The sequence below is a fragment of the Anomaloglossus baeobatrachus genome, chromosome 4 (genome assembly GCF_048569485.1).
Source record: "Anomaloglossus baeobatrachus isolate aAnoBae1 chromosome 4, aAnoBae1.hap1, whole genome shotgun sequence".
Lineage (NCBI taxonomy): Eukaryota > Metazoa > Chordata > Amphibia > Anura > Aromobatidae > Anomaloglossus > Anomaloglossus baeobatrachus.
Window position 1 is genome coordinate 28,662,525 of NC_134356.1, and position 72,089 is coordinate 28,734,613.

General features: G+C 46.3%; 2 protein-coding genes across 2 annotated transcripts; one reads left to right on the forward strand and one right to left on the reverse strand.

The window, feature by feature from the left end:
- The first annotated feature begins 2,963 nt into the window (after positions 1 to 2,963).
- ETFBKMT (electron transfer flavoprotein subunit beta lysine methyltransferase) lies at positions 2,964 to 4,608 on the forward strand. Its single transcript, XM_075342140.1, is given in 4 exon segments — positions 2,964 to 3,239; positions 3,582 to 3,712; positions 3,864 to 4,141; positions 4,143 to 4,608. Coding segments are annotated over 4 exon segments (744 nt in total). The 5' UTR covers positions 2,964 to 2,979; the 3' UTR covers positions 4,218 to 4,608.
- Positions 4,609 to 6,428: 1,820 nt separating this feature from the next.
- On the reverse strand, positions 6,429 to 45,001 carry AMN1 (antagonist of mitotic exit network 1 homolog). The gene is made up of 7 exons (XM_075342141.1): positions 44,782 to 45,001; positions 28,991 to 29,123; positions 27,905 to 28,052; positions 27,301 to 27,518; positions 27,158 to 27,214; positions 26,814 to 26,925; positions 6,429 to 7,004 (listed from the first exon to the last, which is right to left on the reverse strand). The coding sequence occupies exons 1-7, from the start codon at positions 44,814 to 44,816 to the stop codon at positions 6,934 to 6,936; spliced, it is 774 nt and encodes a 257-aa protein (XP_075198256.1). The 5' UTR covers positions 44,817 to 45,001; the 3' UTR covers positions 6,429 to 6,933.
- Positions 45,002 to 72,089: the final 27,088 nt, after the last annotated feature.

A 72,089-nucleotide genomic window follows, 5' to 3' on the forward strand; every position in this document is an offset into this window, starting at 1 on the left:
TGGAGTATTATACTGGATGTAACTTAGGATCAGTAATGTAATGTTTGTACACACTGACCCAACCAGCAGAATAGTGAGTGCAGCTCTGGAGTATAATACAGGAGGTAACTCCGGATCAGTAATGTAATGTATGTACACAGTGACTGCACCAGTAGAATAGTGAGTGCAGCTCTGGAGTATAATACAGGAGGTAACTCAGGATCAGTAATGTAATGTATGTACACAGTGACTGCACCAGCAGAATAGTGAGTGCAGCTCTGGAGTATAATACAGGAGGTAACTCCGGATCAGTAATGTATGTACACAGTGACTGCACCAGCAGAATAGTGAGTGCAGCTCTGGGGTATAATACAGGAGGTGACTCAGGATCAGTAATGTAATGTATGTACACAGTGACTGCACCAGCAGAATAGTGAGTGCAGCTCTGGAGTATAATACAGGAGGTAACTCAGGATCAGTAATGTAATGTATGTACACAGTGACTGCACCAGCAGAATAGTGAGTGCAGCTCTGGAGTGTAATACAGGAGGTAACTCAGGATCAGTAATGTAATGTATGTACACAGTGACTGCACCAGCAGAATAGTGAGTGCAGCTCTGGAGTATAATACAGGAGGTAACTCAGGATCAGTAATGTAATGTATGTACACAGTGACTGCACCAGCAGAATAGTGAGTGCAGCTCTGGAGTATAATACAGGAGGTAACTCAGGATCAGTAATGTAATGTATGTACACAGTGACTGCACCAGCAGAATAGTGAGTGCAGCTCTGGAGTATAATACAGGAGGTAACTCAGGATCAGTAATGTAATGTATGTACACAGTGACTGCACCAGCAGAATAGTGAGTGCAGCTCTGGAGTGTAATACAGGAGGTAACTCAGGATCAGTAATGTAATGTATGTACACAGTGACTGCACCAGCAGAATAGTGAGTGCAGCTCTGGAGTATAATACAGGAGGTAACTCCGGATCAGTAATGTAATGTATGTACACAGTGACTGCACCAGCAGAATAGTGAGTGCAGCTCTGGAGTATAATACAGGAGGTAACTCAGGATCAGTAATGTAATGTATGTACACAGTGACTGCACCAGCAGAATAGTGAGTGCAGCTCTGGAGTATAATACAGGAGGTAACTCAGGATCAGTAATGTAATGTATGTACACAGTGACTGCACCAGCAGAATAGTGAGTGCAGCTCTGGAGTATAATACAGGAGGTAACTCCGGATCAGTAATGTAATGTATGTACACAGTGACTGCACCAGCAGAATAGTGAGTGCAGCTCTGGAGTATAAGATGTAACACAGGATCAGAACAGAATAGTGAGTACAGCTCTGGTGTATAACACAGGATGTAACTCAGGATCAGTACAGAACAGTGAGTGCAGCTCTGGAGTATTATACTGGATGTAACTTAGGATCAGTAATGTAATGTTTGTACACACTGACCCAACCAGCAGAATAGTGAGTGCAGCTCTGGAGTATAATACAGGATATAACTCAGGATCAGTAATGTAATGTATGTACACAGTGACTGCACCAGCAGAATAGTGAGTGCAGCTCTGGAGTATAATACAGGATGTAACTCAGGATTAGTAATGTAATGTATGTACACAGTGACTGCACCAGCAGAATAGTGAGTGCAGCTCTGGAGTATAATACAGGATGTAACTCAGGATCAGTAATGTAATGTATGTACACAGTGACTGCACCAGCAGAATAGTGAGTGCAGCTCTGGAGTATAATACAGGATGTAACTCAGGATTAGTAATGTAATGTATGTACACAGTGACTGCACCAGCAGAATAGTGAATGCAGCTCTGGAGTATAATACAGGATGTAACTCAGGATCAGTAATGTAATGTATGTACACAATAACTACACCAGCAGAATAGTGATTGCAGCTCTGGAGTATAACACAGGCTGTAACTCAGGATCAGTACAGAATAGTGAGTGCAGCTCTGGAGTATAATACAGGAGATAACTCAGGATCAGTGCAGAATAGTGAGTACAGCTCTGGAGTAGATCAGTACAGAACAGTGAGTGCAGCTCTGGAGTTTTATACTGTATGTAACTCAGGATCAGTACAGGATTAGTAATGTAATGTTTGTACACACTGACCCAACCAGCAGAATAGTGAGTGTAGCTCTGGAGTATAAGATGTAACACAGGGTGAGAACAGAATAGTGAGTACAGCTCTAGAGTATAACACAGGATGTAACTCGGGTTTAGTACAGAATAGTGAGTGCAGCTCTGCAGTATAATACAGGATGTAACTCAGAATTACTGATAATAAGTAATGTAATGTATGTACACAGTGACTGCAGCAGCAGAATAGTGAGTGCAGCTCTGGAGTATAGTGCAGGAGGTAACTCAGGATCAGTAATATAATGTATGTACACAGTGACTGCACCAGCAGAATAGTGAGTGCAGCTCTGAAGTATAATACAGGAGGTAACTCAGGATCAATACAGGATCAGTAATGTAATGTATGTACACAGTGACTGCACCAGCAAAATAGTGAGTGCAGCTCTGGAGTATAATACAGGAGGTAACTCAGGATCACTACAGAATAGTGAGTGCAGCTCTGGAGTATAATACAGGATGTAACTTAGGATCAGTAATGTAATGTATGTATACAGTGACAGCACCAGCAGAATAGTGAGTGCAGCTCTGGAGTATAATACAGGAGGTAACTCAGGATCAGTAATGTAATGTATGTACACAGTGGCTGCACCAGCAAAATAGTGAGTGCAGCTCTGGAGTATAATACAGGAGGTAACTCAGGATCACTACAGAATAGTGAGTGCAGCTCTGGAGTATAATACAGGATGTAACTTAGGATCAGTAGACTAGAGAACAACGAGTGAGTACAGCTCTGGAGTGTACACTATGTGACATAGTCACTCAGTAGCTCAGGGTACATCACATGATCTCTTCGTGTCATGTGACTCCCACGTCATCACCCCGCCCCTTCACGATGCTGCTGCTGCTGTGCAGATCTCTGGTACGAGTCTATAGAGGGCAGGGTTTGCACTGCGCCGCTCAGCTCACCAGCGCCCCCTACCTGCAGAGCTTCATACTGCACAACACAGAGGTGGTAACGGAGCACCTGACCCCGGAGATTAAATTACTGCTTCTCACCCCGCGCTGTAAATACTGGCACCTGCGCCCCGAGCACTGGCCCTACGGAGACCCGTACTGGGCGATCTACTGGCCGGGAGGACAGGCGCTGGCCAGGTAAGCGTGCATGAAGACGTGAGGCTAACGCGCCCTCTTGTGGCTACATTGCAGAATTACACACGAGACATTTGTATTATGTAGAATGGCCGAAGTGGTGATCTTAGCGCGCCCTCGTGTGGCTGAATTCTAAAATGACACACCTGATGTTTGTAGCGCGCCCTCGTGTGGCTGAATTCTAAAATGACACTCGCGATGTTTGTAGCGCGCCCTCGTGTGGCTGAATTCTAAAATGACACACCTGATGTTTGTAGCGCGCCCTCTTGTGGCCATTTTACTAAATGACACCCGATTTATACAGTTTTTTTGTTTTCATTTTGGGTTATTTGTGTCTTTTCGCAGGTTTTTCTTGGATAATCTGGATGTCGTAAGAAACCGACGCGTTTTGGATCTCGGAAGTGGTTGTGGGGCCGTGGCCATCGCTGCTAAGATGGGAGGAGCCTCATTGGTGGTCGCCAATGATATCGATCCAGGTGAGCGGCGTAAGATCTGCAGATACAGGCGGCCCTGTCCTTGGCGCCTGTGGATATGCCGCAAATATCTGCAAAGGGAGAACTACGTTAACCCCTTCCTGTCTGAGCCATTTTGTGCTTGATTCTTATGAAATTTCTCCCTTCTCTCCAGTCGCAGGAGCCGCTTTTGCCCTGAATTGCCAACTGAACGGAAGCCATAATTTACCCTTCTGCCCAGAGGATGTGATCGGCGAGGACGCGGGGCGCTGGGATGTGATCGCTCTGGGCGACATGTTTTATGATGAGCACTTGGCCGATTCTCTCCACCGGTGGCTCAGACACCGCATGGAGCGGCACGGGACCACCGTACTTATCGGGGACCCGGGGAGGGGGCACTTTCTGGGACACCCCATACAGAAAGAACTGCGGAAAATGGCGGAATATTCCTTACCCGGAGTCCAGTAAGAAGGAGAACTACGGGCTGAGCAGCGGGGCGGTGTGGAGATACGAGCCTGGGGGTTCATGACGATAATTCAACGCCCGGACTGGTGGGTGCACAATTAAAGGGGTTGTCTGGCAATATAAAAACATGGCTGCTTCCTTCCAAAAACAGCGCCTCACCCCTCTATAGGTTGTGCATGGTACTGCAACCCAGGCCTCATTCACTGCCCACTCACTTCGCTGTTTTTTTTTAGAAGAAAGCAGCCATTTTTTTCTAATCTTGGACAGCCCCTTTAAGTCCCTCCTGGAAATGTAAGCTCCACCTACTTGACTACTTAGGATCAAGGACTGCTGATTGAACTGAGCAGAGGAGCATTGGTCAACTAATTTCCAGCTCTCAGATTTGCAATGTAGTTAAAGTACTTTAGGGTGTGTGGACTTTTGCAATCTAAAATAAAAGGAATGTTTGCAGATTTTTTATGATTAAAACTCTTATTTTGTGTCTAAAGCGCCTATGCAGTCTTCTGTGGTTCCAGATTAAAAACAAAACCTTGTGTAGGCGGATTCTGTAGTTACACTCACGCCCTCCCTGACTTTTGGATAACACACATAAGGCAGGGTCTGCAGTCAGGCGCCACTTGTGACCTGACCCTGCCGGAAGGTGGAGCACTGGTGACTGCGGCCTGAGGCTGGTGCTCTGCTGGGGGAGGCGATGGAGGATGGCGCTCTGCTGGGTGATGCGACAGAAAGCTGGCACACTGTTGGGGTGGCTAGCGCTCTGCGGAGAGAGGTGATGAGAGGATGGCGCTCTGCTGAGAGAGGTGATGAGAGGATGGTGCTCTGTGGAGAGAGGTGATGAGAGGATGGCGCTCTGCGGAGAGAGGTGATGAGAGGATGGCGCTCTGCTGAGAGAGGTGATGAGAGGATGGTGCTCTGCGGAGAGAGGTGATGAGAGGATGGCGCTCTGCGGAGAGAGGTGATGAGAGGATGGCGCTCTGCGGAGAGAGGTGATGAGAGGATGGCGCTCTGCTGAGGGAGGTAATGGGAGGATGGCGCTCTGCTGAGGGAGGTAATGGGAGGATGGCGCTCTGCTGAGGGAGGTAATGGGAGGATGGCGCTCTGCTGAGGGAGGTAATGGGAGGATGCACTCTTCTGAGAGAGGTGATGAGAGGTTGGCACTTGGCTGTGGGAAAAGATGAGAGGATGGTGCTCTGCTGAGGGAGGCGATGTGAGGATGGCGCTCTGCTGAAGGAGGCGATGGGAGACTGGCGCTCTGCTGAGGAAAGTGATGGGAGGATAGCACTTTGTTGAGGGAGGTTGGCGCTCTGAAGTGGAAGGTGATGGAGGATGGTGCTCTGCTGACGGAAGAGATGAGGTTGGCACTCTGCTGAGGGAGGCGATGGGAGTATGGCGCTCTGTTGAGGGAGGCGATGGGAGTATGGCGCTCTGCTGAGGGAGGCGATGGGAGTATGGCGCTCTGCTGAGGGAGGCGATCGGAGGCTGGCGCTCTGCTGAGGAAGGCGATGGGAGGCTAGCACTCTGTTGAGGGAGGCGATGGGAGTATGGTGCTCTGCTGAGGGAAGCGATGGGAGTATAGCGCTCTGCTGAGGGAGGCGATGGGAGTATGGCGCTCTGCTGAGGGAGGTGATGGGAGTATGGCGCTCTGCTGAGGGAGGCGATCGGAGGCTGGCGCTCTGCTGAGGGAGGCGTTGGGAGGCTAGCACTCTGTTGAGGGAGGCGATGGGAGTATGGCGCTCTGCTGAGGGAGGCAATGGGAGGCTGGCGCTCTGCTGAGGGAAGTGTTGGGAGTATGGCGCTATGCTGAGGGAGGCGATGGGAGGCTGGCGCTCTGCTGAGGGAGGCGTTGGGAGGCTGGCGCTCTGCTGAGGGAGGCAATGGGAGGCTGGCGCTCTGCTGAGGGAGGCGTTGGGAGGCTAGCACTCTGTTGAGGGAGGCGATGGGAGTATGGCGCTCTGCTGAGGGAGGCGATGGGAGGCTGGCGCTCTGCTGAGGGAGGCATTGGGAGTATGGTGCTCTGCTGAGGGAGGCGATGGGAGGCTGGCGCTCTGCTGAGGGAGGCGATGGGAGTATGGCGCTCTGCTGAGGGAGGCGATGGGAGGCTGGCGCTCTGCTGAGGGAGGCATTGGGAGTATGGCGCTCTGCTGAGGGAGGCGATGGGAGGCTGGCGCTCTGCTGAGGGAGGCTCTGCAGGCGGAGGTGGCCTTGATACAATACTTTAATATCTGTATTTAGGATTTGTAGCAATAATATGAACCAGAAGGAATCAGAAAAACTTTTATTTAAATACCATAGAGAAATAAAGACCAGTGCACACCAGTAAAATACAAACCAATGCAGTGTGAACCAGTGCAATAAAGAAAAGTGCACATTTTGGTATATTTTTTCATATCCAGATTCTCTTTGGATGTTACCTGCAACAAACTGCAGCGACCGCCCAGGAGGGAGACATCAAACAATAGACACAAATCGGACGATTCTTCGTGCCTGCAGCCGCCAGCAGGGGGAGCTCACTGCACAACACCTCCATAGAGCTCAGTGATGTCCCAGTGTGCAGTGAGCTCCCTCTAGTGGTGGCTGCTGGTGGGGAAAATATTATCATTTACCTCTGTGCTGAGGATTTGGTGCTCTGTGTCAGAAAAAAAAATGGCTCCTACAAAAATTATGGAATAAGGAACATTTGACCTAAAAGCGAAATAACATTAAAGGGGAAATTGGAGAACATTTGTCTCAAATATTTTTTTTTTTTGGGAATTTGTCCATTATGACTCGATTCACCTCCACTAAACGGTCCACGTCACCTGAGTCAGTTTTTTCAATCCCATCAGCTGCTCTATGGCGATGGCCGAACGATCTGGAGGGGGATAAAGAAAAAAAAAAGGGGGGTTACAATTCAGCTTCAAAGCTCTATCTGCTCCGGAGAAAGCTGGGTGGGAACCAATATGGCTGCCTATGTGACGCAGAATAAAAACATTCAGAAAATCTCATTGTCTGATTTTTAAATAATTAATTTGCATTTTGTTGCATGAAATAAGTATTTTATCACCGAGCAATTAGCAAGAATTCTGCCTCTAACAGACCTGGTATTTTTTTCTCCTACTCCGCAGTCATTACCTGTATTAATTGCTCCTGTTTGAACTTGTTACCTGTATAACAGACCCCTGTCCACACACTCAATCACACTCCAACCTCTCCACCATGGCCAAGACCACAGAGCTGTCAAAGGACACCAGGGATAAAATTGTAGACCTTCACAAGGTTGGGATGGGCTACAGGACAATAGGCAAGCAGCTTGGTGAGAAGACAACAACTGTTGGAGCAATTATTAGAAAATAGAAGAAACCTGAGACAAAATTGTAGACCTGCACAAGGCTGGGATGGGATACAGGACAATAGGCAAGCAGCTTGGTGAGAAGGCAACAACTGTTGGAGCAATTATTAGAAAATAGAAGAAACAAGATGACTGGAAATCTTACTGGGTCTAGGGCAAGATCTCACCTCGTGGGGTAAGGATGATTCTGAGAAAGTTCAGGAATTAGCCCAGAACTACACAGGAGGACCTGATCAATGACCTGAAGAGAGCTGGGACCACAGTCTCAAAGATTACAGTTAGTTACACGCTACGCCGTCATATATTAAATCCTGCAGAACACACAAGGTCCCCCTGCTCACACAAGCTCATGTCCAGGCCCGTTTGTAGTTCGCCAGTGACCATCTGGAAGATCCAGAGGAGGCACGGGGAGAAGGTCATGTGGTCAAATGAGACCAAAATAGAAATTTTTGGTATCAACTCCACTCGCCATGTTTGGAGGAAGAAGGAGGATGAGCACAAGACCAAGAACACTATCCCAACCGTGAAGCATGGGGGTGGAAACATCATACTTTGGGTGTGCTAGTCTACAAAGGTGACAGGACTACTGATGGGTGGACTCGCAGATAACTAGGACCAGCAAGTCCCTGTTCTCTCTTTTTTTTTATTTTTTTAAATCCGATCCGGAATCCAGTCCCCATATAAGTCTATGGGGAACAGAATCCATAGATTACAAAATGGTGGTAGAAGGGTTAGTGGAATAGGAGCAATAGGAGCATTCACTTCCTGGGCCGCTAATTACTGCTCATGCATATGCACTGCTTTCCCCGCCCACCAGCGCCTGTCATTGTTTGCAGTCAGACGCACCCCTACCCTGAGTGTCTGGTGGCTGCAACCAATCACAGGCGCCAGGACGGCCGGTGGGCGCGAAAAGCAGTGTAACTGAAGGAGCCCGTACACTCTAGCATCTACCGTTATTCTAGAATGTACGGGCTCATTCCAGGTATGACGTATTTGTCACAAGATGGAGCGTGTTCAAAATGCAGCCCAATGTTTTCCAGATGGAATAAACATTCTTTTTTCAAGTCTACGTAGACATTGAGTTATTTATAATAGAAGCGGGGGGTCTGGGGGTAAGACCTCTAGAAGGGGGGGTAGGGTGAGCAGATCTCTGCATCCGCGACGTTTCCGCCTCTGCTCATCCTGTGCCTACTGGTTCATGATTCAGTGCTGGTCGGAAATTGGGGCGTGCAGCCTGCATCCCCCTGCCAGCACTGTCACTGTTAAAGTAATGCACATCTATTCATGAACCAGGAGGCTCATGATGAGCAGAGGAGGAACTATCGAGGGTGCAGAGATCTGTTCATCCTGAGCTGCCTGGTTCATGAATCATGAACCAGGAGGCCCTGGATGAGCAGAGGTGGAAATAGCGCCTGTGCAGAGATCAGGATGAGCAGATTTCTTTTCACTTATAGGATTAGTGATGGGGGGGTTCTCATAGACCCCCTACCCATCACTAATTTTGGGCTTGATGACAGTTGTACGCTGTTATTAACCCCTCATTACACCGACTGCCACTGCATCAGGGCAATCGGGAAGAGTCGGGTAAAGCACCGAGCTTGTCACATCTAATGGCCGCGACAATCTTGGGCAGCTGCAGGCTGCTATTTTGAGCCTGGGGGGCCTTATAAATATAGGCCTCCCCAGTCTGTGAATACCAGCCCCCAGCTTTCGGGCTTCATCATGACTAGGTAATACAATGGGGGAGTGGGGGACCGCAAGCAGTTTTTAAATATTTATTTAAATAGTTTAGAAAAAAAAAAGGGCCACATGTAGTTCTTTTCATTTTAATACACAGCCAAGATAGACGCAGAGGCTGGGGCAGCACCCTACAGCCATTCCTTTATCTGTGCTGGGTATCAGAATATGGGGGGATCATGCTCTAATTTATTTATTTTTTTATACCATGATACTGACTTGCAGACAGTGCCTGTGATTGGTCAGACGCTGTCACACAGGCTGGGGGCACCTCTGACTGCAACCAATCACAGACGCCAGGATGGTCGGTGGGCGGGGAAAGCCGTGCATATGTATGAGCAATGATGAACGGCCCAGGAAGTGAATGAACGGCTGCGGGAGCAGTTACAGCTGCACCATAGCCTCGGTGAGGGCCGGATCAAACACCCGTACCCGGGAAACTTTGAAACCGCGCGGATCCGGACTTCTACAGTCCAGGTCCACTCATCACTACTGACCTCTGTAACTGCAAACAAAGGTTGTTACCAAATATTAAGTTCTGTTTCTCTATTGTATCAAATATTTCATGCAATAAAATGTGAACTATTTATAAATCGCACAATGGGATTTTCGGGATTTATTTTTTAATCTGTGTCACCGGTGAAGTTACCTACGATAAAAATTACAGACCTCTTCATTGTTTGTAGGTGGGAAAACGTACAAAATCGGCAGAGGAACAAATACTTATTTTTCCCTACTGTAATATATATATATATATATATATATTGTGAGGTAGCGTGGTCGGCTGCGCAGCAGAAGACACGGGATCCAGGCATTAACCTCATAACGACGGCCGTACGACTTAAAGCGGCGGCAAAACAGGGTACTTATTCTGTTCCGCCGCTTTAAAGCGGCGGCCCGAAAAAACCCTGTAGCGCCCCCCAGCGACCGAAAATCTCGGGGGTTTCAGCTACCGGGGGTAGCTGAGACCCCCCAGATTATGAATCGGGGTGGTTTTTTTGGACCCCGATCATGTGATCGGCGGTATACACCGTATACCGACGAACACATGAAAAAAAAAGAAATGGCCGGTAAAACTGATTTCTTTTTCATCTGACATGATCAAACATGTCAGATGAGAAAGAAATCTAACCCCCTAGTGCCCCCAAAGCCCCCGGTACCGGAGAGTCCCCCCACCCCCACCCCTACCCCCACCGGACATCCAAAATGGCGCCGAAGCGCACAGAAAACTGCCGCCGGCGCCGGCTCTGCAGTCATTTCCCTCCGATCTGAAATGATCAAACATTTCAGATCGGAGGGAAATGTCCTCCCCCTGACCCCTCCTCCGGTCCACCGGAGCCCTCTGGTCACCGGAGCCCCCTCCGGTCTCCAGAGCCGCCTCCCCCCTCCCCCCCCCCCTCCGGTCTCCAGAGCCGCCTCCCCCCTCCCCCCTCCGGAGCGTGGAAGATGGCGGCGCACAGCGCGCGGCCGCCTTCATTCTGCTCTTTCTGCCGCATGTGACACGTCACATGCGGCAGAAAGGTGTCCCCAGGTCCCACTAGGTCACCCCCCGTCACCCCCCCCCAAGCCCCCGGTTATACGTTACCTGTCTGCCGCTCCGGGCCCGCGATCGCCGCCTCCTTCTTCTTCAATGCTGGCGGCGCATGCGCAGACAGCGGCTGTCAGCTGGATCCCTGCAAGCAGGAATCCTGCTGACGTCGCTGATGCACAGGCTCCACTGTGGACCGGGGGAGGGTGAGTGCAGTGATCTGCAGCCACACTCCTCACATGGAGAGGCTGCTGTTCCAGAAAATGGGGGGTACGTTCTGTGAGCGTGCCCCTCATATTCTGGAATGAGGTTACTGCAGGTCACTCTGCCCTAGGTTGGACCGGGGCAGTGTGAGTGCAGTATTCTCAGATTACTGCACCCACACTGCTCATGGAGAGCTTGCTCTTCCAGAAAATGGGGGATACGTTCCCTGAACGTGCCCCCCATATTCTAGAAGATCCAGAGCCGGCGTGGGACCTCCAAAATGGATTACAGCGACCGGAATTTCTTTATTTTCAATAAATTGGTAAAAGAGGAATGTTTCGGGGAGTGTTTTTTCAAATAAATTTTTTTTTTGTCTTTTTTTTTCTATTACTGACTGGGTTAGTGATGTCGGGTATCTGTTCAGATGCCGTGACATCACTAACCCCAGGGCTTGATGCCAGGTGACATTACAGCTGGTATCAACCCCATATATTACCCCGTCTGCCACCGCACCAGGGCGCGGGATGAGCTGGGGCGAAGCGCCAGGATTGGCGCATCTAATGGATGCGCCACTTCTGGGGCGGCTGCGGCCTGCTATTTTTAGGCTGGGAAGAGTCCAATAACCATGGCTCTTCCCACCCTGAGAATACCAGACCCCAGCTGTCCGCTTCACCTTGGCTGGTGATCTAATTTGGGGGGGACCCCACGTTTTTTTTTTTTTTTAAAAAACGCCTGGGGAGCCCTCCAAATTGATCACCAGCCAAGGTGAAGCTGTCAGCTGTGGTTTGCAGGCTACAGCTGTCTGCTTTACCCTAGCTGGCTATCAAAAATAGGGGGGACCCCACGTCGTTTATTTTAATTATTAATTTTTTGGGGGGCTAAATACAAGGCTAGGCACCCTTTAGTGCCACATGAAAGGCACTAAAGGGCGCCAGCTTAGAATATGCAGGGGAATGGGACGTTATATTTGTTTGACATCTATCCATTCATCCATTGTAGCATTTTAGGCTGTGCGCCCACAATCAGGGTTTGCAGCGTTTTGGGCGCAGAGTGTTTTCCCTGTGTCCATAACGCTGCGTTGTGCAGTAGAAGCACAGTGGAAGGATTTTTAGAAATCCCATGCCCAATGTGCTTCTTTTCTCCGCAGCATAAACCGACCTGTGGTGCAGCTTCCCGAGCCTCAGCATGTCAATTTATGCTGCGGAGATGAGTGTTCTCTGCAGGTAGCATAGAGCTCCACAGCGGCCTGAACCCAAATCGTGGGCTTGGGCAGCTGCGTTCTCCCGTGGACAACACTCACATCTCTGCAGGAGGCTGACACTGTGTACTAGATGCCGTGTCGCTGGATCATGGCCACATAGCCTAACAGTGAGACATTTGTTGCTACAGCAACATTTTTGTGAAGTACCTGTGGATTCAAAATGCTTACTATACTCCTGAATAAAATCCAGTTTCCAAAATGGGGTCACTTGTGGGGGTTTTCTGATGTATAGGTACCCAAGGGGCCCTGCAAATGTGACATGGTGCCCGCAATTTATTTCAACTTTTCCAGAATTCAAATGGTGCTCCCTCCATTCCAAGCCCTCTCATTTATCCAAACAGAGGTTTTTGGCCACATGTGGGGTATCCCTGTGCTCATAAGACATTGGATAACAACCTGTGGGGTCCACGGTTTGTTGTTGTCTCTTGAAAAAGTGAGAAATTTGATGCTAAAGCAACAGTTTTGTGAAAAAAATGAAAATTTTCAATATGGCAACCTAAGCTTATCAAATTCTGTGAAGTACTCGTGGATTCAAACTGCTCACTATACACCTTGATAAAAGCCTTGAGGTGTCTTGTTTCCAGAATGAAGTCACTTGTGGGGGACCGCCACTGTTTAGGCACCTCAGGGGCTCTCCAAATGCAACCTGGCGTCCGCTATTGATTCCAGCCAATTTTGCAGTCAAATGGCACTCCTTCCCTTCCGAGCCCTGCCATGCGCCCAAACAGTTGATTTCCACCACATATAAGGTATCGCCAAACTCAGGAGAAATTGCACAATAAATGTTATGCTGAATTTTTTCCTTTTACTCTTGTAAAAAAAAAAGCTACCTGGTTGAAATAACAATTTTGTGGTAAAATTTTATTTTTTTTTTTTCATGGCTCAACGTTATAAAATTCTGTGAAGCACCTGGGGGTTCAGGGTACTCACCAAACATCTAGATAAATTCCTTGAGGGGCCTAGTTTCCAAAATGGGGCCACTTGTGCGGGGTTTCTGCTGTTTAGGTACCTTAGGGGACCTCCAAATGCGACATGGTGCCCGCAATCTTTTTCAGCCAAATTTCCTTTCTAAAATTCAAATATTGCTCCTTTCGTTCCAAGCCCTCCCATTTGTCCAAACAAAGGTTTCAGACCACATGTGAGGTATCACCGCGCTCATAAAAAAGTGGTTAACAAACCTTGAGGTCAAATTTTTGGAATTACCTCTTGAAAAAGTGAGAAAATTGATGCTAAAGCAACATTTTTGAGAAAATTATTAAAATTTTCAATATGACAACGTAACGTTAACAAAATCTGTGAAGTACCTGTGGATCCAAAATGCTCACTATACCCCTAGATAGAAGCCTTGAGGGGTCTAGTTTCCAAAATGGTGTCACTTGTGAGGGATTTCTTCTGTTTAGGTACCTTAGCGGACCTGTAAATGCAACATGGTGCTCGCAATCTATTTCAGCCAAATTTGCTTTCCAAAATTCAAATATTGCTCCTTCTGTTCCGAGCCCTCCCATTTGTCCAAACAGAGGTTTCTGACCACATGTGGGGTATCGGCGCGCTCATAAGAAAGTGGGGAACAAGTTTTGAGGTCCATTTTGTTGTGTTATTTCTTCTAAAAGTGAATAAATTTGGGTTAGAGCAACATTTTTAGGTAAAATTTAATTTTTGCTTTTTTTCATTCCACATTGCTTTTGTTCATGTGAAGCACCTGAAGGGTTAATAAACTTCTTGAATGTGGTTTTGAGTACTTTGGGGGGTGCAGTTTTTAGAATGGTGTCACTTTTGGGTATTTTCTGTCATCTAGGCCTATTGAAGTCACTTCAAATGTGATGTGGTCCCTAAAAAACTGGTTTTGTAAATTTTGATGTAAAAATGAGAAATTGCTGATAAACTTTGAACCCCTCTAACTTCCTAACGAAAAAAAATTTTGTTTCCAAAATTGTGCTGATGTAAAGTAGATAAGTGGGAAATGTTATTTATTAACTATTTTGTGTCACAGAAATCTCTGGTTTAACGGTATAAAAATTCAAAAGTTGAAAATTGCTAAATTTTCAAAATTTTTGCCAATATTCAATTTTTTTCATAAATAAACACAAAAAATATTGTCCTAAATTTGGTACTAACATGAAGTCCAATATGTGACGAAAAAACAATCTCAGAATCACCGGGATCCGTTGAAGCGTTCCAGAGGTATAACCTCATGAAGTGACACTGGTCAGAATTGCAAAATTTGGTCTGGTCATTAAGGTGAAAATTAGCTCCGTCACTAAAGGGTTAAGGTTCACAGCACACGGTTTAATGTCCAAAACAAAAGTCCATAACACAATACATGTCCTCTCCAGCAGAAAAACTCAGGGAGTTGTGTTCACTCCCTCACACCCGGCACACCTGCCCTTGTTCCTGATTCTATTTAACCCTTCCCTCAGCCTGTAGGGAAACAGCATTAACCCTATAGTGGATTCACTTCCTATCATGGAGTGAGCACAACCGGGGCGAGACATACCGGCCGTCATAGATAACCCCGGTCACAGTCTCACATACCCCCCCCTCAGTTCAAGCGTGCGGGGTTGAACTCCAGCCATCAAACACGGGCCGCGGGACAAGGCATCGGCGTTGCCCTGCAACCTACCGGCCCGGTGTTCAACCGTAAACCGGAAGTTCTGCAGAGAAAGGAACCACCGGGTAACCCGGGCATTCCGTTCCTTGGCAGACCTCATCCAGACCAGTGGAGAGTGATCCGTCACCAAGCGAAACTGCCGTCCCAGCAGGTAATAGCGTAGGGACTCCAAGGCCCACTTAATCGCCAGGCACTCCTTCTCCACTACGCTATAATTCCGCTCGGGAGGGGTGAGCTTCCTACTCAAGAAGGTGACGGGGTGTTCCTCCCCCTGAACCACCTGAGACAGCACTGCCCCCAGGCCGACCTCTGAGGCGTCAGTCTGTACAATGAACTCCTTCCGGAAATCAGGGTTGACCAGAACGGGCTGTCCGCACAGGACCTCCTTCAGGGCCTGGAAGGAGTCCTCGGCCTGCGGAGTCCAGCGCACCATGACAGACTTCTTGCCTTTGAGAAGGTCCGTCAAGGGGGCTGATAGTCCCGCAAAATCCTTTACAAACCTCCTGTAGTACCCCACGATACCCAGGAAGGCCCTAACCTGCTTCGTGGTCAGGGGTCTAGGCCACTTCTGGATCGCCTCAACCTTGTTAATTTGGGGCTTAATCACTCCTTGGCCTATCACGTAGCCCAAGTAGCGGGCTTCCGTGAGTCCCAATGCACATTTCTTGGGATTGGCTGTCAATCCGGCTGTTCGAAGCGCGTCCACCACCGCTTGTACCTGTTCCAAGTGGGTCTGCCAATCGGAGCTGTAAATAATGATGTCATCAAGGTACGCCGATGCATACGCCTGGTGGGGTTCCAGCACTAAGTCCATCAACCTCTGGAACGTGGCCGGAGCGCCATGTAACCCAAAAGGCAAGACAACATAGTGGAAGAGACCCTCCGGAGTAACAAAAGCGGTTTTCTCCTTGGCGGACTCTGTTAGTGGCACCTGCCAGTACCCCTTGGTCAGGTCGAGTGTGGTAAAATATCGCGCCTGTCCCAGCCTATCAATCAGCTCATCCACCCGGGGCATGGGGTAGAGATCGAACTTGGATATTTCGTTCAATCTCCTAAAGTCATTGCAGAACCTTAAGGAGCCATCGGGTTTTGGTATTAGGACAATCGGACTAGCCCATTCACTCTGGGATTTTTCGATGACCCCCAGGCGTAACATTGTCTTTACTTCCTCCGATATGGCTTGTCGTCGAGCCTCCGGTACCCGGTATGACTTCAGGCGTACCTTCAGGTGGGGCTCGGTGACAATATCGTGTCGTATCAGACTAGTCCTACCGGGCAGCTCGGAGAAGACATCGGGGTTCTGCTGAACCAACCGTCTGGCCTCTCGCCTCTGTTGCTTGGTGAGGGCTTCTCCAATCCTTACTTCCGGTTCGTTCTCTCCGGAGGTCGCTGGAGCCGGATGTGAACGACCCGAAGAGGAGGGAGGTGGGGAAAAAACAGCCATCAGGCTTTCCCGTTCCTGCCAAGGTTTTAAAAGGTTGACATGGTATATTTGTTCAGGTTTCCGCCTACCGGGCTGCAATACTTTATAGTTAACCACCCCGACTCTTTCCTTTATCTCGTAGGGGCCTTGCCACTGAGCCAGGAATTTACTCTCCGCTGTGGGGATTAATACCAACACCCGATCCCCGGGTTTAAAGGTCCGCACGGTGGCTTGTCTATTGTAGCGGCCGCTTTGCGCGGCCTGGGCCTCCTGTAAATGCTCCTTCACAATTGGCATTACCGCGCTTATGCGGTTCTGCATACCTAAAATGTGTTCGATCACACTTTTATGGGGGGTGGGCTCTTGTTCCCATGTTTCTTTTGCCAGGTCCAACAATCCCCGGGTATGTCGCCCGTATAACAATTCAAAAGGCGAAAACCCCGTGGATGCCTGTGGCACCTCTCGTATGGCAAACATCAAATAGGGAAGCATCATATCCCAGTCTTTCCCGTCTTTTGAGATCACCCTTCTAAGCATGGTTTTCAGGGTTTTATTGAAACGCTCGACTAAACCGTCCGTTTGAGGATGATACACAGACGTACGCAACTGCTTGATCTGGAGTAGCCGACATAGCTCTTTGGTCACTTTAGACATGAATGGGGTCCCCTGATCCGTAAGGATCTCCTTGGGCAACCCCACCCGGCAGAACACAGCAAACAACTCCCGAGCTATAAGCTTTGCTGCAGTATGTCTGAGAGGTATCGCCTCGGGATACCGGGTGGCATAGTCAACGATCACTAGGATGTGTTGGTGCCCTCGAGCGGACTTTACGAGGGGTCCCACCAGATCCATCCCTATCCGTTCAAACGGGACTTCTATAATGGGTAACGGTACCAACGGACTGCGAAAATGGGTCAGGGGTGCGGTAAGCTGACACTCCGGGCAGGTTTCGCAGAACCGTTTTACCTCCCCAAAGACCCCGGGCCAATAAAACCTTTGCAATATTCGCTCCTGCGTTTTCTTGACCCCTAGGTGGCCACTCATCAGGTGTTTATGAGCCAAGTCGAGGACCCGCCGGCGATGCGGCTGGGGCACCACCAACTGTTCTACCCCCACGCCCCGTATTTCATCTACCCGGTAGAGTAAATCCTGCTTAAGAGCGAAATGGGGGTACCTTACCTGGGCACCGGGCAGCTGTGCCACCCCGTCAACTACTGTCACCCGACTCCGGGCATGTATCAACGTAGGGTCCTGGAGTTGGGCTGTCCCAAACGTATCCGGGGACGCCTCCAACTCCGGGATGGGCTCGACCGTCTCAGCCTCTCCTGCCAATACCTCTAGGGGTGACCTACCGGGTTCACACTCTGTCCCTATCAGGGTGACCCCTACGGCAGGTGTCCCGGATTCAGGATTGTAGGGCTCAGGTCCCGGACCAACCAATATCTGAGGGGACTTAGGGGGTCCCCTCCACAAAGTCCAAAAATAGGGCAGATCCCTTCCTAGGATCACGTCATAAGGAAGAGTGTTAAGAAGTCCCACCTCATGTTGCACCTGCCCGCAAGGTGCTGTGATGGTGACAATCCCCGTGGGATAGTCGCGGCGGTCCCCATGTATGCAAACCACCCCCACGGTGCGTCCTGTGGTCTTTACTTTAGCCCTCAAGGTGGATCGCACAAGGGTCACTAAGCTTCCGGAATCCAACAATCCTGTAACCGGACATCCATTCACCTGTATTTGGCACAAGTGGGGCTCCGTCTCTGGGGAGACCCGGTCAGCGGTACACACCACCTGAGCATACATTGAACCCCGCCGGGTAACCCCACAATCCATGGGCTCCGTGGTGAGTGGACACTGGGCTTCCATATGTCCCACCCGCTGGCACCGCCAACATCTAATGGGGACGGAAACCCCCTTGACGGGTTGTCGTTTAGGGTACAGAACCTTCCGGACCTCAGGAATGGTGGCCGCGGCCTCAGATGGGACGGTAGGGGACTCCTGCACCGTTGTCAGCGGTGGGTCCTTGGCCCTAGGCTTGGAGGGGCCGGACCGACGAGCGGTACGCAAAGTCTCAGTGTCCCGTATCAAGTCCTGCGTAGCCACATGCCGCTCTACCAGGGACACTAATTGGTCCAGGGTACTCGGGTCACCCTGTCCGACCCACCGTTGAACGGTGACGGGTAAAGTGCGCACAAAACGATCCACTACTACCCTTTCCACCATTTGCGCCGGGCTCAGAGTGTCAGGCTGCAACCACTTCTTTACTAAATGCAACAAGTCATAGGCCTGGGAGCGTACGGGTTTGGCTTCCTCAAAGAACCACTGATTTACCCGCTGAGCCCGTACATAGGTATTCACCCCCAACCGAGCCAGTATTTCGGCTTTCAGGGTCACATAGTCAATGGCGTCCTCGGTACAGAGGTCCAGGTACGCTTTTTGGGGTTCCCCCGTCAGATAGGGCGACAATACCTCAGCCCACTGCGGGGTCGGCAGCTTTTCCCGCTCGGCCACCCGCTCAAACACCGCCAGGAACGCTTCCACATCATCACCCGGGGTCATCTTTTGCAACGCTTGTCTCACTGCTTTCCGGACGCTGCCGTCGTCATCCGGTCCCGGGGTTGTTGCTGCCGGTCTGGCACGGATCGACTTGGCCAGGAGAACCATCTGTTCTTGGTGCCTTTTTTCCTGCAATTGCAAGGCTTGCTGCTGACGTGCATTGGCCTGCTCCATCTGTTCTTGGTGCACTTGCAAGGATTGCTGCTGACGTGCATTGGCCTGATCCATCTGTTCTTGGAATTTTTTTTCCTGCATTTGCAAGGATTGGAGCAGGTGTGCATTGGTCTGTTGCTGCTGTGCATTAGCCTGAGCCAAATGCTTTAGTATGTCCTCCATGGCGTCGCCGGGTTTGGGCTGTAGTATAGCCGCTCGAATCCAGGACATGTGCTACTGGGTCACCAGGAATGGATGCTACACCTCACCGGCTGTCATGCCCGCATTCTCCACCATATGTGAGGTAGCGTGGTCGGCTGCGCAGCAGAAGACACGGGATCCAGGCATTAAGGTTCACAGCACACGGTTTAATGTCCAAAACAAAAGTCCATAACACAATACATGTGCCTCTCCAGCAGAAAAACTCAGGGAGTTGTGTTCACTCCCTCACACCCGGCACACCTGCCCTTGTTCCTGATTCTATTTAACCCTTCCCTCAGCCTGTAGGGAAACAGCATTAACCCTATAGTGGATTCACTTCCTATCATGGAGTGAGCACAACCGGGGCGAGACATACCGGCCGTCATAGATAACCCCGGTCACAGTCTCACAATATATATATATATATATATATATATATATATATATATATATATATATATATATATATATATATACTAGAAATAGGCCCGATGCTATCGCATCAGGAGTGCGGTGGAATAAACATTTGTCTATGCTGAGTGGTGCTGACAGGAGCAGTGGTGAGTGGGGCTGGTGGCATACAGATCTGGTGGGGGCTGGAGGCATACAGATCTAGTGGGGGGGCTGGGGGCATACAGATCTGGTGGGGGGGGCTGGGGGCATACATATATGGTGGAGGGGGGCTGGGGGCATACAGATCTGGTGGGGGGGTATACAGATCTGGTGGGGGGGGCGGGGGGTATACAGATCTGGTGGGGGGGCTTGGGGCATATAGATCTGGTGGGGGGTGGGCTCATGTCCTCTGCAGTAATGAGCACATTGTGCTCCTGCTGGTTCCCATCTGTCCATAATTATGCAGTGTCTCACCTGTCCTCCGTGCCCGCTGAGCCTCCAGCTGCAGCACACAGACTCTGCAGGTTGATGTCATGGCTTTACTGCAGTTGAATGCTTTATGGCGCCACAAAGCATTCAACTGCAGTAAAGGTCTGACAGCAGAGGCGGCGGCCCCGGACAGGTGAGTATACAGCAGTGTGTGTGTGTGTGTCTGTGTTCTGTGTATACATACATGTGCGCTATGTGTGTGTACGTGTTCGGTGTCTGCTATGTGTGTTTGCTGCATGCGCTATGTGTGTGTCTGCTGCATGCGCTATGTGTGTGTCTTCTGTGTGCGCTATGTGTGTGTCTGCTGTGTGCGCTACGTGTGCGCTATGTGTGTGTCTGCTGCGTGCGCTATGTGTGTGTCTGCTGCGTGCGCTATGTGTGTCTGCTGCGTGTGCTATGTGTGTGTCTGCTGTGTGTGTCTGCTGTGTGCGCTACATGTGCACTATGTGTGTGTCTGCTGCATACGCTGTGTGTGTCTGCTGCGTGCGCTGTGTGTGTCTGCTGTGTCCGCTATGTGTGTGTCTGCTGCGTGCGCTGTGTGTGTGTCTGCTGCGTGCGCTGTGTGTGTGTCTGCTGCGTGCGCTGTGTGTGTGTCTGCTGCGTGCGCTGTGTGTGTGTCTGCTGCATACCCTGTGTGTCTGCTGCGTGCGCTATGTATGTGTCTGCTGCATACGCTGTGTGTGTCTGCTGCGTGCGCTATGTGTGTGTCTGCTGTGTCCGCTATGTGTGTGTCTGTTGTGTGTGTCTGCTGTGTGCGCTATGTGTGTCTGCTGTGTGCGCACTGTGTGTCTGCTGCATGCGCTATGTGTGTGTCTGCTGCGTGCGCTGTGTGTATCTGCTGCGTGTGTCTGCTGCGTGCGCTGTGTGTGTCTGCTGCGTGCGCTATGTGTGTGTCTGTTGCATACGCTGTGTGTGTCTGCTGCGTGCGCTATGTGTGTGTCTGCTGTGTCCGCTATGTGTGTGTCTGTTGTGTGTGTCTGCTGTGTGCGCTATGTGTGTCTGCTGTGTGCGCACTGTGTGTCTGCTGCATGCGCTATGTGTGTGTCTGCTGCGTGCGCTGTGTGTATCTGCTGCGTGTGTCTGCTGCGTGCGCTGTGTGTGTGTCTGCTGCGTGCGCTGTGTGTGTGTCTGCTGCATACGCTGTGTGTGTCTGCTGCGTGCGCTGTGTGTGTGTCTGCTGCGTGCGCTGTGTGTCTGCTGCGTGCGCTGTGTGTGTGTCTGCTGCGTGCGCTGTGTATGTCTGCTGCGTGCGCTGTGTGTGTGTCTGCTGCGTGCGCTGTGTGTGTGTCTGCTGCATACGCTATGTGTGTGTCTGCTGCGTGCGCTGTGTGTGTGTCTGCTGCATACGCTGTGTGTGTCTGCTGCGTGCGCTATGTGTGTGTCTGCTGTGTCCGCTATGTGTGTGTCTGCTGCATACGCTGTGTGTGTCTGCTGCTTGCGCTATGTGTGTGTCTGCTGCGTGCGCTATGTGTGTGTCTGCTGTGTCCGCTATGTGTGTGTCTGCTGTGTCCGCTATGTGTGTGTCTGCTGCATACGCTGTGTGTGTCTGCTGCTTGCGCTATGTGTGTGTCTGCTGCGTGCGCTATGTGTGTGTCTGCTGTGTCCGCTATGTGTGTGTCTGCTGTGTCCGCTATGTGTGTCTGCTGCGTGCGCTATGTGTGTGTCTGCTGCGTGCGCTATGTGTGTCTGCTGTGTCCGCTATGTGTGTGTCTGCTGTGTGCGCTATGTGTGTCTGCTGTGTGCGCACTATGTGTGTGTCTGCTGTGTGCGTCTGCTGAGTGTGCTATGTGTGTCTGCTGCGTGTGCGCTGTGTGTGTCTGCTGTGTGTCTGCTGTGTGCGCTATGTGTGTCTGCTGTGTGCGCTACGTGTGCACTATGTGTGTGTCTGCTGCATACGCTATGTGTGTGTCTGCTGCGTGCGCTATGTGTGTGTCTGCTGCATACGCTGTGTGTGTCTGCTGCGTGCGCCATGTGTGTGTCTGCTGTGTCCGCTATGTGTGTGTCTGCTGTGTGCGCTATGTGTGTGTGTGTATGTGTGTCTGCTGTGTGTGTGTATGTGCAGTGAGGACCCAGAAGCTGGAGCATCGTTCGAGCTGCAGATAGGGATCGGACAATGTCGCGGTGCATGACGGAACAGGGGAACAGACACAACTGGTGATTATGTAAGTGGATATATATTTTTAAGTTCTTTCTTTATTACACACACACCGGTGTGTGGGGAGCGGAGTGACACGTTCCCAGCTGATAGGTGGTGTCTCATTCGTGCCTCTCGGGGGTTAACCCTCGATCTCTCCCGTGTCCTTGGTTCCCACGATCTCCGGACTCGATGACGTTCTGCCGAATTGTTTTCGTCTAGAACAAGGGAGAAATTCCGGCTATTTTTTATTGTGTGGCCGCCAGATGTCGCGCTGTTCTGTTGCATTTGCAGGACACGGACTCTAGAGGGCGCTGCTCCCTAATTTTACGATCAATGATTCTATCGGGCTGAATTGTCGTTTTCATTGACAGTTTTTACGTGTCCCCATGGAATTTTCTTGGGGAGTGCGACGCTAGGTGCTGTAATTGTGTCCGTTTTTATATATTTTCTGCTTTACGGCTTTCATTTTTATTTTAGCCTAGCTGTAGTACCCAGCGTTGCTGCGCAGGATAGTAACTCTGTGTCGCTCTCACTTTCCCTTTCTGTCTGTCCCTCTCTCTGTGTGTCTCTCTCAATGTGTGTCTCTGTCTCCATGTCTGTCTCTGCATCTGTCTGTGTGTCTATATGTCTCTGTATCTCTGAGGTTATCTCTGTGTCTGTCTCTGTCTGTCTCTCTGTGTTTATCTCTGTTTCTGTGTGTCTCTGTGTCTATCTCTCTCTGTCTGTGTGTCTCTATGTCTGTCTCTGTGACTCTGGGTCTCTGTGTATTTTCTGTCTCTGTGTGTGTGTCTCCGTTGATCTCTGTTTCTGTGTGTCTCTGTCTTTGTATCAGTCTCTGTGTGTCTCTGTGTGTCTTGGTCTCTGGGTGTGTCTCTGTATATGTCTCTGTCTTTGTGTGCCTCTATGTGTATGTCTCTGTGTATGTCTCTCTTTGTGTCTCTGTGTGTGTGTGTTTCTGTGTGTCTCTGTATCAGTCTGTGTATCTCTGTCTCTCTGGCTGGAATCACATTTATGTGTGTAAAATCGGTCCGAGTAGCAGGAAAAAAAAGACGGCCGATTTTAGTTCACTATTCATCAGTGTGCTGTCAGTATGCTGTCAGTGTGCAATCAGTGTTTACCCTCAGCAGCTGCTATTCGTGTAATGAAGTATGAACAGAAGCATTTACATTGTTCTCTGCTACATGCGTGAAATCTATTGTGAAAAACGCATGTCACTAGGATGGTCCGTACGTGTTATGGACAAGATTATGAATTATTATGAGTATATAAGAGTTACATGGAGATATCCATAAAGAACAGGATTTAAGATGGTGTTTGAACTGTACCCCACATATCTCTTGGCATAAGACTCAGACAGACAGTCTGGGCTATTCTTGTGACCAGTGAATCATGCTGACATTGCTTAATATAAATGAGGAAGCAAGCACATTACAGTAAATTGTATATCACAGAATAAGCTGTTCTACTTCATCCAATAGGAGACGTGTTACGTATTCTTGGCACCTAGCCAATAAGCCCGGTTATATATATTTGTACAACTTCCGGAATAAATCAGTCTTACTTTCTATTCATATCTGAGTACGTCTCTGGTGTGGGTGGAAGAGAGTGGTTATGCATGCTACCACGAGTGACTCGTAATTTGGACTGCAGACAGTTTAAGAGGGATGCACGACTGAATGGCATCAACCTAAATTAAGGCCTTATCAGTACGCACCCATAGACTTGCATTGGAGAGACTCGTGCGAGAAACTCACCAAAACGCAGCATGCTGCGATTTTTTTTCTCAATCCAATTTGGACTGAGAAAAAAATAGCGGATGGGAGCTGCCTCATTGATTGACATGTGTCCGAGTGCAATGCGAGAATTTCTCGCATTGCACTACTGCGAGAAAAATCGCAAGTGAGAAGCCGGCCTCTATCAGTCTCTGTGTACCTCTGTCCCTGTGTGTGTTTCTGTATGTCTGTCTCTGTGTGTCTCTCTCTGTCTCTACCGACATCATATTACCTTACACATAAGCTTCTTATACTGAGAATAAGGAATAACGTTTGGAACACCATTCTAAGTCTGAACTGGGTGCAAAAACCTAAAAAAACATCACTATGGGGAGATAAGGTATGCACACCAGTGACTATGTAAGGGGAATACATGGAATAGCAAAAACTGCTGTGTGAATACTGACTTGAAAAATCCAATATCTATATGCAAGAATGAAAATGTGAAAAATGGACTCTGCATTACTGCCATGAACATATGAATCAAGAGAAATTTAGCTACTGAATTGATCAATGCAATAGAGCCCCAACACTACGCCAAAGTATTTCTCTACTTATACTGAGAATGTCCTTCGTTGCCTATAGCAACCAATCACAGCTCCTATTAATAACCTGTAGCTCCCAGCTCCGTTGACTTTAATGTAAGGTGGTGATTGACTTTTTTGGTGAATAACTGTAAAGCGCGGGGTTACATTTTTTCTTCAAAACATAGTCTATGATGTTCCCTGAGTCACATGAGGTGTCTGTGCAAAATTTTGTGATTGTAAATGCGACGGTGCGGATTCCTTTAGCGAGTACACACACACACACACATATACACAGACACACGCGCGTAGATACATACACACACATATACAATCATGGCCAAAAGTTTTGAGAATGACACCAAAATGCTATTTTCACATGATCTGTTGCCCTCTGGTTTTTAATTGTGTTTGTCTGATGTTTACATCACATACAGAAATATAATTGCAATCATATTATGAGACCAGAAGGTTCTATTGACAGTTAGAATGAGTTAATGCAGCAAGTGAATATTTGCGGTGTTGACCCTTCTTCTTCAGGACCTCTGCGATTCTCCCTGGCATGCTCTCAATCAACTTCTGGAGCAAATCCTGACTGATCGCTGTCCATTCTTGCATAAGCAATGCTTGCATTTTGCCAGAATTTGTTGGTTTTTGTTTGTCCACCCGTCTCTTGATGATTGCCCACAAGTTCTCAATGGGATTAAGATCTGGGGAGTTTCCAGGCCATGGACCCAAAATCTCTATGTTTTGTTCCATGAGCCATTTAGTGATCACCTTTGCTTTATGGCAAGGTGCTCCATCATGCTGGAAAAGGCATTGTTGGGCGCCAAACTGCTCTTGGACAGTTGGGAGAAGTTGCTCTTGGAGGACATTCTGGTACATTCTTTATTCATGGCTGTGTTTTTAGGCCAGACTGTGAGTGGTGCGATTCCCTTGGCTGAGAATCAACCCCACACATGAATGGTTTCCGGATGCTTAACAGTTGGCATGAGACAAGACTGGTGGTAGCGCTCACCTCTTCTTCTCCTAATAAGCCGTTTTCCAGATGTCCCAAACAATCAAAAAGGGGATTCATCTGAGACAATGCCTTTACCCCAGTCCTCAGCAGTCCACTCCCTGTACCTTTTGCAGAATATCAGTCAGTCCCTGATGTTTTTTCTGGAGAGAAGTGGCTTCTTTGCTGCACTCCATGAAACCAGGCCTTGCTCAGAGTCTCCGCCTCACAGTGCGTGCAGAAGCACTCACACCAGCCTGCTGCCATTGCTGAGCTAGCTCGCCACTGCTGGTAGTCCCATCCCGCAGCTGAAACAGTTTTAAGATACGGTCCTGGCGTTTGCTGGTCCTTCTTGGGCGCCCTGGAGCCTTTTTGGCAACAATGGAAGCTCTCTCCTTGAAGTTCTTGATGATGCGATAGATTGTTGACCCTAGTGCAATCTTTGTAGCTGCGATACTCTTCCCTGTTAGGCCATTTTTGTGCAGAGCAATGATGGCTGCACGTGTTTCTTTAAAGATAACCATGGTTAACTGAAGAGAAACAATGATACCAAGCACCAGCCTCCTTTTAAAGTGTCCAGTGGTGTCATTCTTACTTAATCATGACTGATTGATCGCCAGCCCTGTCCTCATCAACACCCACACCTGTGTTACTGGAACAATCACTAAAACAATGTTAGCTGCTCCTTTTAAGGCAGGAATGCAATGATGTTGAAATGTGTTTTGGGGGTTGAAGTTCATTTTCTTAGCCAATATTGACTTTGCAAGTAATTGCTGTTAAGCTGATCACTCTTTATGACATTCTGGAGTATATGCAAATTGCCATTAGAAAAACTTAAGCAGTAGACTTTGTAAAAATTAATATTTGTAGCATTGTCAAAACTTTTGGCCATGACTGTACACATACATACACATACACACACACATATACACACACACATACATACACACACACACACATATACACACACACACATACACATATACATACACACACACACACATACATATACACACACATATACACACACACACGCGCGCAGATACACACACACAGAAAGAGCTTTATATATTAGATCTTCATAGATCGGACTTTAGTAGAGGCACAAGGACACATGATGCTGTGATACTTCGTCGTATGTGCTGCATTATGTAGTGAATTTACTGTTCTATGGAGCTCGGCGTCCATCCCATCAGTGCTCGCTGTGGTGGCACCCATATAGGTATATATTTCCATTAGGAACAACAGAGGGACAGCACTATGCAATTTTTAAAGGAAAGTGTTTTCAGGACACCGACCGTTCCTCTTACTCCCCCTTCCCTCCTGCCCCAATACCTTTAATATTGTCTGACCTGTGGTTTGTGGGCAGCCGTGAAAGACCAGGATGTTGATACTGGGGCAGCAGGTGAGAATGGCCTCCACTGCTTCGTCCGTCACGTGCGTGCAACGAGCTATGTAGATTTCCTGCAGGCGGTAAAGGAAGGCTTTCAGAAGCGGCGCCACCCGGACCATGGGTTACATCCGGTATTGCAACTCTGCCCCATTAAAGTGAATTCGGAAAATGGACACCAGAAGAAGCCCAGAGTGGCGAAACGTTTCGATATATGAAGGTTAATAAAACTGTACCATCCTTTTAACTTTTATGTTAGGGGGCTGCACATTAAAGGAGGCCGGGCTCCCTTGGATGTAACTTTACCTTTAAGTTCTTTGAACACTTGCCGGTCACCAGAGCAATGACGCCACCATCGGTTACCTGCAGGGGGCAGTAATGACATCATAGTGACCGATCCGGATCCCGACCCCTCTGCCGTTGGTGTAATAGGCCATGGCGGCTTTTACCTTTGTGGTGGATAGGTCCACGCTGTGCAGCAGAGGACAGTTTTGGCCCAGCGCCTGCAGAGACACGTCGCTGACCATGATGCAGCCGCTCAAGTTAACGATCTGCAGTAGCGGGCAATTCCGCGAGAGCGCCAAGACGCCGTCATCGGTCAAATTGCGACATTCTTTAAGAGTGACCTCATGGAGGTACGGACAGGACCGGGCGACCGCGGCGATTCCTGGAGGAGGGAGAGAAGTGACAGCATATAATATATTCTCCAAAAGGAAATATGAAAAGTCCACCACTAGGGGGAGCTCACTGTACATGTACATATACATCCTCTATTGACGCCTTCCCTTTATCCAGAACTTTTTTGTTTAACGCCGTTTATGGTGCTTTAAAAATAATCCGGATCTATATGATTCTGGCGAAACCAAACTTTTTATCTTTGGTTTCCAGAAACCTCTTAGACGCTGTTGTCAGCCAAGGCATCTAAGCGGTCTGAGAGGGGGAGGAGCTTAATTTTTCCCCCAGCCAATCGGTGACCGGTGACATGATCTCCAGCCGCCAAAGTTATTATGGGTCAGGTCCGCCACCGGGGCGCCTGTATCGTCAGATCGTCACCTTTAGAAGTGACAGAGGTCCTCTCCTCTCCTTTGCTGGCGTTCAGGTTTATTGTCTTGAGTTGTCGGCAGCGGGATATGAGCTGCAGGCCGTTGTCGGACACGTCACAGTCGCGGAGGTCCAGTTTTTTCACAGACGGATGCAGGACCTGGAAAATAAGAAGTGGCGGTGATGACGGCAGCGTCCCTCCCTCCCCCACAAAATGACATTAGGCCTCTTTACACGTCAGATAAAAGTCGTCCGGACCTGATGAGAATGGATGACCATGTAATATGTATGCGGGCTTCCCAATTCCGGGTTGGGGTTGGGACAAGACTGAAAAAACATGACAGCTATCCTCAGGTTGTCTCTAGTTTGGCAGCTCCGCTCCATTCACTGCAATACTAGTCACAGCCTGTGGACATCTGTGGCGCTGCTTCTGGAAGAAAGCAGCCATGTTTCCTATTTCTGTACAGCCCCTTTAAGTAAAGGTCAGAGGTCCATAGGCCGTGTCACCAGATCACTATGGGCCTCGTTCACATGAAGTAGCGCTGAACCACCATCTCTTAGGATGTCTAGTGTCCATCACAACGACTGTGGTGGGGTACCACCCTCCAATATGAGGAGGGGGGAATAATGAGGGGAAAAAAAAGGATGGGACATGCTGAATTTCAACATGCCCATTCCTTCTGCTCTCCTTTAGAGATAAGTCTCGACCAGAGGTGACGTGCCCCAGGCTGAGGCTTATCTCTAAGGAGAGCAGAAGGATTGGGCATGTTGAAATTCAGCATGTCTCATCCTTTTTTTTCCCCCTCATTATTATCCCCCTCCTCATATTGGGGGGTGGTACCCCACCACAGCCATTCTGAGGGACACGGGACATCCTATGAGATAATGGTTCAGCGCCGCTTCACGTGAACGAGGTCCACAGTGATCTGGTGACACGGCCTATGGTTATAGGAAGCCTGACAGGAATTTTGTGACTTTCTCGTCTCTGGATATCCCAAACGAAGACTCCGTTAGTAGTCTTCACCAAAAATTCCTCCGTTGACAGTGACACGGCCTATGGTTGTAGGAAGCCTGACAGGAATTTTGTGACTTTCTTACCCATCCGATGTTGGAGTCGGTGAGGAGCCCTTGGGCGCACAGGAGTGTGATCAGCTTGTCCTTCAGATTCGGGGGCAGAGACTCCAGATCTGACTCGTATCGGGTCAGGTTTTTGGACAAGCAGACGAGACACCTGCCGACAGAAAACAGAAAAATCAACGTATACCGCACTCTTGGATCTCAAATCTGTACAGAAATGGGGGTTTCCATACATTTTGGGGGGTATGACAGGGGTCAAATGGGGCTGGGCTTGATATATTTGGGATTGGGACATTTGTAGAGTCACTATGGTGGGCCACCTCCTTCCCTCTTTAATTTAAAGGGGTTTTTTTCAGTTCATTTTGGGCAAAGTATAGAGCAGAATGAACCAGTAGGCTAATTCTGAGATGAGCTGTAAGTTAATGGGCCTGAGCTGCAGTGCCAGACACAACCTATAGACAAGGGTGGCGCTGTTAGAAGAAGCAGCTGTGCTTATCTAATTTTAGACAACCCTTGGGGCCTCAGAGATTTCTGCCTTTGTGTCAGAAGGGTCTGTATTGGGAATGGTGGGGAGATGTAGGTCTGACTATACCGGGGGACAGGGGAGGTGACATGTTTTAGGGGTCTAGTCTGGGATAAGTATTTAATTATGGACAAGTTCGGCTCAGGGTCTGTGTTTATTTCTTGGACTGCATTAGTTTAGGGTTCCTGGTCGGGGGTCTGTAATTTTGTGTGTTATTTATTTAGGGGGTCTGGTAGAATCTGTATTTATGGGTTCTGTATTTATTTGTGGGCTGTGGTCTGTATCTGTTTAGGGGGTCTGGTAGAATCTGTATTTATGGGTTTTGTATTTATTTATGGTCTGTATCTGTTTAGGGGGTCTGGGAGAATCTGTATTTATGGGTTCTGTATTAATTTATCATCTGTGGTCTGTATATGTTTAATGTGTTTGGTAGAATCTGTATTTATGGTCTGTATCTGTTTAGTGGGTCTGGTAGAATCTGTATTTATGGGTTCTGTATTTATTTATGGTCTGTATCTGTTTAGGGGGTCTAGGAGAATCTGTATTTATGGGTTCTGTATTTATTTATGGTCTGTATCTGTTTAGGGGGTCTGGTAGAATCTGTATTTATGGGTTCTGTTTTTATTTATGGTCTGTGGTCTGTATCTGTTTAGGGGGTCTGGTAGAATCTGTATTTATGGGTTCTGTATTTATTTATGGTCTGTATCTGTTTAGGGGGTCTGGTAGAATCTGTATTTATGGGTTCTATATTTATTTATGGTCTGTATCTGTTTAGGGGGTCTGGTTGAATCTGTATTTATGGGTTCTGTATTTATTTATGGTCTGTATCTGTTTAGGGGGTCTGGTAGAATCTGTATTTATGGGTTCTGTATTTATGGTCTGTATCTGTTTTGGGGGTCTGGGAGAATCTAAATTTATAGGTTCTGTATTAATTTATGGTCTGTATCTGTTTAGGGGGTCTGGGAGAATCTGTATTTATGGGTTCTGTATTTATTTATGGTCTGTATCTGTTTAGGGGGTCTGGGAGAATCTGTATTTATGGGTTCTGTACAAATTTATGGGCTATGGTCTTTATCTGTTTAGGGGGTCTGGTAAATGTATTATGGTAGTTTATGGGGGGTCTGGTGTGCATTTATTTAGGGTAACTGGGGGTCTATATTTGTTTAGGTGGTCTGAATAAGTCTGTATTTTAGGGGGGTCCGGTCTGAGGGTTTGTATTTAGAGCCTTTATCTGGTTTCAATTCATTCTGGGATATGCAAGAATATCTATTTACTTATTGACCTGTATTAGTTTAGAGGGTCTGTATCTGGTAGAGGGTCTGGCCTCCATATAATAATAATAATTAATAATTAATATAATAATTAATATTTATATGGCGCTATTAAGTCCACAGCGCTTTACATACATTTACAACACTGTCCCCATTGGGGCTCACAATCTAGAGTCCCTATCTGTATGTCTTTTGAATGTGGGAGGAAACCGGAGACCCCGGAGGAAACCCATGCAAACACGGGGAGAACATACAAACTCCTTGCAGATAGTGTCCTTAATGGGATATGAACCAAGGACCCCAGCGCTGCAAGACTGCAGTGCTAACCACTGAGCCACCACAAGACTGCAGTGCTAACCACTGAGCCACCGTGCCGCCCATACATATTCAGTTTAAGTGATAAGAGGTCTCTTACAGGACTAGCGCCGATATTAATTATTATCGCCGATAGGAAGGCTTGCTAATCATTTAATATGAGCTAACACCTGATATTATCATTATCAGATTTGACTAACAAGAATATATATATATATATATATATATATATATATATATATATATATATATACATACATATACATATATACACACTGTAGCATATAAACGCTTAACGCTATCTATTCCTTTGCTATATATAATATATATACCCTTGGCGACTAACTGAGACAAAACAGTGTACTAATAAATAATATTTATTAAACACACTTAAAAGTCTACAGTATATATACACTATATAGAGTGCCTTGCGAAAGTATTCAGCCCCTTTGAATTTTTCAACCTTTTCCCACATTTCAGGCTTCACAATTGTGAAGTTGAACGAAATTTATTGCTTATTTTAAACTTTTTTAAAAAATAATAAACTGAAAATTGGGGCGTGCAATATTATTCATCCCCTTTAAGTGAATACTTTGTAGCGCCCCCTTTTGCAGCTATTACAGCTGTAGTCTCTTGGGGTATGTGTCTATCAGTTTTGCACATCGAGAGGCTGAAATTCTCGCCCATTCTTTGTAAACAGCTGGAGCTGAGTGAGGTTGGATGGAGGCGTTTGTGAACAGCAGTTTTCAGCTCTTTCCACAGATTCTCGATTGGGTTCAGGTCTGGACTGTGACTTGGCCATTCTAACACCCGGATACGTTTATTTGTGAACCATTCCATTGTAGATTTTGCTTTATGTTTGGGATCATTGTCTTGTTGGAAGACAAATCTCCGTCCCAGTCTCAGGTCTTTTGCAGACTCCAACAGGTTTTCTTCAAGAATGGTCCTGTATTTGGCTCCATCCATCTTCCCATCAATTTTAACCATCTTCCCTGTCCCTGCTGAAGAAAAGCAGGTCCAAACCATGATGCTGCCACCACCATGTTTGACAGTGGGGATGGTGTGTTCAGGGTGATGAGCTGTGTTGCTTTTACACCAAACATATCGTTTGGCATTGTGCCCAAAAAGTTTGATTTTGGTTTCATCTGAGCAGAGCACCTTCTTCCACATGTTTGGTGTCTCCCGGTGGCTTGTGGCAAAGTTTAAACAATACATTTTATGGATATCTTTGAAAAATGGCTTTCTTCTTGCCACTCTTCCATAAAGGGCAGATTTGTGCAGTGTATGACTGACTGTTGTCCTATGGACAGACTCTCCCACCTCAGCTGTAGATCTCTGCAGATCATCCAGAGTGATCATGGGCCTCTTGGCTGCATCTCTGATCAGTCTTCTCCTTGTGTGAGATGATAGTTTGGATGGATGGCCGGGTCTTGGTAGATTTGCAGTGGTATGATACTCCTTCCATTGCAATATGATCGCTTGCACAGTGCTCCTTGGGATGTTTAAAGTTGTGGAAATCTTTTTGTAACCAAATCCGGCTTTAAACTTCTCCACAACAGTATCACGGACCTGCCTGTTGTGTTCCTTGGTCTTCATGATGCTCTCTGCGCTTTACACAGAACACTGAGACTATCACAGAGCAGGGGCATTTATACGGAGACTTGATTACACACAGGGGCTTATATTTATCATCATCAGTCATTTAGGACAACATTGGATCATTCAGAGATCCTCAATCAACTTCTGGAGTGAGTTTGCTGCACTGAAAGTAAAGGGGATGAATAAAATTGCACGCACAATATCCAAATAATACAAAACACACAATATTATATGAATTCCCACCTATGTCGCACACATGATTGTCCCAACCCAATATTCCTGTAATTAACTGTCCCTGCGGAGATAAAGAAGTTAATACAGCAATGCAGTCCGGAGAGAAGCAAAGCAAATGTCAGTGATACTTCGCAAATTCCAGGAATGGCTTCTGTAGGACACTGCAGGCAGGCTCAAGAGAATATATATTAGAGAGAGATAGAGAGCAGCAGGGATAGGAGGAGGAGAGCAGCAGGGATAGGAGGAGGAGAGCAGCAGGGGTAGGAGGAGGAGAGCAGCAGGGATAGGAGGAGAGCAGCAGGGATAGGAGGAGGAGAGCAGCAGGGATAGGAGGAGGAGAGCAGCAGGGATAGGAGGAGGAGAGCAGCAGGGGTAGGAGGAGGAGAGCAGCAGGGATAGGAGGAGGAGAGCAGCAGGGATAGGAGGAGGAGAGCAGCAGGGGTAGGAGGAGGAGAGCAGCAGGGGTAGGAGGAGGAGAGCAGCAGGGGTAGGAGGAGGAGAGCAGCAGGGATAGGAGGAGGAGAGCAGCAGGGATAGGAGGAGGAGAGCAGCAGGGATAGGAGGAGGAGAGCAGCAGGGATAGGAGGAGGAGAGCAGCAGGGATAGGAGGAGGAGAGCAGCAGGGATAGGAGGAGGAGAGCAGCAGGGGTAGGAGGAGGAGAGCAGCAGGGATAGGAGGAGGAGAGCAGCAGGGATAGGAGGAGGAGAGCAGCAGGGATAGGAGGAGGAGAGCAGCAGGGGTAGGAGGAGGAGAGCAGCAGGGATAGGAGGAGGAGAGCAGCAGGGATAGGAGGAGGAGAGCAGCAGGGATAGGAGGAGGAGAGCAGCAGGGATAGGAGGAGGAGAGCAGCAGGGATAGGAGGAGGAGAGCAGCAGGGATAGGAGGAGGAGAGCAGCAGGGGTAGGAGGAGGAGAGCAGCAGGGGTAGGAGGAGGAGAGCAGCAGGGGTAGGAGGAGGAGAGCAGCAGGGATAGGAGGAGGAGAGCAGCAGGGATAGGAGGAGGAGAGCAGCAGGGATAGGAGGAGGAGAGCAGCAGGGATAGGAGGAGGAGAGCAGCAGGGATAGGAGGAGGAGAGCAGCAGGGGTAGGAGGAGGAGAGCAGCAGGGGTAGGAGGAGGAGAGCAGCAGGGGTAGGAGGAGGAGAGCAGCAGGGGTAGGAGGAGGAGAGCAGCAGGGATAGGAGGAGGAGAGCAGCAGGGATAGGAGGAGGAGAGCAGCAGGGGTAGGAGGAGGAGAGCAGCAGGGATAGGAGGAGGAGAGCAGCAGGGATAGGAGGAGGAGAGCAGCAGGGGTAGGAGGAGAGCAGCAGGGGTAGGAGGAGGAGAGCAGCAGGGATAGGAGGAGGAGAGCAGCAGGGATAGGAGGAGGATAGCAGCAGGGATAGGAGGAGGAGAGCAGCAGGGGTAGGAGGAGGAGAGCAGCAGGGATAGGAGGAGGAGAGCAGCAGGGGTAGGAGGAGGAGAGCAGCAGGGATAGGAGGAGGAGAGCAGCAGGGATAGGAGGAGGAGAGCAGCAGGGATAGGAGGAGGAGAGCAGCAGGGATAGGAGGAGGAGAGCAGCAGGGATAGGAGGAGGAGAGCAGCAGGGATAGGAGGAGGAGAGCAGCAGGGATAGGAGGAGGAGAGCAGCAGGGGTAGGAGGAGGAGAGCAGCAGGGATAGGAGGAGGAGAGCAGCAGGGATAGGAGGAGGAGAGCAGCAGGGATAGGAGGAGGAGAGCAGCAGGGGTAGGAGGAGGAGAGCAGCAGGGATAGGAGGAGGAGAGCAGCAGGGATAGGAGGAGGAGAGCAGCAGGGATAGGAGGAGGAGAGCAGCAGGGGTAGGAGGAGGAGAGCAGCAGGGATAGGAGGAGGAGAGCAGCAGGGATAGGAGGAGGAGAGCAGCAGGGATAGGAGGAGGAGAGCAGCAGGGATAGGAGGAGGAGAGCAGCAGGGATAGGAGGAGGAGAGCAGCAGGGATAGGAGGAGGAGAGCAGCAGGGGTAGGAGGAGGAGAGCAGCAGGGGTAGGAGGAGGAGAGCAGCAGGGGTAGGAGGAGGAGAGCAGCAGGGGTAGGAGGAGGAGAGCAGCAGGGGTAGGAGGAGGAGAGCAGTAACTCTGAGACAGAAGTGCAGAGGGAGAGAATGAATGACGTCTTAGAGAGAAAATGAAGCGCTATGAATGAAGTGTCAGACAGAGAGGACAGACTCTGAGAGAAGTGGAGTGTTACAGCAGAGAGAGAAATGACAAAGGTTTTAAGATGTGTCCCTGCCAAATATTTAAACCTGGCGGGCCCATCCCTGTGTACTAATTACACAGTCAGAATATCTGCAGACAGATCTGTATGAAGATGGTCTCATCTCTGATGGTCACTGTGAAGTGTACTATATATGAGAACCTGATCTTATCTGATGGGTACAGTTGTCCATACACAGAGGTGAGACAATGGGGGATACCTACATTTGTGTGACAGATCTGATATACCTGTCTCCTATAGGCTCTGTGCGCACTGGGAAATGAAATTTCCTTGTGTAAATTCCTCATGCTCTCAAAGATTACCGCACCCGCGGTAAAAAATGCATGCGGTTTGCTGCGGTTTTACCGCGGTATTGTTCGCGGTATTGCCGCGGTTTTGCCGCGTGCGGGTTGGGATGTGCTTTATTGCATTCAATACATTTAAAAAAATACATTTAATTCTGATAGTAGATAGACAGAAGAATAGATAGAGGGATAGATAGATAGATAGAGGGATAGATAGATAGATAGATAGAGGGATAGATAGAGGGATAGATAGATAGATAGATAGAGGGATAGATAGATAGAGGGATAGATAGATAGATAGATAGATAGAGGGATAGATAGAGGGATAGATAGATAGATAGAGGGATAGATAGATAGAGGGATAGATAGATAGATAGATAGATAGAGGGATAGATAGAGGGATAGATAGATAGATAGAGGGATAGATAGATAGATAGAGGGATAGATAGAGGGATAGATAGATAGATAGAGGGATAGATAGAGGGATAGATAGATAGATAGAGGGATAGATAGAGGGATAGATAGATAGATAGATAGATAGATAGATAGAGGGATAGATAGATAGAGGGATAGATAGAGGGATAGATAGATAGATAGAGGGATAGATAGAGGGATAGATAGATAGATAGATAGATAGAGGGATAGATAGAGGGATAGATAGATAGATAGAGGGATAGATAGAGGGATAGATAGAGGGATAGATAGATAGATAGATAGAGGGATAGATAGATAGATAGAGGGATAGATAGATAGATAGAGGACAGATCGCTGCATTTCCCACGGTCGGCAGTGAGTTCACATTACCGGCCGTGGGAAATGACCGGTAATTACCTCTGCTGTCTGCTGCTTTCATTCAGCCTGTGTCTGTGACAGTCGCGGCTGGATGTAAGCAGCGCAGGACCTGTGGATTACGCCGGAGCTTTGTTTGGGGGGGGGGGGGGGGTGTTAATAAAATGGTGAACGAGGCTTGTTGGTTTTATTTAAAATAAAGGATTTTTCGGTGTCTGTGTTTTATTCACTTTACTTACGGGTTGATCATGTCAGCTGTCACATAGATGCTGCCATGATCAAGCCTGGGGTTAATGGCGGTGGTCCCCCACCACCATTAACCCCTTGTATTACCTTGCCACCACTGCTACACGGTGGCAAGAAGAGCCGAGGACACGCCGGTGCTGCCGCATATTGCATGCGACAGTGCCGGGGCAGCTGCGGCTGATATTCTCGGCTGCGGGAGGTGGAGTGAGGCGGGGGACATTAACCCTGCCCCTCTCCCTCCCCAGCCTGAGAATACCGGGCCGCCGCTGTGTGCTTACCTCGGCTGGAAGGTAAATATGCAGCGGAGCCCACGTTCTTTTTTTTTCTATATTTCCGTTTTCTTTTTATGTGTGTTCTATGTCTGTGATGTGTGTTTGTGTTTACTCTCTGCACGGCTTCCTCTTCCTGTAATGACATCACTTCCCTGCAAAACCGCAGACAGGCGATGTACATTACCGGAGGTAAACCGCGAAATACCGCAGGGAATAACGCAGGAAAACGCAGTGAACCGCACAGAATTTGCTGCCTGCGTTATTCCCTGCGGGATTTCATGATTAACATTGAGTCAATGGAGTAAAATCCCGCAGCGATGTGCGGAAAAGAAGTGACATGCACTTGTTTTTGCTGTGGGATTCCCGCAGCAAAACATGCAGCTGTCAAATTCCGCCCAGTGCGCACAGGATTTTTTTTCTCCATAGGATTTGCTGGTGATTCACTGCAGAGATGTTATGAACATTTTCTGCAGCGAAACATGCAGCAAATCCGCGGAAAATCCGCGTCAAAATCCGGTAAGTGCGCACATAGCCTAAGTGTTCGGGGCCTGGCTAGTGTCCACTATACATATCTCATGGACAGTTGGCCATGTCTTTTGATCTGCCCTAGTAGCAAACAATGGGGACTTGGGTTCTAATGACCTAGGTGTGTGAATGTGTCCTTGCAATGGTAATTTATCCTGTGAAGGAATGAAGGATGTTTAGGGCAAAACAGAATTATTGTGTGACTCCTAAGGACACTACTGAAGTGTCTGAGCCTGCGATAATCAAATTTATCTGCAGACAATGGCTATTGTAAAGGGACTCTACACTTCACAGAGACAGGTTCATGGATCTAAGATGAAATATGTCCCAGCATCTTTTATTATATATATATATATATATATATATTATTGGGTGACGCTTCCCTCTACAAGGTCTGCATTTATTTAGGGGGGGGGTCTGTAATCTTGTGTGTTATTTATTTAGGGGGTCTGGTAGAATCTGTATTTATGGGTTCTGTATTTAAATATGGGCCATGGTCTGTATCTGTTTAGGGGGTCTGGTGAATGTATTATGGTAGTTTATGGGGGTCTGGTCTGCATTTATTTAGGGAATCTGGGGGGTCTATATTTAATTAGATGGTCTGAATAAATCTGTATTTTAGGGGGGTCCAGTCTGAGCTTTTATCTGGGGGTCAATTAATTAATTGCATGCGTTTTTGCCGTGATTTGATGCATTTTTGGCTGCGTTTTGCTGCGTTTTTCCAATGCATTACTTGGGGGAAAAACGCAGGAAAACGCAGGAAAGAATTGACATGACCATTTTTTTTTTTAAGCTAAAAAACACAGCTTAAAAAAAAAGTTGTGTGCAGACAGCAAAAATAAAAACTCAAAGACTTTGCTGGGGAAGCAAAGTCATGCAGTTTTGAGGCCAAAAACGCACCCGAAAAACGTGCAAAAACGCCACGAAAAACACACTGTGTGAACTTACCCTTAGGGCAAAACAGAATTATTGTGTGACTTGTAAGGACACTACTAAAGTGTCTGAGCCTGCAACAATCAAACTTATCTGCAGACAATGGCTATTGTAAAGGGACTCTACTACACTCCAGAGACAGGTTACTGGATCTGAGATGAAATATGTCCCAGCATCTTTTATATAATATATATATATTATTGGGTGACGCTTCCCTCTACAAGGTCTGCATTTATTTAGGGGCGTCTGTAATCTTGTGTGTTATTTATTTAGGGGGTCTGGTAGAATCTGCATTTATGGGTTCTGTATTTAAATATGGGCCATGGTCTGTATCTGTTTAGGGGGTCTGGTGAATGTATTATGGTAGTTTATGGTGGTCTGGTCTGCATTTATTTAGGGAATCTGGGGGGTCTATATTTAATTAGATGGTCTGAATAAATCTGTATTTTAGGGGGTCCAGTCTGAGCTTTTATCTGGGGGTCTATTAATTCTGGGATATGGGATAATATGAATTTATTTATGGGTCTGTATTAGTTTAGGGGGTCTATATTTATTAGAGGGTCTGGTCTCCATATTCAATTTAAATGATGAGGACTGTATTTATTTAGGGGGGGCTGTAATCTTGTGTGTTATTTATTTAGGGGGTCTGGTAGAATCTGTATTTATGGATTCTGTATTTATTTATGGGCTATGGTCTGTATCTGTTTAGGGGGTCTGGTAAATGTACAGTCATATGAAAAAGTTTGGGCACCCCTATTAATGTTAACCTTTTTTCTTTATAACAATGTGGGTTTTTGCTATTTCAGTTTCATATATCTAATAACTGATGGACTGAGTAATATTTGTGGATTGAAATGAGGTTTATTGTACTAACAGAAAATGTGCAATCTACATTTAAACAAAATTTGACCGCTGTAAAAGTATGTGCACCTCAACATAAAAGTGACATTAATATTTTGTAGATCCTCATTTTGCAGAAATCACACCCTCTAGTCGCTTCCTGTAGCTTTTAATGAGTTCCTGGATCCTGGATGAAGGTATATTTGGCCATTCCTGTTTACAAAACAATTCCAGTTCAGTTAAGTTTGATGGTCGCCGAGCATGGACAGCCGCTTCACATCATCCCACAGATGTTCAATGATATTCAGGTCTGGGGACTGGGATGGCCATTCCAGAACATTGTAATTGTTCCTCTGCATGAATGCCTGAGTAGATTTGGAGCGGTGTTTTGGATCATTGTCTTGCTGAAATATCCATCCCCTGCGTAACTTCAACTTCGTCACTGATTCTTGCACATTATTGTCAAGAATCTGCTGATACTGAGTTGAATCCATGTGACCCTCAACTTTAACAAGATTCCAGATGCCGGCATTGGCCACACAGCCCCAAAGCATGATGGAACCTCCACCAAATTTTACTGTGGGTAGCAAGTGCTTTTCTTGGAATGCCGTGGTTTTTTGCCTCCATGCATAACGCCTTTTTGTATGACCAAACAACTCAATCTTTGTTTCATCAGTCCACAGGACCTTCTTCCAAAATGTAACTGGCTTGTCCAAATGTGCTTTTACATACCTCAGGTGACTGTTTGTGGCGTGCTTGTAGAAACGGCTTCTTTCGCATCACTCTCCCATACAGCTTCTCCTTGTGCAACGTGCGCGGTATTGTTGACTGATGCACATTGACACCATCTGCAGCAAGATGATGCTGCAGGTCTTTGGAGGTGGTCTGTGGATTGTCCTTGACTGATCTCACCATTCTTCTTCTCTGCTTTTCTGATATTTTTCTTGGCCTGCCACTTCTGGGCTTAACACGAACTGTACCTGTGTTCTTCCATTTCCTTACTATGTTCCTCACAGTGGAAACTGACAGTTTAAATCTCTGAGACAACTTTTTGTACCTTCCCCTGAACAACTATGTTGAATAATCTTTGTTTTCAGATCATTTGAGAGTTGTTTTGAGGAGCCGATGATGCCACTCTTCATAGGAGATTCAAATAGGAGAACAACTTGCAAGTGGCCACCTTAAATACCTTTTCTCATGATTGGATACACCTGCCTATGAAGGTCAAAGCTCAATGAGGTTACAAAACCAATTTAGTGCTTTAGTAAGTCAGTAAAAAGTAGTTATGAGTGTTCAAATCATGAAATTGATAAGGGTGCCCATACTTTTGCACCGGTCAAATTTTGTTTAAATGCGGATTGCACATTTTCTATTAGCACTATAAACCTCATTTTAATCCAGAAATATTACTCAGTCCATCAGTTATTAGATATATGAAACTGAAATAGCTGCTGCAAAAACCCAAATTGTTATAAGGAAAAAAGGTTAACATTAATAGGGGTGCCCAAACTTTTTCATATGACTGTATTATGGTAGTTTATGGGGTCTGGTCTGCATTTATTTAAAGAATACGGGAGTGTATATTTCTTTTGGTGGTCTAGCTAAATCTGTATTTTAGGGGGGTCCAGTCTGAGGGTTTGTATTTAGAGCTTTTATCTGGTTTCTATTCATTCTGGGATACGGAAGAATATCAATTTACTTATTGGTTTATATTAGTTTAGGGGGGTCTTGATTTATTAGAGGGTCTGGTCTCCGTATTCAATTTAAGTGATAAAAGGTCTGTAATTATTTAGGGGGGGGTCTATAATTTTGTGTGTTATTTATATAGGGGGTCTGGTAGAATCTGTATTTATGGGTTCTGTATTTAAATATGGGCCATGGTCTGTATCTGTTTAGGGGGTCTGGTGAATGTATTATGATAGTGTATGGGGGTCTGGTCTGCATTTATTTAGGGATTCCGGAAGTGTATATTTATTTAGGTGGTCTGGATAAGTCTGTTTTATAGGGGGGCCCGATCTGAGCTTTTATTTGGGATCTATTCATTCTGGGATATGGCAGAATATGAATTTATTTCTGGGTCTGTATTAGTTTAAGGAGTCTGTATTTATTAGGGGGTCCAGTCTCGGTATTCAATTTAAGTGATCAGAGGTTTGTATTTATTTAGGGGGGGTCTATGATTTTTTTTATCAGGGTTTGTATTTAGAGCTTTTGTTTTCTGGGGTCTCTTGGTTCAGAGGCTCTGGTTTGGGGCTGTATTTATTAGACGATCCGATCTCTGTATTCAATCTGGGGTCTGTATTTATTTAGGGGGTCTATATGTTTTTTAAAGGGTTCCTATTTAGAGCTTTTTGTCTGGGGTCTCTATTAGTTTAGGTGGTATGGGAAAATTTGTATATATTTATGGGTCCATATTACTTGATGGGGGGGCTGGTTTAGTCTGGGTTCAGTCTGTGTTAACTGAAGAGATTTGGGGGTCTGTAATTAAAAGGGGTCATCAGGGACTATTTATATTTTTACTATGGGCCTAAGAATTAACAGGCAGGTAGTTGCCAACCCCCTGTCTTGTTGTGCTCGGAGCCGGTCTCGGACGTCCCTCCTCCGCTCTGTAATCGAGGCGTTCCCTGCCCAATTATTGACGCTGGCAGTCCCGTCTACAGAGCAGCCCAGAAGAACCAATCCGTGAGCACCATGAGCCGGCGCCAGGGGTTAGCAACTTCCTGCCTGTTAGCTTTAAAGGGGTTGTGCGCTGTGAGGATTCTCCGCTGTCAGAGCCCTGAACAGAAATGGCGGACACGTGGCCGCAAGTACGCAATATGCATATTCCCGCCAGAATCCGAATAGAGGGGCATATAATAGCTCAATATAAGTGTACTGAGCGATTCTGCTCCCCGCTAGTCGGATTCTGTTGGGAGTCTGCATATTGCGTAATCGCAGCCACGTGACTGCCGTTCCCAGCTCTGACAGTGGAGAATCCTCGCAGCACAGACGATGTGAGGATTCGCAAGTCTGCAGTCACATAGAGTGAAACACAGAGTGACTGCAGACTTGTGGATTCAGACTGGACAATTCCTTTAAGGTTGATAATTATTTGCTTATTTTTGTACTAGTTTGGACGACCCCTTTAAGGAGGATGATAACATTTATTTTTGTACTATTTCGGACAACCCCTTTAAGTTTGTCTTAGTGGTTATCATCTGTCTTCACGATATCCTTGTTTTGCAATGTTGGTGACAGGAGAATTTCTTATTTATCAATCAAAGTAGCCGGAGACATCTGCTCTCCTTGAAGATTTTATTTTCATATATGAGGATACATCCTTGAAGGATCAATATACCAGAATGTCTGCCCCTTCCGGAATTACATCTGCTTTTATAATAATATATAATAATATATTCAAAAGGAACAGCTGCAAAAAATCACGTATCATATGACCCTTGAAACATAAGTCTGGTCATTTCCATGCCCATCCGATAACGGAACTTGTCCTTTATAATAATCTGTTCTTTGGCCTTGATTTAATTTTGCAGACTCCCACTATATTGTCCAGACAGGAGAAGCATAAATCAGTAGATACAAAATAATGAATACAGACAACTGAGATTATAAAATTCAGCTATTAAAAATAGACTAAAATTTCTCTAACAGTCGACCTTGAGGTAGTGGGAGTTTCGCTGCTCAAGGGAAGATAAGAGTAATCTCTGGTTAGGAATGTCCCGGCTTCTGGGCAAATTTTTTCCCATGGAGTCAGGGACACAGATCAGGCACTAGAAAGTCGCTCCGTCATAAAACCAATGCGAAGATGGGTCCTGACCATAGAAAATGGGACTCTATAAGACAACCTAGCGTGTGTGACTCTCCCGATCACAGACCGGGGTATACGCTATGCCGAGCCACCTGATGGATGTCATACAGCCTCACACAAGCCCGTGTCATACACACTGGGCACATTTTTTATATATATATATATATATATATATATATATATATATACACAAACATACATACAGTACAAATATACATACAGTATATATATATATATATTTATTTATTTTATTTTTTTTAAACCCTCTAAAAGAAAAACTTTGTTGTCTATAACAGCCAATTGCAGCTTTCATTTTAGACTTTGTTGCCCACAGCAACCAATCACAGTGCAGCTTTCAGTTTGTAGTGACTTTATTGCCCTCAGCAACCAATCACAGAGCAGCTTTAATTTCTTAGTCTTTGCTGCCCAACCAATCACAGGGCAGCTTTCATTTCTTAGTGTCTGTTGCCGGCAGCAAGCAATCACAGGACAGTTTTCATTTCTAAAGCGGGCTTTACACACTGCGATCTCGCTAGCGAGATGGCAAGTGATCGTACCCGCCCCCGTCGGTTGTGCGACACGGGCAAATCGCTGCCCGTCGCGCACAACCTCGCTTACCCCCGTCACACGCACTTACCTGTCCTGCGATGTCGCTTTGGTCGGCGATCCGCCTCCTTTCTAAGGGGGCGGGTCGTGCCGCGTCACAGCGACGCCACACGGCAGCCGTCCAATAGAAGCGGAGATGAGTGGGACGTAAACATCCCGCCCACCTCCTTCCTTCCGCATTGCCGGTGGAGGCAGGTAAGGAGATGTTCGTCACTCCTGCGGTGTCACACACAGCGATGTGTGCTGCCGCAGGAACGAGGATCAACATCACTAATTAGAAGAAAACGATTTTTTGTTTCAGGACGACCTCGCTGCGTAAACGATTTTGGCCGCTTTTGCGATCGGTTTAGGTCGCACATAAGTGTCACACGCTGCGATATCGTTAATGACGCCGGATGTTCGTCACAAACACCGTGGCCCCGACCATAATTCCTTAACGATATCGTAGCGTGTAAAGCCCGCTTTAGTCTTTGTTTCCCAACCAATCGCAGAGCAGCTTTCATTTCTTAGTGCCTTTGTTGCTCACGGCAACCAATCACAGCAGAGCTTTCATGCCTTAGTGCCTTTGTTGCCCACAGCAATCACAGTGCAGCTTTCACGTCTTAGTCTTTGTTGCCCACAGCAACCAATCACAGGGCAACTTTCCTTTCTTAGTGTCTGTTGCCCACAGCAACCAATCACAGGGCAGCTTTCATTTCTTAGTGTCTTTGTTGCCCACAGCAACCAATCACAGCATAGCTTTCATTTTTTACAGTGTCTTTGTTGCCACAGCAACCAATCACAGTGCAGCTTTCATTTGAGTTTTTTGTTGTTGCCCATGGCAACCACAGTGCAGCTTTCATTGCTTAGTATTTTTGCTGATTAAAGCAACCAATCAAGGCACAGCTTTCATTTATTTGTGTATTTCTTGCCCACAGCAACCAATCACAGGGCAGCTTCATTTCTTAGTGTCTTTGTTGCTCACAGCAACCAATCACAGTGCAGCTTTTATTTCTTAATGAATTCGTTGCCCACAGCAACCAAGCACAGAGCAGCTTTCGATTTTGAAGAGCCCAAGAAGAAATGAAAGCTTCGCTGTGATTGGTTGCTATGGGCAACTAGGGGCACTGTAAGAAATGAAACCTGCGCTGTAATTGGTTGCTGTGGGCAATTGATACACGTTAGAAATGAAAGCAACTGTGACGGTTTCAATTAACTTTATTTACACCAAACAGCAGGGGTTGTGCAGAGGAACTGGCTGTAAATGTAAATACCCCCTCCCTCCCCGTAAACTCTCACTGACATATGTCGACGACATGAAGTGCAGAACCCCCCTCCCCCGCCCGTCAGTGACGCCTCACCTGTCTAATAAAGGGTCAACCTGGCGGCCGCTCATGGTCCCCACCAAACAGACAGCGCCACAGTCAGGGAGCGTCTACAAAGAGCCCTGGCAATGATATCACGTGATCTAACCGCCTCGCCTCACTCTCGTGGTCCCGCTGATCACCACAGTCCCTATGTGTTAAACTCCCGTGGAAAATACTGTCATCCTTCTGCCTCTGGATAAAACGGTGAGCAGTTTAAATAAAACAGTTGGCAGTTTGTAGACGATCCCTTAAGGTCAAGTGGCTTCTGGGAAATGTAGTTTTGCTCTTTAGTAGCTAAGCGCTCCATCTAGCGGTGGATGGGGGAATTACAGCCAAAGATACTGTAGTATTTATTTATTATTATTTTATAGTATTATTATTTTGTATTATTTATTTTTTATTATTATTTTATTATATATTTTTATTATTATAAAATAATAATAGAAAATAATAATAATAATGATAATAATAATAGAAAATAAGAATAGAAAATAATAAGAATATTTTTATTATTATTTTATATTAGTATTATCATAATTTGATTATTTTTATTATTTTAAATTATTATTACAATTATTTGCTCAAATCAGACCAACACATGGCGCAACCATGTTGCCCAGCCAAATTGTTAATCCTCAGGAGCACAGAGCCCCCCGGCAACAGGAAGTCGGGAGGCTGGGAAGCGGTGTGCTCCTGAGGAACAATATTGAGCATAATGCCCCCCCCCCCCCCCGCACACACACGCACGCACACACAAACATGCACACATACACATACATACATGCGCACACACGCACACACACACACACACACTCACACATACACACACACACTCACACACACACACTCACACACACACATTCACACACACACACACACACACACACACACACTCACACACACACACACACACACTCTCACACACACACACACACACACACTCTCACACACACACACACACACACACATACATACACACACACACACACACACACACACACACACATATACACACATATACACACACACATACACACTTTCAAATGAGATACCTGTTGGCCAAGTGATCATTCGAGGCATTTGTTAGAAAAATTAACTCTCAGTGATTTGGAGTCACCTCAAACGGCTTTATTCAAGCTTTGAAGGAGACAAAAGGAAATTGTCTGTCTTACACATTAGATAAGGCTGCTTTCACACATCCGGTTTTTGCTGAGCGGCACAATACGGCGCTTTGTAGAAAAAACGCAACCGTTTCTTTTTTGCCGCCGGTTGCGTTTTTTCCGCATAGACTTGCATTAGCGCCGTATTGTGCCGCATGGCCTTGCGTTGCGTCCGGTTTCTGCCGGATGCGGCATATTTAACCATGCGGCAGCCGGATGAAACGTTTCCTGGCATGTTTTTTTGTGCGGCGAAAAGAACGCATAGCGCCGGATCCAGCGCGATTTGCAATGCAAGCCTATGGTCGCGGGATGCGGCGTCCCGTGGCAAAAAAACGCATCCGGCTGCCGGATGCGTTTTTTTTTGCACTGCGCATGCTCAGTATCAAGCCGCATCCGTCAAAAAACGGACGGGCCGCATGGAAAAACTTATGCAATGGATCCGTTTTTTTTCGCCGCATCCGTTGCATAGGTTTTTGAGCCGGATTGAGCCGCACTGCAAAATCCGGATGTGTGAAAGCAGCCTAAGAGAATTTTTAGGGTACGGAAAATACAGACACAGAAAGCTGTTGGCGGTGACACCTGCATATACGAGGCTTTTGGAAATACCCTTTGGGGTCACAGGTGTCACTTGACCAGACAATGTCCTGTTTTACAGATCAAACCAGACTTGTGGTTTCCAACCAAAACTACATGGATAGCGAAAAACACTGTTTATGCTAAATATAAAACACATGACTATATAGGTTGAATCACTATCATAAAAATAGAATTAAAGCATGATTAAATATGTGATTATTAAGCTTAGAAAGCAAATTATTCTGACAGCATTGCTGCTCAATATCGCTCTTCAGGAGCACACCTATCCCCAGCTTCCTGATTTCCTGCTTGCTGGGGGGACGCTGCGCTCCTGAAGATTAATACAACACCTCCATGCTCTGCCAAATGTTCCTGTGTTCCCCCCCCCCAAGAACAAAAGGACAGGCCATCACATATTCCAAATGCCGGACCCCCTTCCCCGATAAAATATGTTTGGGATGGACCCCCCCCTGTTACATCTCGTGGCTCTCCTGAGGCAAGGACTGAGGCAGTCTCCCATTCCTTGCCTGCCACGAGCACTCCTGCTCAGCAGCACCGAAGGTCTGCCAGACTGCGCAGTGTGCAGGAGATACCTTCTCAGAGAGGCAGCAGAAGGGTGACACCTAGTGGTTCTCCTGTTACAAGGAGTGAAGCGGTCTCCCATTCCTGGCCTGCCGCAGACTCTCCTGCTCAGCGGCCCCGAAGGTCTGCGAGGCTGCGCAATGTGCAGAGGTTTACTGCTCAGGGAAGCAGTGAGATTCCCGTTATCTCTGCACATTGTGAGACCGAGGATCCCGCCTCTATTTCCCAGAGGCAGGAGGGTGAGCATGTGCAATGCGTGGTGGGTCCTGATTCGCTCACTGACGTCACACGGCTTGATGACAAGGCTGGTGACGTGGTGAATCCTGACTGGCCAGGCTGGGACGTCGTGGACCCTGATTGGGTCAAGTCCGTCATCTCCGCCTCGCGCCCGCCCTCGGGTGGAGCTGCACCTCCTTAAAAGCTCCCCCTGCCATCATGGCGGCGCGCGACCGTCCTTCTATGTTTGGATGTCTGGCAGCGTGCTGCCACGCCACTGCTCAGGCATTACTGTCTCTTGTGGGCTTGGCCCTTGCTGCTCCGGCAGTACCTCGTTTGCAGGCCGTGTTCCTGCCTTGCTGCTCCGGCAGTACCCCCGTCAACAGGCCGTGTTCCTGTCCCAGGTGAGCTCCTCAAGTCTCCATTGGACTCACCTGGTTATTGAAAGCACACGTGCGTGGGCACCTCTGTGCTACCCTCGTGCCATATTCTCGTGACTTCCACTGGCACACGTGCGTGGGCACCTCTGTGCTTCCCCGTGCAACAGGTACACCGAGCCGTGAGATCTGTGCCATACAACCCTCAGGGGTTAGGGCAGACCGGTGTACATAGATCGTCTGTGACATTCCAGACGATCGCTAGCAGCAACCTGCTCACTCTTCACCCACCATAGCGGCGGTCCCTTACACCGCACAGTGGACCTTGACCGGCGGAAGCAGTCCATTTCCCATCTTGGCACGCTTCCCCGGGTCCCCCTCGTAACATCCCCCCCTACACATTGCATCATGTCGTCTACATGATATTTTTTCATGTTTGTGATAGGAGTGTAAAACTGTCTGTTTAAATACATTACTAATATAACTTATGCTATAATAAAAGAAATATACATCATTAAAAAAAAAACAACCCTTCCTGCTACCTTTCCCCTGTGACCATTTTGTTAAAGACATGGATCTCACGCCGGTCAAAAGTAGTTCACTGAATCCAAAATAGACCAAACTAGAAAACTACAAAAAAATAAAAGTGTGGCGCCCCTGACCTGGTCAGGCACCACTAAGTATTGCACCCATGCTGGGGCTGTACTTCCAGGTAATCTTAAAGGCTGGAATAGGGTGTGTACACACAGACACATAGCAACCAGGTCTCCCACACCTTGAGAGGGGACCCTTGGGCAGACCCAAGAGGGGGCTCGCCTCCACATCTCGTCAAGGGGTGCAGTGGAGGGCCTGGAAACTAAGGTTGCAGCGGCTGTCAGGAGAGAGGAGGAGGGCCAATCTGATAGTGAGCATGGTTGCTAGGAGATGGTGACATGCACCGCACAGAAGAGTCAGACCCTGCACGTGAAGTAGCCGTTGGCGGGGGAGTTCGGTTACCAGCAAGTCAGTTAGAAAGACGCTGAGGGAGTCAGTTGGTCGAGTACGGAGACTCCTGGTGACTAGGCACGCACGGGGAACAGGTCCCTAGAGTGGACATCCATTTAGTGGTCTGCTAAACCTGCAGGTGAAGGGACTAGAGGTTCCTCACCAACCATACAGAGTCTGAGCCTCAGCAGCAAAGAGGGGGTCCATAAGAGGGATCGAGCCTGGAGCCATCTCACTTGGTCCACGCTGCCGGCAAACGGGCCAGAAAGAGAAGAAAAGGCAGTAGCGACTTCCCTGGATGAATCCCACGGTACTTTAAGTCAGGGGTTATCTGAAACAAGAAGTGCTAGGAAGGCGAGTTAACGGTTACCCTTAGACCGGCCTAAAGGATACTTGGTTACACCTGGTTTAATCTCAATATCGCCCGGGCGCCTCACAAACCATCTAAAAGTGAGTAAACAAGTTGAAAGACTTTCTGGACTGAGACTGAGTTATTCTGGGACCTGTTGTTCTACACACCCGAGCCCCTGGGGCCAGCCTCACTCACGGGAGGCCACACCATCTGACTGCAGACTCCATCAGCCCCAGACACTCGTTAAACCTGCAGTGGCGGTCACCCATAACCCTGACCGCAAACCGTGAGTGGCGTCACGTCTCCTATATATATATATAAATCCGCCATACCTGTTGCCAGAAGTAACCAAGTGGAGACCCTGTGGCGTCCCCGGAGGTGGAGTGATGTCCCCGAGGCAACCGCTGCAGGTGGGCGACACAAAAGCACAACAAAAACATGACAGTAATGCTGCTTTCACACCGCGTTCCGATCTCCATTCAGTGGTCCCGTCGGGGCTTCTGTCCGAACCCCCCGCAAGACGGGTTTTGGATGTATGTGTGGCGCCCCTGAGGCTTCATTTAAGCTGCAGTATTCATCCCGGGTAAGGAGGGGGTTAATCACCAGTGTTTCCACATTTACACCTTACATACAGCTTAGGAGTAGAGTTGAGCGCGGTTCGTGGTTCGTGGTTCTCCAGTTCTAGGCTCGAGTGATTTTTGGGCTGTTCGAGATCGAACTAGAACTCGAGCTTTTTGCTAAAAGCTCGATAGTTCTAGATACGTTCGAGAACGGTTCTAGCAGCAAAAAGCAGGGCTTTTTACAGCTACAGTGAGCAGGAGCCATCGCTGGCAGCCTGCCACAAGCTGGTAACCAAGATAAACATCGGGTATCCAAGCAAAGCGCTTTGGTTAGTAACCCGATGTTTATCTTAGTTACGTGCAGGAAGCCCACACTTTCCCGCTCAGCTCGCTCCACCCCCTCCTGCCCGCGGCATGTACACATACATACACATACACAAACACACACACACACACACATCCACCCCCCCCCCCCCCGCCCGCCCGCCCGCTCGCTCGCTCGGCTTACCTGCGGTGATGAAGTCCCGCCATCCCGACCTCAGCGCTGTCACTGTCCTCCATGGCCGCCGCTTGTCACATCACCTATCGCTTCCGACCCGAGACTGACACTGGCGGTGACGTCACGGACCTCTCGCGATACTTGATGTGAAGGCGCCGGTCATTGACCTCAGTGACAGGGGCTGTCAGTGTGCTGGAGATCAGCGCAGGTAATGTACCTCACTGACAGCAGCACTTGTCACCCCCCTGCAGTGACCTGGGCTGACCCATTGATGTTAGCTCAGGTCACTGCACTGCTCTCCCAGCCAATGGGGAACATCCTGCTCTTCATTGACTGGGACAGTGTGCATCGTCATGGCAACCCCTTGGATTACACCAGACCTGGATTTGTTTTTCAATCTAATAAATTGGTTAAAGAGGGAATGTTTTGGGGAGTGTTTTTTCAAATAAAAATGTGTTTGTCGTGTATTTTTTTTTTATTACTGACTGGGTTGGTGATGTCGGGTATCTGATAGACGCCTGACCTCACCAACCCCAGGGCTTGATGCCAGGTGACATTACACATCTGGTATTAACCCCAAATATTACCCCGTTTGCCACCGCACCAGGGCGCGGGATGAGCTGGGGCGAAGCACCAGGATTGGCGCATCTAATGGATGCGCCACTTCTGGGGCGGCTGCGGCCTGCTATTTTTAGGCTGGGGAGATTCCAATAACCATGGACCTCCCTAGTCTGAGAATATCAGGCCCCAGCTGTCTGCTTTACCTTGGCTGGTGATCCAATTTTGGGGGACCCCTACGTGTTTTTTTTTTTAATTATTTATTTAATTTAAAATAACAGCGTGGGGTGCCCTCAGTTTTGGATTACCAGCCAAGGTGAGGTTGCCAGCTGTGGTCTGCAGGCTGCAGCCGTCTGCTTTACCCTAGCTGGCTACAAAACTAGGGGGAACCCTATGTCATTTTTTTTTCATTTTTTTGGCTAAATACAAAGCTAAGCTAACCCCTTAGTGCCACATGAAAGGTACCAAAGGGTGTTCCACTTTTTCTCCATTTTTTTCTCCACTTTCTCTCCACTTTTTCTCCACTTTTTCTCCATTTTTTTCTCCACTTATTCTCCACTTTTTCTCCTCTTATTCTCCACTTTTTCTCCACTTTTTCTCCACTTTTTCTCCTCTTATTCTCCACTTTTTCTCCACTTTTTCTCCACTTTTTCTCCATTTTTTTCTCCACTTTCTCCACTTTTTCTCCACTTTTTTCTCCACTTTTTCTCCTCTTATGCTCCACTTTTTCTCCTCTTAATCTCCACTTTTTCTCCACTTTTTCTCCACGTTTTCTCCACTTTTTTCTCCACTTTTTCTCCTCTTATGCTCCACTTTTTCTCCACTTTTTCTCCACTTTTTCTCCACTTTTTCTCCACGTTTTCTCCACGTTTTCTCCACTTTTTTCTCCACTTTTTCTCCTCTTATGCTCCACTTTTTCTCCACTTTTTCTCCACTTTTTCTCCTCTTAATCTCCACTTTTTCTCCACTTTTTCTCCACTTTTTCTCCACTTTTTCTCCACTTTTTCTCCACTTTTTCTCCACTTTTTTCTCCACTTTTTCTCCACTTTTTCTCCTCTTATGCTCCACTTTTTCTCCACTTTTTCTCCACTTTTTCTCCACTTTTTCTCCTCTTATGCTCCACTTTTTCTCCACTTTTTCTCCACTTTTTCTCCTCTTATGCTCCACTTTTTCTCCACTTTTTCTCCACTTTTTTCTCCACTTTTTCTCCTCTTATGCTCCACTTTTTCTCCACTTTTTCTCCACTTTTTCTCCACTTTTTCTCCTCTTATGCTCCACTTTTTCTCCACTTTTTCTCCACTTTTTCTCCATTTTTTTCTCCACTTATTCTCCACTTTTTCTCCTCTTATTCTCCACTTTTTCTCCACTTTTTCTCCACTTTTTCTCCTCTTTTTCTCCACTTTTTCTCCACTTTTTCTCCACTTTTTCTCCATTTTTTTCTCCACTTTCTCCACTTTTTCTCCACTTTTTTCTCCACTTTTTCTCCTCTTATGCTCCACTTTTTCTCCTCTTAATCTCCACTTTTTCTCCACTTTTTCTCCACTTTTTTCTCCACTTTTTCTCCTCTTATGCTCCACTTTTTCTCCACTTGTTCTCCACTTTTTCTCCACTTTTTCTCCACTTTTTCTCCACTTTTTCTCCTCTTAATCTCCACTTTTTCTCCTCTTATGCTCCACTTTTTCTCCACTTTTTCTCCACTTTTTCTCCTCTTATGCTCCACTTTTTCTCCACTTTTTCTCCACTTTTTTCTCCACTTTTTCTCCTCTTATGCTCCACTTTTTCTCCACTTTTTCTCCACTTTTTCTCCACTTTTTCTCCTCTTATGCTCCACTTTTTCTCCACTTTTTCTCCACTTTTTCTCCTCTTATGCTCCACTTTTTCTCCACTTTTTCTCCACTTTTTTCTCCACTTTTTCTCCTCTTATGCTCCACTTTTTCTCCACTTTTTCTCCACTTTTTCTCCACTTTTTCTCCTCTTATGCTCCACTTTTTCTCCACTTTTTCTCCACTTTTTCTCCATTTTTTTCTCCACTTATTCTCCACTTTTTCTCCTCTTATTCTCCACTTTTTCTCCACTTTTTCTCCACTTTTTCTCCTCTTATTCTCCACTTTTTCTCCACTTTTTCTCCACTTTTTCTCCATTTTTTTCTCCACTTTCTCCACTTTTTCTCCACTTTTTTCTCCATTTTTTTCTCCACTTTCTCCACTTTTTCTCCACTTTTTCTCCATTTTTTTCTCCACTTTCTCCACTTTTTCTCCACTTTTTTCTCCACTTTTTCTCCTCTTATGCTCCACTTTTTCTCCTCTTAATCTCCACTTTTTCTCCACTTTTTCTCCACTTTTTCTCCACTTTTTTCTCCACTTTTTCTCCTCTTATGCTCCACTTTTTCTCCACTTTTTCTCCACTTTTTCTCCTCTTAATCTCCACTTTTTCTCCTCTTATGCTCCACTTTTTCTCCACTTTTTCTCCACTTTTTCTCCTCTTATGCTCCACTTTTTCTCCACTTTTTCTCCTCTTAATCTCCACTTTTTCTCCTCTTATGCTCCACTTTTTCTCCACTTTTTCTCCACTTTTTCTCCTCTTATGCTCCACTTTTTCTCCACTTTTTCTCCACTTTTTCTCCTCTTATGGTCCACTTTTTCTCCACTTTTTCTCCACTTTTTTCTCCACTTTTTCTCCTCTTATGCTCCACTTTTTCTCCACTTTTTCTCCACTTATGCTCCACTTTTTCTCCACTTTTTCTCCACTTTTTTCTCCACTTTTTCTCCTCTTAATCTCCACTTTTTCTCCACTTTTTCTCCACTTTTTCTCCACTTTTTCTCCACTTTTTCTCCACTTTTTTTCTCCACTTTTTCTCCACTTTTTCTCCTCTTATGTTCCACTTATTCTCCACTTTTTCTCCACTTTTTCTCTACTTTTTCTATGGTCGGTCTACCCATTAGCTCTGCCATGCATAGTGTAGCTCTACACCTACTGCACATGTTACTTTATGATTGACATCTCTTTCGTACCAGAGCTGTCTAAGTCTACTCTGACCCCATATTTGTCATTACTATATTGTCCTTGTACTGTATTATGACATTTGTATCATGTGTTTCATTTCTTGCTGTGTTGCAATTTTTTTGCTGCATCCCAATTGTACCTCTACATTGTTCGAGTTTATGTTATTGTTCTCTCACTCTTATGTGATACTGATTATTGTCATTTTTCATGATTACATGCAGATAAGTCCAATCTGACGAAGGCTCAGGCCGAAACGTCATTTGTAACTTGTTTTGGACAAAAACATATATGCTTATGAAAAAAAAATTTTCTTAATACGGACCAATAAAGAGTGATTTTGCATTACTATCCGTTGTGACTTACTGACTTAGTCTGGGAGATATAGAGTGCCGAGGTTACTCACTAATTTTATCTATTATTACCTCTGAGCACCTATATACCAGTGAGCAGAGCTTCCTCTACAGTAGTTCTCCTGATTAGGCATGCCCTTACCTCATGAGCAGGGCATTGCAGCTTTGGTAGCAACCATTACGACATGGACTCTGCTGCTGTGGACCCGGGGAGAGTGAGTGCAGATTCATTGCACCCACACTCCTCACATGAAGGGTCCGCACTCCTAGAAAATGGGGGATACGTTCCCTGAGTGTCTCCCCCCCCATATTCTAGACGGTCCAGAGTCGTCGTGGGACCCCTTTATTTTTTTTCTTACAATAAATTGGTGAAAGAGGAAATGTTTTGGGGACTGTTTTTTCAAATAAATTTCTTTTGTCGATTTTTTGTTTTTGTTAGTACTGACAGTTTATGATGTTGGGTATCTAATAGACGCCATGACATCACAAACTGCTGGGCTTGATCTCAGGTGACTTTACAGCTAGTATCAACCCGATTTATTACCCCGTTTGCCACTGCACCAGGGCACGGGATGAGCTGGGGTGAAGCGCCAGGATTGGCGCATCTAGTGGATGCGCCACGTCTGGGGTGCCTGCGGCCTGCTATTTTTAGGCTGTGAAGGCCCAATAACTATGGACCTTCCCACCCTGAGAATACCAGACCACAGCTGTCCGCTTTACCTTGGCTGGTGATCCAATTTGGGGGGTCCCCTACTTTTATTGTGTAATTATTAATATTTATAAAATAATTATAAAAAAGAGCCTGAGGGGACCTCCACATTGGATCCCCAACCACGGTAAAGCTGCCAGCTGTGGTTTTCAGGCTACAGCCGTCTGCTTTACCCTAGCTGGCTATCAAAAATGGGGGGACCCAACGTAATTTTTTTTTTTTAACTATTTTTTAAATAGAAAAAATTAATGGGCTTCCCTGTATTTTGATTGCCAACCAAGGTAACGGCAGGCAGATGGGGGTGGCAACCCATAGCTGTCTGCTTTATCTGCGCTGAGAATCAAAAATACCGCGGAGCGCTACGTCATTTTTTTAAAGATTTATTTTTACAGCACTGTGATGTCCAGCAATCAAAATACAGGGAAGCCCATTTTATTTTTAGTTATTTAAATAAATAATTAAAAAAAATATATGTTAGCTCCCACTGCATTTTTTGTATTGCTAGCTAAGGGTAATCCAAGCAGCTACTGGCTGCTAACCCCCACTGCTTGGTGTTACCTTCACTGGCAATGGAAAATCCAGGGAAGCATTTTTTTTTTTTTTGCCAAAAAGCTACAAAAAAAGGACGTGAGCTTCGCCATATTTTTGTATGCTAGCCAGGTATAGCAGGCAGGTGCTGGAAGAGTTGGATACAGCGCCAGAAGATGGCGCTTCTATGAAAATGCCATTTTCTGAGGTGGCTGCAGACTGCAATTCGCAGCAGTGGGGCCCAGAAAGCTCAGGCCAACCGGTGGTGCGGATTCCAATCCCAGCTGCCTAGTTGTACCTGGCTGGACACAAAAATGGGGCAAAGCCTACGTCATTTGTTTTCTAATTATTTCATGAAATTCATGAAATAATAAAAAAAGGGCTTCCCTTTATTTTTGGTTCCCAGCCGGGTACAAATAGGCAACTGGGGGTTGGGGGCAGCCGTACCTGCCTGCTGTACCTGGCTAGCATACAAAAATATGGCGAAGCCACATAATTTATAATTTTTTCAGGGGGCAAAAAACTTCTGCATACAGTCCTGGATGGAGTATGCTGAGCCTTGTAGTTCTGCAGCTGCTGTCTGTCTGTATGGAGAAGAGCAGACAGCAGCTGCAGAACTACAAGGCTCAGCATACTCCATCCAGGACTGTATGCAGAAGTTTTTTGCCCACCAAAAAAATGACGTGGGCTTCGCCATATTTTTGTATGCTAGCCAGGTACAGCTGGCAGCCATGGGCTGCCTCCAACCCCCAGTTGCCTATTTGTACCCGGCTGGGAACCAAAAATATAGGGAAGCCCGTTTTTTTTTAATTATTTCACTTATTTCATGAAATAATTAAAAAACAAATGACGTGGGCTTCGCCCTATTTTTGTGTCCAGCCGGGTACAACTAGGCAGCTGGGGATTGGAATCCGCAGCACAGGTTAGCCCGAGGTTTGTGGGCGCCTCTGCTGTGGATTTCAGTCCGCAGCCGTCCCAGAAAATGGCGCTCTCATAGAAGCGCCATCATCTGGCGCTGTATCCAACTCTTCCAACAGCCCTGGAGCCGGGTGGCTTGTTGGGTAATCATGAGTTAATACTGGCTTTGTTTTACCAGCCAGTATTAAGCCAGAGATTCTTAATGTCAGGCACGTTTGACCCGGCCATTAAGAATCTCCAATAAAGGGTTAAAAAAAGACACCACACAGAGAAAAAATACTTTAATAGAAATAAATACACAGACACATTAGAGACTCCATCTTTATTACCCCTGTCAGCCCTCCACGATCCTGCTCTTCTGTCTTCTTTCTTTCTAGTGTAGTAGTAGTGACGATTGTAGTGAGGGGCATCACTTGGGGCTGGGGAACCTCCATCCTAACTACAATGCTCACTACAATCGGGAAGCAGCGTGCAGCCTTCACTCCGTGAGTGATCACTGCTGGCTGCTAGCGGTAACGCTGACAGACGCGTTACCATAGCAACGGTGCTCCCGGAGCCGCGGTTAGCGGTGACGTCACCGCTAACTGCGTTGCTATGGCAACGGTGATCTCCGTTAATGACCGGCTGTGTCAGCCGGTCCCTAACGGAACGGGGAGTCGACCGTGTGCTAGAGCATGTCGCCGGTACACGGCGATACACATATGTGCACCGTGTACCGGAGAGATGCACTCGCAGGTCCTACATGACGTGTCATAGTCATGTGACCAGTCTGTAGCCAATGAGATAATAGCCACGTGACTGGTCACATGGCTATTTTGACGTCACGATAGGTCCTGCTTCTCTGCTGGCAGTGCAGGTCACCGGGAGGATTCAGCGATCATCGGATGGAATAGCGGCAGGAGACAGAGTGCAGAAGGGATCGCGAGGACCGGTAAGTGTTATGGCAATGTTTATTAACTGTTTGTGTACATTTATAATGCATTTTTATGTGTTTGTGATTGCCTCCCATTATAGCCTATACGTTCGAGTTCGGTTCGTCGAACGTTCGACGAACCGAACTCGAACGGGACCCCCGTTCGGCGAACCGGCCTCGAGCCGAACCGGGACCGGTTCGCTCATCTCTACTTAGGAGCCTTCTCACTGGGGAACTTGGCTAGGGTAGGCTGGGGGTTGGCCATCACGAAGCATGGGACTTTTCCGGTCACTAGGACAACCACCTGGGTTGTGGGTTTCACTTAGGGTAGAAGTAGGAGCAACCTGGACACTAAGCCAGTCTAGTTGGGACTTCAGTTTTGGCGACACGACACCTTTTTCTTCTTTCACAGGGCCTGAGGCTTGGAGCGGGACGCTCAGCCCAGGTTCCTCACTCCTGGAGGGGCAACTCTTAGCAAGAACACTTTCAAAATACCGGTGGCTACTTCTAACTTAACCTGGATTGGCTGGAGCCCACCACGGCAGTGACCTTTACCTCAATCTAAAGACAGTGAGTAAAACACCTGGAACCGCAGCAGCTGACTCAGCCTTTTGAATACCGTCGCCCCGCGCTTCGGCGCCAATGGCGACTACTCCCCTCATCATCCTCCCGGGGCCCGCTCCACCTGTGGGGAGCAGAACCATCTTGGCTGCTACAACCATCTGCCCCAGAAGACAGCAACAGCAGTGACAGCTAATTCCCTGGCCGCATACCGTAGGTGGCGTCATGAGACAATCCTCCTCACCCTCATCCACTACTAGCCTCATCTTCTCCGTTCCCTCATCTATCCCTTTTATTGTACACCTCGGGGCCACGAAGCCGGGCAGGGCCACCCGTGACATCCCCAGGTAGGCGAAGAGTAACGTTTAACCCCTGCCCCGTGGGTGCTACTATGCACCAATGGGGCCACTGACTATAATGGTGCAGACAGAGTCACCATCTGCTCTGTCATGCACCATTTTCAGGACGTGTATTTGTCATTATTATGCGGTGCAGATGCATGGCCCAGGAAAAAAAAACACACAGATGTAAAGAGCTCCATAGAATATGATGGATAAATGTTATATCTGTGAGGTAAAAGAAGACAATACATGAAAATGGACGTCTGAATGAGGCCTTATGGTCATGTCACACACAACGACAGCGACGATGACGTCGCTGATAAGTCACCATTTTCTGTGACGTAGCAGCGACCTTGCTAGCGATATCGCTGTGTGTGACATCCAGCAACGACCTGGCCCCTGCTGTGAGGTCGCCGGTTATTGCTGAATGTCCTGGACCATTTTTTGGTCGTTGCTCTCCTGCTGTGAAGCACACATTGCTGTGTGTGACAGCGAGAGAGCAACGAACTGAATGTGCAGGGAGCCGGCTTCTGCGGACGCTGATAACCAAAGTAAATATCGGGTAACCAATTAAAGGCTTGGTTACCCGATATTTACCTTCGTTACCAGCGTCCGCAGCTTCTTGAAGCCGGCTCCCTGCTCCCTGCACACGTAGCCAAGGTACACATCGGGTAACTATAAGCAAAGCGGTTTGCTTATTAACCCGATCTGTATTCTGGCTACGAGTGCAGGGAGCCAGCGCTAAGCGGTGTGCGCTGGTAACCAAGATAAATATCGGGTAACCAAGCGAAGCACTTTGCTTGGTTACCCGATATTTACCTTAGTTGCCAAGCGCAGCATCGCTTCCACGCGTCACTGCTGGCTGGGGTCTGGTCACTGGTCGCTGGTGAGATCTGCCTGTTTGACAGCTCACCAGCGACCATGTAACGACGCAGCAGCGATCCTGATAAGGTCAGATCGTCGTCGTGATCGCTGCTGCGTCGCTACGTGTGACCTAGGCTTTAGGTCGGGGAGCACAGAAACCCTACATGCATCATTGTCCGGTTCCTCAGGGGTGATGTCCACTGAAGGTTCGGCCTTAATAGGTGTGGACATGGCAATAATTTACACTATTATCACTTCAGGTAAATAATAACCATAAGTGTAATCAATGTAATGGGTCCATGATGTATCTGCAAAAATGATGCACAGCACACGTGACAGAAATCTGACCACCTACTGTGGAAGTCCTGTGAAATTGATTGACCAGATGAAACCAGAGTTGACTAAAGGCCATTTCACACATAACGAGTTCGTGAACGAGATCGTTGCTACGTCACAGTTTCTGTGATGCAACAACGACTTTACTAGCGATCTCGTCATGTTTGACACGTACCAATGATCCGCCCCCTGCTGTGAAATCGTTGGTCGATGCTGAACAGCCTGGGCCATTTTGGCTCGTTGGAGTCCTGATGTGCAGGATGGATCTGTATGTTTGACACCTACCTACAATTTCGTTAACGACCTAGATTAGAACTTTGGTGTGGCACGTAGGCGTGTAGTTGCGTCCCCGTTTCTGCGCCCCCTCTGCACCGATTGGTTGGCGCTGATAAACACTCGGGAACGAAGGAGGGATGAATCCGGGTGCAGATGCAGCTTCGATCCGAAAAGCAAGCCAGCAACCGGGTACAAAGTACAAATGAATCTGGGTGGAGTCGCAGGTTCTATTCTCAAAGCAAAGCTCAAAAGAAGTGACAAAGGATGACGCGATACAAAAGTTACCTTTTAGAGCCGCCCACCCGCCCAATCCAAACGCAGTATTGGCCACCAATCGGAGCGGAGGGGTGTGGAAAAGGCGACGCAAATGCACGCATTTGTGGCTCACTGCGCTTCACTACGCCCCTAATCGAGATCGGAATCGTTACCACAGCTGTTGTGTGACAGGGTCCCGACGATTTACAAGACCATTATACGGGTCGCATGCTCGTTCCTAAAGTCGGTGTGTGTGACACCTCACATACGATTTCACCAACGACTCAGCAACGATCCGGGAACTGTGACGTAGTAGCGATCTCGTTCACGATCTCGTTATGTGTGACTGGATCTTAAGATACAAGTGTGGAGGTCGCCTGAGCTGTAGTTTGTTTGTTTAAACGTAATAAGAATATCTGTGTATATAAATAATCAAAATGTAAATGTAGATGCATAATTATCTGTCTGTCTACGGAGCCATCGCATGGACCCATAGTATGATTCTGAGCTGTATATTGAAAAAGTTAGCCAAATTATAAATGAACAAAGGAGATATTCATTAAGTTAATTGGGAGCCTTATCAGTAAAATTCACAGGAGAAGGAATGTAGTATTTGTAGGATGAGGCGGGTGATCCCATACTCCCATGTGCCATTTTTACAGAATCTCATCGTCGCTTACTGTCTTCAAAGTGTACTATTTGGGATGATAAATGATCTCATGCATTCTCCCAATGCTGCCCATACGCACTCCCCCCTAATTATTCTTTATCACTATGTGTAAGCAAATGGAGAAGTTTTTGTAAATATCTTTCAGGCTGAAGTGATGTTTTAATGCTTTAACAATAGAATATAACGAGCTCAGTTGGTGATGCTAGCTCAAGGAGAGCATGTCTGTGTGTTCATTGTCTAATACATGGATATATCGGCACTGGTATACAGCTAATACGGCACTGTCTTTGGATATCCCAAACGAAGACTCCATTAGCAGTCTTCAACCCAAATTCCTCCCTTGACACAAGAAAGTCAAACAGAACCGGAGTTGACCAAGATGCAAGAAAGTCAACAAAATGAGAACTTTAATACTGTGTAAAACACCATAAAGTGTGTGACATATAAACACACTACACGGATTACACAAATATATATCACATTTACATATAGTGAATAAACTAGTAATAGATATATATCATATACAATATTATACTACATATAGTCACGAATATATTCCCCTCTAGGATCAGTAGATAGGATGGGTATAGGGAAAACGTAGGCCGATCCCACAGAGCACGTTTGAATGGCAGGACCCCATGATGTGCGTAGGGAAAGCCTTGTGTATTGTGAAGTAGGACAAGCCTCTGCGGTCTACCTTATAGGAAGGGACAGATAACTAGGATAGAACATAATTAATCAAAAGAGGGGAATTGTTAGAGAAGCCATTTTGTCCTGTTCACCATTTTGTCCTGTTCACCATTTTGTCCTGTTCACCATTTTGTCATGTTCACCATATTGTCTGCTCTTACATAACAGTATATGATGTAATTGATGTTAGAACTTTTTACAAAAACAACATCTGCTATTTCAATAACTTGTTTCCTAGAATATGTTCTCTTACAAATATGTATTTTTCTTAGAATATGTTGTCTCTTTCCAAAATATGACTTATTTTTAAATGATTTGGCATCCATATCATATCCCTTGAAACCTTTTATGTCTGGTTTGGCCAATACTATTGCTATTAATTATTCCCAAACTCCCTTCCTGACATAATAAGATATAATATTTCCTTATTTCCTAGGAATGTGTATTTCTTGTTATTTCCCAAAAATGTAACAAAGATTAACCTTGACCTATGCCATATGGTAACCACCTAAAATTTATGACTATTGTGTAATTATATCACATGTCTCACATTATGTAATCAGTCTAGAGCAGGGGTAGGCAATTCAATTTCTCATGGGGCCGCATGAGAACTTGGGATCCTTTTAGAGGGCCGGACTAATATAATTAACTCAATTCTACCCAATACTGTGTATATATGTGTGTATATATATATATATATATATATATATATACATATATACATATATATATATATATATATATATATATATATATATATATATACACATACTACATCACTATATGCTTCACCTTTAATAAATTACATCATTATATACTGCACCTGTAATACATTACATCACTATACACTGCCCCTGTAATACATTACATCGCTATACACTGCCCCTGTAATACATTACTGCACTATATACTGCTGTCGCGGGCGGAGGAGGGGACGCTGCGCTCTCCCACTGCTCGGGTCCGGCTGCTGCGGCTGCTGCTGCTCGGTGGTGGCTCGAGCGGTGGGCCGGATCCTGGGGACTCGAGCGGCGTTCCTCGCCCGTGAGTGAAAAGGGGATTTTGATTGTGGGGGTTTTGATTATTGTCCGTGACGCCACCCGCGGTTGTGGTGATATTGGTGACACCACCGCTGCTCTGGACGGGTGTTTTGCTAATATTTTTAGCACTAAGGTTCAGATACGGCTTTAAAGAAGGCAAATAAGTAATTTTATTATAAAGGTTAATATAAAATACAAACTTAAAGGAAAAGTATGATATTGCGTACACTTTTGTATAATCAACATACAAAGGTTAAGTACAGTTAAATACTTACAATCACCAAGGAGTTTTGAACATCATCTGCCTGGAATATTAAGAATCAGAGAAGCACACCAAGGACAGAGGACTCCTGGAAATCCCAACACTGACCGGACATCTCGGTACAGGTAACACCAGCTTCTGTCTGTGCTATATTTCATCTGATCTTATAGAGGCTTGAACAATATTACAAGCCTTAAAGTTAATGTAACCACTTAGTGACTCCCCTAAAGAAACCACTAAAATGCCATATGTCTATAAAACTTCATTTTATTAAATCATTTAAAATTCATGACAGTATATGTTTGGGAATAAATTAGGGCAGTAGAAATCGCAAGTGCGAACCCCTCCTAACTCAGAAGGGGTGAATGCGGGCACACAAAGACATACATGCAGGTCAATTACCAGCATACATAATATTTGTATAGCTAAGTGGTCAAATATATGGGAAGAATTACAACAAGAGTATTTAAAGTTGTTTTTACCCACACAACAATACCAATAGCCACTCAAAAACCAATGATCACACTTGAATGTAAGTCATGTGTACATAACAGGACATCCCTCATATATTTGTGCAGCAGAATATAAACCATACGGTGGGGCCCAGGGGAGAGGTACAATCCTCTGATTGATTCAGATTTTGCCCCAAAAATAGTCCAAAATTACGGCCTCCACCCCCTACCAGGCTTAAACCCCTGCTACCACTCCGGGGTCAGCCCCCATACACTCACTCCCTGAGACCATGCACAAGGAAACGCCAATAATCATTATCCCAGTACAAGACTAATTAGCATATGCTTGTGAGCGTTCCTCCCCATACATGACCCGGGGCTTCATATGGAGACTAACTGTATGACCATATAATAAGGAACAGACCTGAATGATGTGCGAAGTATGCCCGCAGCCGCCTCGACGCGTTTCACTAGCTGCTTCTTCTTGGAGGCAGGTGTACATATGGGGCATTGGGAGCTTATTTTATATCCACATCCATTGAATATTTGCAGCAGGTGTTGCAAACCTACACACATGTTTTCTTCGGCGCGGACGCCACCATGACACCCGGATACCGGAAGTGACCCGGCGCTATGTTCCGGTTGCGGGGAAGAGCTGTCAGTCACGGCGACCATGGCAACGCGATGCCACGGCCGCCGCGCATGCGCAGCCCGTCACCGCCTCACCGTACTAGAGCGCAGGGAATCCGAGTGTCAGGTTTGGCCGCGCACAGCATGTGTTACATAGCAACATTCAATAGGGCTTCTATGGCTAGTCTCTCGAGTGCCCTTTCACCAGAAACATACTACCAATACAGCACCTGAGTCACATAGTATCCAGCAGTACTGTGTACAGCATCAGTATTATAACAGTAGTAGAAAAGAGAGCAGTTTAACATTTTAACTCAAGTATGGTGACATAACCACCCACAAACGAATAGCAATACTCAGTTATTTCACATTTCCACAGCAGGCATTAATGTTATAACCCACATAAGTGCTGTATAAACCATATATATAAGCCATTTCCACAGCGGGCATTAATGCTATAACCCGCATAACTGCTATATAAGCCATATGGGCTTCACCATGTTATTTGGAAAAATACATTACCACTATACAATCCAAATCTAAACTGTATTTTTACCAAGACCAATTACACCCAATCCATATGCCCGCTGCTAATATATACAAAATAATCATAAATTCGTTCAAAAAGCCGCAGAATCCGTAGATATATATAATGGAATTTTTCTTCTTATTTGCAGGATCATCTGGTGTACAGTCGAAATCACGTCCATCCACTATCTGTGTATACGAATATTAATAGATCCATCCGAATGCCGTCAGGCCCCATGGATATTCATAACAAACACCTCCTCTTCTCCACAACAGTAAAGATGATCTAGAACTCGAGAGGAGAAAGGGTGTTATTAGTACACCTCGCAAATACAATCATTAACCCCTTACCAATGAGATATAATTATCATTAGTCTGTCATTACATAATAAAAACCATATAAAAACCTCTAAGGGTGCAAACGTCCCTAACCAAGAGCCAGTACCAGATTAGAGAAAGGCATTAAACCCGAAACTTTCATTGAGGCCATCCGGAGATACCGTGCCCAGCCGGTATATCCATCTACTCTCCAGCTGGGCCAGGGATTTCCCTATATCCCCACCACGCATGTCCACTCTAATTTGGTCAATGGCTTTGACCAAGAAGAGTCTGGAATCGGAGTTATGAAACTCTCTAAAGTGGCGGGGGATAGTTTTCAATTTCTCATTGTCTAAGGCCTCTTTAGAGTTCTTGATGTCTCGAACATGCTCGCCCACCCGGGTCTTAAGTTCCCGGGTGGTCATGCCGATATACAACAAGTTACATGGGCATGAGGCCTGATAAATAACAGCCTTGGATGTACAACTAAGATGTAATCTGATGTTGTACTCCTTATCTCCCCTGGTGCCTCTGAAAGTCCTGGCTTTACGCATATTCGCGCATGCCTTGCATAACCCGCAAGGAAAGAAACCTACGGTCCCTGTTTTTGCCCGTCCACTACCACTCACTCCATAATGGCTACGCACCAGATGATCTTTAATATTTCTGGCTCTCCGTGCCGTCATGAGAGGGTATGTAGATAGATTTCTACCCAGTATCGGGTCTGTTTTCAAAATGCCCCAATGTTTCTTCAAGATCTCACCTACCTCCCTCCAACGGTTGTTATAAGTAGTGATCAACCTTACATCATTACTCTTACATGGCCTCAATTCAGGGTAGTTCGGATAGAGTAAAGACTCTCTGGTGCATGATCTCGCTCGGTCGAAACCACGTTTTACCATCCTCCTGCTATACCCTCGGCATACAAACCTATCAGTCAGATCCTTGGCTTGCTCCATAAAGGCTTCTCCAGTGGAGCAGATTCTCCTGGCCCTCAAGAACTGCGCCACTGGAATGCCCCTAATAGTTGCCGGGGTATGAGAAGATTTTGCATGGAGGAGGGCATTCGTGGCAGTTGGTTTTCGATAAATTTCAGTATCGAGTACCCCCTGATCCGTAACTCTGATCTTAATGTCCAAAAAGTCCATTTCTCGACCATATTTGAACGTGAGAAAGATGTTTATTGTGTTTTGGTTTAGTCTGTCTATAAACCCCATCAGCTCCCTGGGGGATCCCTCCCACAAGAACCAGATGTCGTCGATGTATCTCATCCAGTTGTGTACTTTACCGATATCGACATCTGGTTCTGTGAGAAAGATCCGTCTCTCCCAGGCCCCCAAAAAGAGATTTGCATAGGCCGGGGCACAGGCCGCACCCATGGCTGTGCCCCGCCTCTGGATATAGACAGACCCCCCAAAAGTAAATACGTTGTGTGTTAATACGTACTCTAACAATGTAAGGAGCAATTCCACCAGTGCCCTGTCCAAATTGCTGGACTCCAGGAAGTAGGCCGCAGCTTTGAGACCATCATGGTGATCTATCGATGTGTATAAACTTTCCACATCCGTGGTCACCATGATGGTCCCTGTATCCAGAACAACATTATCCAGTCTCCTGAGGGCCTCCGTAGTGTCCCTTATGTAGGATGGGAGGGAGGCGGCCAAAGGCTTCAGATAGAAGTCCAGCATTTGGCACACCCCCTCACAAAGTCCATCCATCCCCGACACTATGGGGCGCCCAGGAGGACTGGATTGGCTTTTATGTAGTTTTGGTATCAGATAAAAGGTGGGCATCCTGGGATGCTTGACCAACAGGCTCTCAAATAATTTCTTGGGGATTACCCCATTTGTACAAGCTTCCTCCAGGATCCCCACCAATTGAATCTGAAATTCCTGTGTTGGGTCAACATACAATTTTTTGTAGCAGATTTGATTACCCAGCTGTTTATTGGCCTCCCTCTCGTACATAACATTCTGCCAGATGACAAGGTTGCCACCCTTGTCAGCTGGCTTAAACTGGACATCAGTCCATTCCTTCATTTCGTCCAGGGCATTGCGTTCCTGAACACCCAGATTGGAAAACCTATTGGGTTTCTCATTCAATCTCTCAATATCCCAGGTAACCATCTTAACAAAAATATCCAATGCAGGACACAAAGTGAGGGATGGAAATTTTTTAGACCTGGAGTAAAGGTGAGTTGGGAACTTACTTATATATGCTCCCGCTGATTCCTCTGCTAAAGCCTCTAATGCTTCTACCGCCTCTTCCTCCCTTTCCACTTCGGTGGGCCCCCCTGTGGTGGGTTGGGAAAAGATGCGCTTAAAGAGCAGTTTTCGGGCAAACAGATGTATGTCCTTGATGGCCGTAAAAGTATCCAACTGCATGGTGGGGGCAAATGAAAGACCCTTTTCAAGCAGCTGGATATGGACATCAGACAATATATGATCTGAGAGGTTGATTACCTTGAATTGATCTGTCCTCTCCTTTTCTGCCTGAAAGAGAGGGGCAGTTCTCCTAACACCACCCGATCTAGTATTAATACTGCTGCCTGATGGTAACTCGTCTTCTGATTGCTCCACTTCACTGGTAGTGGTCATTGATGAAATCGATCCATTTTGCGCTCTACCCCTCTTAGATGGTCCAGTTTTTAGCTGCCATCTAAAAAATTTTTTATTTGCGTAGTCCGATACATCACGTTGATATTTTTTGGACTTAAGCGTACTAATTTCCTTCTCCCACTTCTGCATATCCTTTTCTACTTCGTCAAGAAATTTTTTAAACACATCCGGGGGGAGATCCTTCTGTATATTATTAGTTAATTCCATCAATTCATTATCCAATACACCAAGGGTCATTTTGTTTTTATCTATAATGATCTGCAGGAAAACCTTCGAGCATGCTGTCGCTGCTTCCTCCCATCTACCAATAAAATTCTCCTCCTCAAGAGGGAAAGATGGGTACGTTTGGATCCTAAGACCCCTTGGAATGATATTATTGGATAAATAGTTTTCCAAAGACAGATTAGTCCAGCATATCCTCATCCTTTTGTGGACGCAATCTCTATATCTGGTACATAGCTCCTTGCTATCAGGAGACGTTTGTTCTAAAAGAAAGGAGGGATCACTCTTGAATAGATCCGCCGCCCTACTACGCCAAACAGCCTCCTTGGTTTTGAAATCCATTTGTAAAAGCGGTAACAACAACCCTGTGAAAACACAGGAAAATATCAATTTGACATACCACACGTACCACATTTTATCTTTGTCCAGACGACATCATATCAAGATAACCACTTAGTGACTCCCCTAAAGAAACCACTAAAATGCCATATTTCTATAAAACTTCATTTTATTAAATCATTTAAAATTCATGACAGTATATGTTTGGCAATAAATTAGGGCAGTAGAAATCGCAAGTGCGAACCCCTCCTAACTCAGAAGGGGTGAATGCGGGCACACAAAGACATACATGCAGGTCAATTACCAGCATACATAATATTTGTATAGCTAAGTGGTCAAATATATGGGAAGAATTACAACAAGAGTATTTAAAGTTGTTTTTACCCACACAACAATACCAATAGCCACTCAAAAACCAATGATCACACTTGAATGTAAGTCATGTGTACATAACAGGACATCCCTCATATATTTGTGCAGCAGAATATAAACCATACGGTGGGGCCCAGGGGAGAGGTACAATCCTCTGATTGATTCAGATTTTGCCCCAAAAATAGTCCAAAATTACGGCCTCCACCCCCTACCAGGCTTAAACCCCTGCTACCACTCCGGGGGTCTATGCCAGTCATTGGGCATAGATGAATCAGAAATACACCACAGACAATGGGGTAATAAACCCACAGACATTCAAATCTCCCAAGAATACACATCAGGTATTTGAGCTAGGTAACTGGATATATTGTCTGTCTGTGTATATAGCAAACACATAAAACATCAGATTGTTGAATTAAAGTAAATCATTAGGATTCTCTTACAATGGTATATTGTCTGCCTGTATATTCAAGATAAACACACAGAAACCCTTAAGGATACACAAGATTTTGTAACCATGTACACTTTGTCTGGTTAAACAATATGTTATAGTATAACATAATGTATAAACTCAAAAATAGCCATTTTTATATTTGCAATACATTCCACCCTTGGCTATTTTGAGCCATACATTATTTATATAATGTCCCATACCCTAACGGCATAGTTTTAGCGGATGATACAACAACACAAAGCAATGCATGCACAATAGCAAAAATTACTCCTAATATATATAATGCATATATCCAAAAATCAGGTAACTAAGAAAATACACATTCCCACCATCTACCATTATCTTGTGTAATGTAATTAATCTAGTATAAATCCATCTCTACTTGTGATAAATATAGCCACCAAACAAGAGAATCGTCCTATTGCTTTAGCTGCATATGCCGCTACAGTGAGTGTTCCTACAATTATTATAGATAATCCTTGTATCTATGATTTTGTTAACAATTTTACATTTTGTGTATATGATGAAGCGGTCATTATATTGTTAATCTCATATTATTCCCTGCCCTCATATGTTTGCATTTTTTATTTGTATGAGAGCCACAAATAATAGCAATCTCTTTATAGCCTGTCTGATTCTGTATTTTTAATTGTTGACATCTGCCTATTTTGCTTTGACAAGTCCTCTGAGTCCTTAGGGCAATAATCTCTTCTGTTAGAATATGTTCCCCAGTGCAGTTCATATAGGCACAATACAGATTGGAGGTGAAGTTTTGGGTCACATCTTCTTCTTCTAGGTCTTCTTCTGTTTGGTTTTCAATAAGGCCACATTTTTCATGGTTGGTCTCTGTGTTTTCGGTCTGAAGGTTGCTTGGCTTCTGACGGAAGTAGAACCATGCCCATGGTGGCGCCAATGATGCAACATTTCCAGATTTTGATCTAAAGGGACAAAAATCCACATATTACTCATCTGTCAGTTGGGATGTATTCCCACTTTTCTTGTTTCATAACTGTCAGCACATTGTCTGCTCCTCGAGCAATGACTTCAGCAGGTTCTGGAGGACCTTTGTCACTCAATTGTTTCACCCAAATTTTTGCACAATCATTGATAGGATGTGAAGATCCAAATCATTTATCTTCTCTGCAGAACTGAAGGAGCCCTCCCTCTGACTATCTACATTTTAGAAATAGACAGCACCATCAACTGATTAACATGTCACTGTCTCCACTATTCATTAGAATTACCTTAATTAATAATCCTGATCTATCCCTTCTCTTATTAACTGAGTTCAGTTGAAGGCCAAATCTGACCTTTGGACTATGGGTACCTTCACACTTTAGCGATGCAGCAGCGATCCGACCAGCGATCTGACCTGGTCAGGATCGCTGCTCCGTCGCTACATGGTCGCTGGTGACCTGTCAAACAGGCAGATCTCACCAGCGACCAGTGACCAGGCCCCAGCCAGCAGCGACGTGCAAGCGACGCTGCGCTTGCACGGAGCCGGCGTCTGGAAGCTGCCGACACTGGTAACTAAGGTATACATCGGGTATGGTATACTAAAAAGTTCACTATTTACCCAACCATATTGGTATATTGTGCTGTATTAATTAGCAGCATGGGTATGTAAATATGAGACCAACCAAACAATAGCAAAAATAATTGCCCTTCCAATAGACTGAACACAGGGATCCTGCTGGTTTCCAGTCTCCCTGTGAACATTTGGATGGCTCTGTATTGTTTATGAGCAGGAATGGCTTTTGTAATACTTATCTCTTTACATATCTCTGTACATTCTGTATTGGTGGCAATCTCCTCTGTGGTCTCAATATTACCCTTCTCAATTTCCCCCCATCTATCTTCCATTTCAGATGGAGACATCTTGGTGGAAGATGATGACAACCTCTTCTGCTGGGCTTTGATTTCCTGCACCAAACATTTGACTTCAGCGTAAAGATCCTCCACCCCCGGTGCTGTCGGCTGTGCTGGTGACGATGAGAAAGTGGGCCCTCTTTCTCCCCATGTCCTGCTGTGCCCCTGCTGTGGAGATTCAGAATCTTTTGCTGCAACCTTTTTATTATGTGAAACCCCTGACTTTTTATTGAGTCCTCTCCTTTGATACAATTTTCTCTTTTGATACAATTTCCACATCTCGTCAGTACTAATCCTGTCTATTTTATCCCAGGGAACACCATCCTTTATCAGGGCCATAAACATATCTCTCCTGGTAACACTGGATCTACGATTTGTACTACTTTTGACGTTGTTACACTGTTCTTCAAAATTAAGCTGACCTCTCTGTTTGGGACCCCATTCTCCCAGACCCCCTAACTGTCGGATCGCCTCCAATGTATTGGAGATGGGTTTCCCAGTCTGATTTACCATTAATGCCATCATGACATGTTTATAAGCTGGAGGGGCATTTCTAATGATACAATTTCTAATAGAAACACTTACAATAACTTGCATGTAATCGTCATATGTACTTGCTGAAATAGCATTTTTCATAGCCTCCTCCTTCAATCTCCGAGCACAATCTTTCAATGTAAACCATGGTTTTTCATTGGGCGGCCAGTCCGCCTCGGATGGGTATTTATGCTGCAATGCCATAGCCACAACATCCATCATACTACACACCACATGTGGTCGCTGAACCATCAAGGAACAAAATGCCTCCTTCACTACAGGCTCATGGCTGAGTTGAACAAACTTTGGGCCATCCACACCATCCAGATGCACTCCATGACCTCCCATCTCCCATAATCTGACTATCCAAGTTATCAAAGATTCATTTGACCTTTGTGAAAAACGATCATGAAGCTGACTGCAATCCTCTACCATATTCCTGTTCTGTTTACCTGTAGCTGTTTCTAAAACTTGTCTATGGTATATAGGATGAACTCTTATTGGGTTCAGATGAGGATCAATGTCTTTCTCCCCACTGACATGTTCATCCTCCTGTTCTGGGTCGGTGACGTTTTCAGAATCAGATGAGTTCTGTACCTCACCATTCCACTCACCTGAGTTCCCCTCTGTCCCTGCTTTGGCTATGGCCAAAGCTACTTCCTTTCTATTCTCCTTCCCTCTCTTCTTTCTGTATTTATACTGCTCTATACATACAGCAGACTTGTCTGCATCATGCTGATATCCATCACATTTGTTCACTGACAACTTATTCTGACACTGTGCTGTAACCAATGCAGTCTGGACCTCACACAACTGTCTCTCTAATTCCTGAACTTTTGTTACCATACGTATCTTTTCCTCGTGCTGTTTTCTATATGCAGACAACAGGATCCATCCACGCCTACCAACAGCGCCCAATTCTTTACCTTTCTCCACTTTCACTTTCTGCAACTGTTAGAGAAGCCATTTTGTATGCTTTTTTAGTATAGAAGTTAGACGAAAGTTCATTGATTGCATAACTATAGTTACGCAATCCGTTATGTAATTTTAGAATGAGTAATTGATGTTCTATTCCACATCTGCTATTCTTTTTTTGTTTATACGGTCATCTTGACCTGGAGCTTGTTTTATAGTTTTAATCAGTTTTTATAGTTTTAATCAGTTTTTATAGTTTTAATCAGTTTTTATAGTTTTAATCAGTTTTTATAGTTTTAATCACATCTCTTGAAACACTTTTTTACATATCTCTTTGATTCATTCAACCACATCAACAGGTTCAGCATTTTTCAAACATTTGTCCCATGGTTCACTCAAACCAACACTATGTGACCACTTGGTTGCCAAAATATCATAGGGACTCTGTTCCCAACCTGGAATCTCAATGCATTC

Excerpts from the sequence above, each read along its gene's own strand:
- AMN1 (XM_075342141.1), bottom strand. The coding sequence starts at position 44,816 with ATGAGCGGCCGCCAGGTTGACCCTTTATTAGACAG. Across the intron at positions 29,124-44,781 it reads GTTGACCCTTTATTAGACAG|GTGTCTCGTCTGCTTGTCCA; the intron begins GTGAGGCGTCAC and ends TTCTGTCGGCAG. Across the intron at positions 27,215-27,300 it reads TGGACCTATCCACCACAAAG|GTAACCGATGGTGGCGTCAT; the intron begins GTAAAAGCCGCC and ends TGCCCCCTGCAG.